General features: G+C 39.2%; 2 protein-coding genes across 7 annotated transcripts; both read left to right on the top strand.

Moving 5' to 3' along the window:
• Window positions 1–36,054: 36,054 nt before the first annotated feature.
• On the top strand, window positions 36,055–42,624 carry LOC103999890 (uncharacterized). 6 transcript variants are annotated; one of them, XM_009421785.3, is made up of 4 exons: window positions 36,055–36,197; window positions 37,306–37,651; window positions 38,213–39,227; window positions 39,858–42,624. In XM_009421785.3, the coding sequence occupies exons 2-4, from the start codon at window positions 37,506–37,508 to the stop codon at window positions 42,282–42,284; spliced, it is 3,588 nt and encodes a 1,195-aa protein (XP_009420060.2). In that variant the 5' UTR covers window positions 36,055–36,197; window positions 37,306–37,505; the 3' UTR covers window positions 42,285–42,624. The 6 variants fall into 6 exon arrangements, with proteins under 6 accessions (XP_009420060.2, XP_009420063.2, XP_009420059.2 ...); XM_009421788.3 differs by lacking the exon at window positions 36,055–36,197 and adding an exon at window positions 36,214–36,364 and having other exon boundaries at window positions 37,306–37,569; XM_009421784.3 differs by lacking the exon at window positions 36,055–36,197 and adding an exon at window positions 36,214–36,364.
• Window positions 42,625–44,903: 2,279 nt separating this feature from the next.
• On the top strand, window positions 44,904–49,655 carry LOC135624449 (WPP domain-interacting protein 2-like). Its single transcript, XM_065128071.1, has 2 exons — window positions 44,904–46,200; window positions 48,662–49,655. The coding sequence occupies exons 1-2, from the start codon at window positions 45,348–45,350 to the stop codon at window positions 49,324–49,326; spliced, it is 1,518 nt and encodes a 505-aa protein (XP_064984143.1). The 5' UTR covers window positions 44,904–45,347; the 3' UTR covers window positions 49,327–49,655.
• Window positions 49,656–56,962: the final 7,307 nt, after the last annotated feature.

Raw genomic sequence — 56,962 nt, 5'->3', positions numbered from 1 at the left:
TGTATCAAGTCACACGTGTCATCACTCACATGATTGGCTTATTGGGCACCTATGACTAGCAGTACCACCGCCCACTGCTTGAGCCTACTGAGCGTTACTACATGGGCCTCACTTAGCTCAAAATAGCCCCACCTTAGGCCCAATGGGCCCCTAATTGAGTTGACATTATTTTAACCCAATACTAACTCAATTAGACCTAAACTAACTCGATCTAGACATAATTGATTATAAACGCGAACCCTATATTATCTAGCATGTCATTAGTTCATCCGACGCTTCATCCGATCCTTCGATGCATCGTCTTCTCCTTCGGCATATTGCCCAATCGATATATTGACTCTCGCAATTTCTGATTTCCTTGGTGCAATATCCGATCCTTCAACCCAATAGTCGAACTCATGGAACGAAGTCCTTCTAACACGTCGACCAGTCCTCCAGCCCGACGTCAAATCTTCTGACATGTTCTACTCCGGCCTAACGTTTGATTCGTCCTGCACTAATCAATTTGCCTTTCCTTGATTGAGGTTAGTCCTACATTACTCAAAATACTGATTAGATCATAACTTTATCAATTGATTTCATCATCAAAATCTAAGATTCAACAATCTCCCTCTTTTTGATGATGACAACCAATTAATGATGGAGTTTAAACTAAACTCCCCCTATCAATATGCCATATTGAAATGAACCTTGAATTCAAATTGAATTCCAATCAAAACAATTTTAATCATGATTCACATTATATATAATATATTATATACATTATCATAGTAAAATCATGAGTATTGCATACATAATCATAATTTCAAAACATCAAAGTGCATCATGTATGATTCAAATCATCATCATACCTTCCCCCTCTTTTTTGAATCTTGGATTTTGATGATGATATTAGGAATGAGTCGGCACTAAGAGGGTGGGGGGGGGGGTGGGGTTGAATTAGTGCTGCAGTAAAATCATAAATTCAAATCATTTCATTTCGATTAAAACTGATTTCGACAAAAATCGTTTCGTAAAGATCTTAACTTGAAACACATTCATAAATGTATTGAAAGCAGTAAGTAAGTAAAGTGGTTTTCAGTTAAAGTAAATTGCTTAAGACAAAATGCAAACCAGATTTTATCGTGGTTCAGTCGTCGTGACCTACATCCACTCTGTCGATTCCTCTTCCATCGAGGCCACCAACATCCACTATCGGTCTTCCTTCAATAGGCGAAGACAACCACCTTTTATAACTTGATTCTCCTTTTACTAGGTTTAGGAGATAACCCTTACACCCCCCACTTACTCCTCTCTCAAACTATTCTAACACTTAGAAGAAGGAGAGGAGTTCACACAAGATTGCAGTAGCGTTTCTTTTCTTTTTTACTCTCAATACTTATGTATCTTAACCAGGGATGAGATGGGTATTTATAGGCCTCAAGTTGATTCAAACTTGGAGCCTAAAAATATCTCATCCCGGGTTTCTTGGGTACAGGCGGTACCATCGCTAGTGTTAGTCTGACACTGGGTCGTACCATCACCTACAACCTCTCGGAGACTGTGTCTGGGCGGTACCACTACCTGACATAGTCTCAGAGACTATGCCACGACGGTGTCATCTCTTGGGTCACTGTTTGGGCTTTTTCATTAGGCCCAACATAGTTTATACATGGGCCAAACTGGCCCCTAATTGGGTTGGCCTAATTCCAATCTCAATTATGTGCTAACTACGAATTCTAAGAGATTTACTAAGCTAAACAAGTCCATAAGTCTAATTTCTTCTGGCGAGCTTCCGGTGATTCTTCCAACGAACTTCCGACGATCACTCGGCAATATTCCAGCGGATTCCCGGTAAGCTCCTAGACTTCACGATGATCTTCTTGGCATGTTCCGATGAGCTTCTTTGGCAAGCTCCTAGACTTCTCAATCAATTCTGATAGAACTTCCGACGAACGTCCGGACTTTCGACGAACTCTCGAACTCCCAACAAAATCGCGTTCTCGATTCTGGGACTTCATTTTGCTTTATGCCTTGCTATCATAGTTAATCCTGCATATGTAAAACACACTTTGATCTAGACAATTATTACTAAGCATGAATCATGTTGTCCGGCATGTCATTGGTCCATCGACACTTCGTTCGATTCTTCGGCACATCGTCCTTTCTTGTGGCTTATTGCCCAATCGACTAGTTGACCTTCGTAACTCTGATATCCTTGGCACAATATCCGCTCTTCTTGGCCTGATGCCCGAAATCTTGGCCTGAAGCCTTCTGTCGATACGTCGACCGATCCTTCGACGGGATGTCCAATCTTCTGACATGTTTCTCTGGCCCAACATGATTTTTCCTGCTTTAAAAGTCTCTCCCTAATCGAAGCATCCTACGTCACTCAACGTGGCAACCATACTTGATGGTGCTCAAGGCAGGCGAGGCGCTTGGTAAAGGATAAGATCATGTAAGGCATAATGGGTTGTTCAACGACCGAAAGAGTTATGCAAAGCTCATAGAGGTGAGGGGAATTGCTAACTCAAAGAATTCGGTACTCATGCAAAGGCTTGTATGCGAACAATGGAGTATTCGTGGCCATCCCAAGGTGACCGAAACTTGACACCATGGAGCATTGAAACTTTCTCTTCAGCATGAAAAGGATACGTCTGTAGGAGGCTGAAATGTGTAGCAAGTTTAGCATGTTGCTAGGCCTTGAGGGGTGTAGCGGGGGCTGTATTGACGTAGAATTACAATCTAGCAAGTGTGTTTACGAGAGGCAGAACAATGCACAGTTTGTTCAGTAAGGCAAAGTAGTCCAAGAGGATGGTGGTTTCCGAAACTTTCAAAGAGAAAGAAGCGAAGAGAGAAGTTGCTCCAACGGAATAAATATCCAAGAGGGATAAGTCTCGGCTCTCCAAAGGGAGAACCATGTACAATAGACTGCACATGTTGAGGAGGAGTACCTCAAAGAAAAATAACTTCAAAAAGCTTAATGAACTAAGCGAGCAACGAGGAGTCGTCGCATGATCTCGCTTGAGATAATACATTTGGGGGATGCATTGCGATATCAAGTGGGGGAGCGATCCAAGGCAATGCAAATGAAGGCACACTTGGAGTCGATACAGAGATCGGACTCAATGGAGGGCTGACCCGTGGAATGATGGGCGTGAGGACCATCATCAACTCAATGCAAATCGATGAGCAAAGCAACTTTGGTGTAACTTGACGAAGTACCCAAGCTGTATAAAGGGAGCTAACATAGAAGATGGAATATAGAGCGGAGGCATAGAGCTTTCCTTAGATAGAGGTCAAGAACATGAACTCTTGTAGAGGCAAGAGCAGGATCATATCGTTCCATGAGTCCCTCATTATAATGGAGCGGGCTCATCCGACATAGAGCCAAATACAAAGGGAGCTTCGAGGCACATGCATCTTACCTCAGAGAAGCATATGACGGAGGAACTAAGGCGACTCAACTTGCGGAGATGAAGTTGTTTAGAAGGCCTTGGCATGGGGCAAGAGGACACGGAGATGAGTACTCTTGAAGAATATGTCATAGTGCTACCATTCAAGTTGCTATGAAGGGAGCGGTGCACAGTGGATATTGTGCTAGTAGAGGCAGAGGCCCAAGATCCAGATAATGGTGCACCAATTTTAACGAATTTGGTAGACTTTGAGAGCTACTAGGCGATAGACTGCCCTAGAGTGGTGTTTCATCTGCTAGTTATAGGTGCCCAGCAAGCCAATCACATGAGTAATGACACGTGTGACTTGATACATAATCTTTTTGCTTATTATATTTTGACATATATCACTTTATAACTATTGCATATATATATATATATATATATATATATATATATATATATATATATATATATATATATATATTGTGATGTCCTTGGATTTGTGCAATGGGAATCGGATCGTGATGAGATCACGAAAATGAGATCGATTCACCTTTAAACACATATCCTAAATAATCCCGATCATAGGTTACTCGAGAGGGACATCGTGATAACCGGACAAACTAGTGTGCTGTATACCCATCCATATGATGGATGCAGCGGGTCTCATAGTTGCTCGTGTAGGGACACTAGGGATACAGTACAGGTGCTCATTGGAGAATGAGTTCATTGATTGATCCGCTTACGAAATGCTGGATAGTTGATGATGCCTTATTGTCAGACAAAGATTCCATAGTCCTAGTGGTATATCTGGTCCTTAGACTTGAGACACCAAGGATGTCCTGTATGAGTACTCCACTCTTTGATACCAGACTTATAGGTTTGGCAGTCACAGATCTAGTACAGCTGGTCATTGAGAGTGGTAGTCGACCTTACGAGGGCTATTGAGTGTCGATAGAGAATCATCCACTCTCGACGTCATGAGAGGAATATCCCATGTGTTCTTGCTTAGACAAATCCTTGGCCAGGGTCATTTGGGTTGAGAGAGAAAGAGTTCTTCAGGAGAATTCGATTAGAGCAAGACTCGAGTAGAAACCGTATGGGTCTGACAATACCATGCTCAATATACGGTCTCTGCGATATTAGATGGATGAGGGACTATAGGTATACGGTAACTGAGGATAGACAGGTCCAATGAATTGGATTCCCTTGTATCGTCTGGGGACTATGGCGTAGTGGCCTAGTACGTCCGTAATCAATGAGTCAAGTGAATTATTACAGAGATAATAATTCACTAAGTTAGAAGGAGTTCTGACAGGTATGACTCACGGCTAACTCGATATTAGGCCTAGTGAGTCACACACATATGGTAGGCATTGCGATAAGTAGAGGTTCAGATATGAGATATTCGATGGAGCCCTTGTCTTATTGGATATCCAATAAGCCCCTGAATTATTGGATCCCATGGATGAGATCCAATAAGAGCCCATGAGAGATTGTTGGATAGAGATCCTGTTAAATCTCGTATTTTGATGATGAAACTACTTGATATATGTTTATGATTTAATCTGTGTTTTGAGTGACGCAGGATGCTTCGATCAGGATGAGACAATTAAAGCAGGAAAATCATGTTGTGCCGGAGGAACATGTCAGAAGATTGGACGTCGGGCCAGTGGATCGGTCGATGTATCGACAGAAGGCTTCGGGCCGTGGACTCAGGCATCAGGCCAAGAAGAGCGGGTATTGTGCCAAGGATATCGAAGTTGCGGAGTCAACTGGCCGATTGGGCAATATGCTACAGGAGAGGACGATGCGCCGAAGAATCGGACAAATCATCGAGGGACCAATGACATGCCGGACAACTTGGTTAATTGCTTAGGATTAATTATCTCGATCGAAGTTTTGTTTTAAGTGTGCAGGATTAACTACGATGGAAAATAAGATATGCAGCAGGAGTTGCGCCGGAGTCAAGACAATGATCACGTTGGGAGTTCGAGAGTTCGACGGAAGTTCGGACAGTCATCGGAGGTTCTGCGGGAACAAATCCGAGAAGTCCATGAGCTTGCCAAAGAAGCTCATCGGAACTCGCCAAGTGGATCGTCGCAAGTCCAGGAGTTTGCCGGAAGTCCGCAGGAGCATCACCGAGGGTTCATCGGATGATCGACGGAAGTTCGCCGAAAGCTCGCCGAAAGAAGCGATTGACGCACTGGAGCAAGTTGCAGTAAATGTCTTAGGAAATATCGTAGTTAGCACAATGATTAAGTTGGAAATGGGAGGTGATCCCATTAACTTAATCTTGGGGCAATTGGGCCCCTGAAAAACCCAAATTGGGCCGAATGGATCAACCCATTCGGACCCTGATTTCTGCCAAGCGGTTGAACCGCCCAAGCCAGGATGTGACACCGCTTGGGCTAAGTCTCCGAGCGAGAGTAGGCGGTGCAACCGCCCCAGCCAGGAGGTGGCACTGCTTGGGCTCAGTCTCTGAGCGAGACTAGGCGGTGCAACTTCCCCTGACAGGAGGTGGCATCGCCTGAGCTCGGTTTTCGAGCTCTGGCAGGAGGTGCAACCGCCCCTGACAGGAGGTGGCACCGCCCAGAGGCTTAGTCTTCGAGCTCTGCCAGGCGGTGCAACCGCCTCAGTCAGGAGGTGAAACCGTCAGATCCCGGAATTCCGGGAATTGACAGTTTTGAGCTCCAAATTCAATCTGGGTTGGGGCCTATAAATACCCCACCCATTCAGCACTGAAAGGGCACACAAACACACCAAAATCCTGATCTTATTATGTGATTCTTAGAGCTCAAAATTGTTGTAAAGGCCAAAAGTTCTTCTCCCTCTTTTCTTCCAAGTTCTGATCCTTAAAGAGAGGAGAGAAAATTCTGTAAGGGTTGTCTCCTAAACCCGTCAAAAGGAGTGAAACTGTAAAAGGGTGGTTGGCCTTCGCTTATTGAAGGAAGGCCTCTAGTTGACGTCGGTGACCTCGTCAGTGGAGGAAGCCAAAAGTGGAGTAGGCCAAGATTGACCGAACCACTCTAAATCTCAGTTTGCATTTACTTTGAGCATATTATCTTTACTCCAAACCTCCTGAAAAGCTTACTGCTTTCTGCGCATATACGATTGGGTTTCAAGCTTTGCACTTTCCGAATCGACGTTTAGACGTAAATCAGTTTTATCGTACGATTATCATATTTCAGTTTGCGCTTACGTTTTGATTTCTATCATAACTACAAACTGTCTTTATATCCTTGCTTTAACTGCATCTCGCTTAATCAAAAGTTAAAGTGATTTACGAATCGACTTTCTTACCGAAATCACTTTTATTGAACGAACGCGATTTTTATCGTAGAAGGTTTTCCGCTGCACTAATTCACCCCCCCCCCCCCCCCCTCTTAGTGCTCTTGATCCTAACAATTGGTATCAGAGCCCGGTATTTCTCATTTCGGATTTACACCCGAGAGATATGGCTCTTCATGGCTTTCAAGAGAGTTTATCGGTTGTTCGTCCACCGTTGTTTAACGGATTGGACTACACTTATTGGAAAACTCGAATGAGAGTTTTCTTGATTTCTATGAATTTGGATTTATGGAATATCGTTGAAAACGATTTTCAACTTCCCTCTAAACCGATGAACGAATGGTCGGATTTGGAGAAGATGTATTTTTCTTTAAATGCAAAGGCTATGAATGCCTTATTTTGCGCTTTGGACAAAAATGAGTTTAATCGGATTTCTACGTGCGAAACGACTTTTGACATTTGGCGAACACTTGAAATCACGCACGAGGGAACTAGTAGAGTCAAAAACTCGAAAGTTAACATTTTATTGCATGATTTTGAGCTTTTTCGAATGCAACCAAGTGAGACTATAGGCGACATGTACACCCGTTTCACGGATGTCGTCAATAGTTTAAGAGCTCTTGGAAAATGTTTTTCGGATTTTGAACTCGTAAACAAGATTTTGCGTTCTCTTTCTAAGAAGTGGGATTCAAAAGTAACTAAAATACAAGAAGCTAAAAACCTAAACAACTTACCACTTGAAGAACTAATTGGTTCGTTGAGAACATATGAAATGATACACAATGCACATGATGAACAAAATCACCTTCCAAAGAACAAGAAGGATTTGGAACTCCGGACAAATGAATACCACTTGAGCGATGACTCAAGTGATGAGGACAATGATGAACTTGAACTTCGAACACTAAATTTTAATAAGTTTATTAAACAAAAATCTAAAATAAACAATAAACTTGAACGAAGGAAGAGGCCAAAGAAGAAGAACACAAAGCGGGATGAATCGAGGTCCTCCGAAGACGAGGAGAAAATCAAGAAAAGCGAGGTGGCAAACTACGCCTTAATTGCTTTCAATGATGAGGTAATCGAAATCTCTCTAATTTATTTTGAAATTACTTGATGCTTTCATGATGTATTTTCTCTTTTAGTTAGAATTAATTTTCTTAAAAAATACATGTTTTAAAAAAAATATATGATCATGCTAAGTAATTTCGAAAATGATAATATTACATATTTTATGATAAACAAATAAAATGATCTTGATTGAAAATATGAAATCATGGTTAAGAAGTAATAATGTGTATTACGTTGATTTCCATTGTTATTTCTCGATTTTGATTAAAAAAATCATGTTTGATTTGAAGAAATGCATAATGATGAAATTAAATATTTTGATTAACAATTTTATGCATGAGATTTTAAGCTGATGATAAGCATGTGATATTTTCATAAGTGTATTTGAAAAACTATGGCAAAAATGTGCTCGAATGCATGAACTTGTTAAGATTATTTTTCGGACTTTCTTGATTCAATGTTCAAATCACTTAATTGCCATGATGATTTTACACTATTACATGCATTAATAACATGTTGGAAATTATGTGTTTTGGATACATAAATTTTTATGATCATGAGCATGTTTTATCTTCATGATTGAACTTGAAAATCTATAGCAAAATCTTGTCCGAATGCATGAAAGTGTTAATTTCATTTTCGGATTCGCTTAACAATTGGTATCCTAACAATCGGATTTTCTCATACACTTATTATATGAAAAATATTTTTTTGAAATGGATTTGATGAAATGATTCCTACTTATAAATTCCATCTTGAAATATGAATGATAGTGTTTTTTGCAAAGATTTGTTTCACATACATATCTCCTATGATTCATGTGTAGAGAAAGAATTTATAAATCATAATACAATGAGATTTCTTATGCAAAAATAAAGTACTTTTATGATTCTTTGCTAAAGAAAATAATTATTAAAATCATGATCTTGATAATTATAACATGAAGGTCTTTATAAATCAAGATCGTTCATTATGCTCCCTACATTTATCAAAAAGGAATTCTTCAAATGAAGTGTAACTTGTCTTTTGATTTCTCAGAATTCAATGAAGTGTCATATTGATATCTTGATACTTGGAATATTTTAAAATGTGATCTTGATAAGAATGTTTCAAGTTGCTCTGTGTGCTATATCTTTTCAAATGAATCATGAGCCTTGATATCATATATTTCATAATATAGAAATAACAAGATTTCTTTGCCTTGTATGTCTTGTGTGATGATTGTACATCAATTTACTTTATTATGAATTATATAAATCTTGATCATGAACTTGTTAAGAAGAATTTTAATGAACCATGAATCATATCTTTGGTATTCACGAATTGATCCTCATTGATATCTTTCATTGATATGATAAATTATCATCTCATGATATATCGCATAATTATATCATGCTTTGCGATTGTATCATGTGATCTTTGCTGAATTTTCACATTGATATTCTTCATGACATGATTTCTTTGCATTGTTGTCTTGTATGCTTCATGTGATAATATGAATACATGAAACACTTATGATATGATTTTTATGCAATTCCTTGTATTCATGAAATGTTTATCTCATCACCTAATAATTCTTCTTAATATTCCTTATGTGATGATAAGAATACATGAAATATTCATTAATTTGTTTTGATGTATACAAATAAGAAGTTTCGATTATGCATGATAGGATGTAATGAATTTTGACATTTTGATACCATCATTTGAATAGCTATGATCATGTTGCCAAAATGATATATCATGAATGCTTGAATATCATGTTTGATATGCTTGTAATGATGATTGATTTTTCGGTATCGTGCATAAAAAAATGAAATGTTAATGAATTTGTGCATTAAAACTATAATGATGCACAAATAAGAATGATTACTTACCTTTGTCATGATTTAGAAATTGATATAAAGGGTTTTTTCCTTCTTTTTGAATGACAAAGGGGGAGATAGATTGCTAGCACAATTCAAGAAAAAGGCAAAAAATACAAAAGAGAAGAAATTGCTATCTTGAACATCACCGATAATTGCTAGCTTGAAATGTCAAGAAAATACAAAAACTTGTTTATTTTCTTGCACATCTAAAGAGAAGATGCAAATGTAACACTTGCCAAATTGTTTGCTTGCCTCATGTAAAACATTATCTCTTGCTAGTTTGGCATTTTGCTAGCTTGCACTTTGCAAAGAAAGCAAAAATGACACTTCTCAAAAGAGAAGAAAGAGCTTGTTATCTTGAACATCACAAGCTTGCCAAACAAATATTACAAAAGTGCTATCTTGCCTATCTCAAGAAGCAAAACTTACAACTTGCACATTGCAATAGGAAGCAAGAATCATAAGCTTACACAAGAAAGCTATCTTGCATTTGCTTTCGAAATTTTTGCTAGCTTGTATGTAGTAAAACTTGCATATCGTAAAAATTGCTAGCTTGTAGTATAAAGAGAAGTAAATAGTTGCTATCTCAAGAAAATTAAACATGGTAAACTTACACCTTGCAATGGAAGCAAAATTGCGAGCTCAAACATTGCAAAGGAAGCAAAAATTTGCTAGCTTGCAACTTGCATATTTCAAGAAGTAAGAGTTGCCTTCTTGAACATCTCTAAATTGCTAGCCTGCAAGTTCTAAAATGTTGTAACATTGCTAGTTTGCATGTTCTAAAAGTACTATCTTGTATGCTGTAAAACTTGCATATCTAAAACTTGATAGCATAGATGTTCTAAGCATGATGTAACATTTGCTAAATTTTCTGGCTTTAAAACTGCATGATGATAAAACTTGATATTATGTTTTTCATACAATAAGTTAAACTAATATTCCAAACACAAGAATAGTTGGACTTCTCCTTTTTGTTGATGACAAAGGGGGAGAAGTATGATGTTATGCATAAGTTCATGATGACGTGTTGCAAGTATTCATGATGAATATTGCAATGACTTGAATTCAGTTTGAATTTAAGGTTCTATCAATATGGCATATTGATAGGGGGAGTTTGTTTAAACTCCGGGAGTTAAGTTTAACTCCGTCATCAAGTGATTGTCATCATCAAAAAGGGGGAGATTGTTGAATCTCGTATTTTGATGATGAAACTACTTAATATATGTTTATGATTTAATCTGTGTTTTGAGTGACGCAGGATGCTTCGATCAGGATGAGACAATTAAAGCAGAAAAATCATGTTGTGCCGGAGGAACATGTTAGAAGATTAGACGTCGGGCTAGTGGATCGATCGACATATCGACAGAAGGCTTTCGGGCCGTGGACTCAGGCATCAGGCCAAGAAGAGTGGGTATTGTGCCAAGGATATCGGAGTTGCAGAGTCAACTGGCCGATTGGGCAATAGGCTATAGGAGAGGACGATGGGCTGAAGAATCGAACGAAGCGTCGAGGGACCAATGACATGCCAGACAACTTGGTTAATTGCTTAGGATTAATTGTCTCAATCGAACTTTTGTTTTAAGTGTGTAGGATTAACTATGATGGAAAATAAGATATGCAGCAGGAGTTGCGCCGAAGTCAAGACAATGATCACGTTGGGAGTTCAAGAGTTCGACGGAAGTTCGGACAATCGTCAGAGGTTCTGCGGGAACAAATCCGAGAAGTCCATGAGCTTGCCAAAGAAGCTCATCGGAACTCACCAAGTGGATCGTCGCAAGTCCAGGAGTTTGCCGGAAGTCTGCAGGAGCATCACCGAGGGTTCATCGGATGATCGACGGAAGTTCATCGGAAGCTCGCTGGAAGAAGCGATTGACGCACCGGAGCAAGTTGCAGTAAATGTCTTAGGAAATATCGTAGTTAGCACAATGATTAAGTTGGAAATGGGAGGTGATCCCATTAACTTAATCTTGGGACAATTGGGCCTATGAAAAATCCAAATTGGGCCGAATGGATCAACCCATTCGGACCCTGATTTCTGCCAGGCGGTTGAATCGCCCAAGCCAGGAGGTGGCACCGCCTGGGCTAAGTCTCCGAGCGAGACTGGGCGGTGCAACTGCCCCAGCCAGGAGGTGGCACCGCTTGGGCTCAGTCTCCGAGCAAGACTGGGCGGTGCAACCTCCCTTGACAGGAGGTGGCACCACTTGAGCTCGGTCTTCGAGCTCTGGCAAGAGGTGCAACCACCCCTGACAGGAGGTGGCACCGCCCAGAGGCTCAGTCTTCGAGCTCTGCCAGGCGGTGCAACCGCCTCAGTCTGGAGGTGCAACCGCCAGATCCGGGAATTGACAGTTTTGAGCTCCAAATTCAAACTGGGTTGGGGCCTATAAACACCCCACCCATTCAGCACTGAAAGGGCACACAAACACACCGAAATCTTGATCTTATTCTGTGATTCTTAGAGCTCAAAATTGTTGTAAAGGCCAAAAATTCTTCTCCCTCTTTTCTTCCAAGTTCTGATCCTTAAAGAGAGGAGAGAAAATTCTGTAAGGGTTGTCTCCTAAGCCCGTCAAAAGGAGTGAAACTGTAAAAGGGTGGTTGGCCTTCGCCTATTGAAGGAAGGCCTCTAGTTGACATCGGTAACCTCATCGGTGGAGGAAGCCAAAAGTGGAGTAGGTCAAGATTGACCGAACCGCTCTAAATCTCGGTTTGTATTTACTTTGAGCATATTATCTTTACTGCAAACCTCCTCAAAAGCTTACTGCTTTCTGCACATATATGATTGGGTTTCAAGCTTTCACTTTCCGAATCGATGTTTAGACGTAAATCAGTTTTATCGTACGATCATCATATTTCAGTTTGCGCTTACATTTTGATTTCTATCATAACTGCAAACTGCCTTTATATCCTTGCTTTAACTGCATCTCGCTTAATCAAAAGTTAAAGTGATTTACAAATCAGCTTTCTTACCGAAATCACTTTTATTGAACGAACGCGATTTTTATCGTAGAAGGTTTTCCGTTGCACTAATTCACCCCCCCCCTCCCCCCTCTTAGTGCTCTTGATCCTAGCAGATCCACTAATCTAAAAGGCTTGGGTTATTGGATGCAGATCCAATACCCACTAGGGTTTGACAGGGGACCTCTATAAATATGAGGGATTCAGAGCCTCATAGGCTAGAGCCTTTGCTTGCCTCTCCTATTCTCCTTCCCTTATCCACCTCAAAGCAGGCCTGGAGTTTTGAGGAGCGTCGCTTGACCTCCTTGACCCTCTCCTGAGGATCTGTAAGGAAATAGGGATATACGATCTCCCTAGGTAACACAATCTATTCTATACGCAATTTTTCAGTTTCGCGGATTTTGTGCACCAATCTTCGCACAATGACGAACATCTCTTTGGGAATCGGGGATTTTGTTTTCTTGTTCTTCCGCTGCGCATGTGATGTCGCCCCCAAAGATTTTTCTAATGGTGGTATCAGAGCTAGGTTGTTCATGCGATAGATTGGTTTTAAACTGCGTGTGTTGTGTTTTGGAGAAGCTTTTGACGTCAAAATCATTGACGCAAAAGCAGAAAAGGGTAGCAACTGTTGCTGCCCTCGCTGCCGTCGCAGATGGCAACACTGCCATCTGCGTGCAGGCAGGCAGCCTACAGCAGCAGCCGCAAGGGCAGCGGCGCCTGCGACCGCTGCTCTCATGTGGTGACGCTCCGTAGGGCAACGACGCTTGTGGTCGCTGCTCCCGCGGGCAAAAACCCAACAGGGGCGACCACCTGGCGAGGCAGCACTGCCTGCGGGCATTGCCTCGCGGGCAGAACCGCCCGCGGAGGTGGCGGCACCCGCGACGATGCCCAACTATAAGGGTAGCGCCGCTAGCGGGCATGCCACCTGCAAGCGAGGGTAGCGACCCCGCCCTCTACCGCACAGCCCGTCGCCGGCAGGGTGGCGGAGGCGGCGGCGGAAGCAGCAGTAGGGGAGGGTGAGGGCATTAGGGTTTTCCGGGCAAAAGATAGTTTTTCCCCTCGGAATTTGAGAAATTCCAGTTTCTGTCTTTTGTTTAAATTATAAAAATACCCCTAGAAATTAAGAAATTTCTTATATGTCCCTGATTTCATAAAATACTAATTAATTAAAAAGTTTAGTTGATTATTATTTTTTATTATTATCTAGTAGTCCTATATGATGATGATTATTTATACATGTGATATATGATGTGTGGACGGATGATCATGGACCGTGTGATGTGTGTACTTGTGATTATTATTATTGGGGTCTGCGAGCCTCCATTATATTTCTCGTTTATTGTCGGGCCTACGTGCCTATGATTAAGTTGTAATCACATGATGAGGCACAGCGGGAGCGTGGATGCGATAGCGGGACTCACGAGACGGACGATCGCAATGCATGAAGATGCATCGAGATGTCGACGGAACCGACGAGGACGAGATGGACGATCACAGGGCATGGAGATGCACCGTTACATACATAGATCTTGATGTGAGTGATTAGGCCCACTGGCTCGGGCCTAATCACATTAGGTTGTGGTCCATGATCATCTGGTGTGATTGTTTATACACATACTAGATATGTATATATATTTGCATGCGATGTAGATATATATTAAATATGTATATGTGTGACATGTCATATTAGGAGACCAAATCATAGAAACATCTCTCTCAATAATATTAAGTCGATAAACGTGAGGTAATTAGATTGACCTACGTGGCCTTCCATCGTTATAAGTAGGAACTGATTCCCGGTGTAGGTTGAGTTGGTTGAGTCCCTCGAGTCTTACCTATATCGCGATTCACTATCTTGCTTACGATATAGAGATGTCACCGGTGACTGAGGACATGGTATACTTGGTCGAGTCCCTCGAGGGTATATTATCAAATCAGACTCATCTTGTAACGAAGGTGTTGACTTAACCAAGCATCATGGTTGGTTGAATCCCTCGAGACCATGGTGATTTGGAGGTCGAATAGGACGAGAATCACAAGGAGTTGTGATCAGCAAGAGTTGCCTACCTTTTAAGCTTAGTGTGATTGGTCGAGTCCCACGAGGTTATACTAAGACACTGATTGGATTTTGATCCCCACCAGAAGTCTATTGGAGACTTCCGTTTCACGTGTTGAGGGTGTCGCGTGACTCGTTAGTAAAATAGTGGGAGCATATTAAGATAGAAGTCCATATCTTGATAGTTTATTTCTTGCAAAATCTGCATGTTATTCGTTTCTACTGCATCTTTATTTTCAGAAAATGTCGCTTTCAAATCCCTTATGTGACATACTTGATGTCAACCGCCTCATTGGTCCAAATTATACGAATTGGCTCCATAACTTGAGAATTGTTCTCACGGTGGAGAAAATCATGTACGTCCTTGATACAGTGATGCCTACGAAGGGGTAAGCAAGGATGAGATTGCTCGCTACGTGAAGTATATTGATGACTCCACTCTTGCTCAGTACTATATATTGGGCTCTATGACTCCTAAGTTACAAAGACAACATGAAAAGATGGATGCTATTAAGAAAGAGAAGCCAGTTCTCTACACTGGTGAGACTAGAAAGAAAAGGAAAGCAGAAAGGTCCCTTAAGAAGGGAAAGGGCAAGGGCAGACCAGGTAAAGCAAAGGTTGCTAAGAAAGACCCAACAAAGGACAAAGGTCAGTGCTTCCACTGTGGTAAAGATGGGCATTGGAAGAGGAACTGCAAAAAGTACATTGCAAAAAGGGCGAAACAAAAGCTTGATGAAGCTTCAGGTACATTCATGATCAGTCTCTATTTGTCAGACTCTTATAATAACACATGAGTATTGGATACCGGTAGTGCTTACCATATATGCAATTCATTGTAGGTTATGGCAAGGCCTAAGAGACTAGAGAGAGGCGAGATGGACCTCAAGATGGGTAATGGAGCAAAAGTTGTTGTAGTAGTTGTTGGTGAGGTCGTCCTACATCTACCTGGTGGAGCTTTTATTGTATTAGATGCATGTTATTTTGTTTCTTCTATTATCAAAAACATTATCTCCATTTCATGTTTGACAATTAGTGGATATAAATTAGTTTTTGAGAACAATGGTTGTTCGATATTATTAGATGATAAGATCATCACGAAAGGAACATTGCATAATAGTTTATTTATGTTAGACACTACTCCACATATCATGAATGTAAATGTGTCCAAGAGGAAACGAGATGAGATGAACAATGCATACCTATAGCATTGTAGGCTAGGTCACGTCCATGAAAGAAGGATTCAAAAGTTGCTAAATGATGGATATCTAGATCCATTCGACTATGTGTCATATGCAACTTGCGAGCCTTGCTTCGTGGAAAACTGATTAACTCTTCATTTAGTAGAACTGGAGAGAGAGCCACTGAGCTGTTAGAACTCATACATAGTGATGTATGTGGACCCATGCCAACTCATGTCATTGGTGGATACTCCTACTTCATTACCTTTATTGATGATTTCTCAAGATATGGATATGTGTACTTAATGAAGTACAAGTCCGAGGCCTTTGAGAAATTCAGAGAGTATAAGAATGAGGTAGAGAATCAGACTGGAAAGAGTATCAAAACTCTTCGATCAGATCGAGGAGGTGAGTACTTAAGTACAGAGTTTATTCAGTTCCTCAAGGACCATGGGATATTATCCCAATGGACACCTCCTTATACACCTCAGCTCAGTGGTGTCTCTGAAAGGAGAAATCGTATGCTATTAGACATGGTACAGTCCATGATGAGTTTCACTGATCTACCCATCTTATTTTGGGGATATGCCCTAGAAATCGCAGCTTACCTTCTGAACAGAGTTCCAACTAAGTCAGTAGTATCTACACCATATAAGATATGGAAAGGGAAGAAGCCTGATCTTAAGGTTGTTAAGATTTGGGGCTGCCCTGCCCACGTTAAAAGATACAACCCCAATAAGTTAGAATCAAGGACAGAGCGATGCAAATTTGTGGGATACCCCAAGGAAACTTGTGGGTATTATTTTTATTATCTCGAGGACCAAAAGGTCTTTGTAGCTAAGAGAGTAGTGTTCCTTGAGAAGGAACACATTCTTAGCAGAGATAGTGGGAGAATGATAGAGTTGAGCGAGGTTAGAGAACCAAGCTCAAGCACCACTCTATAGCCCGAGTCTGTTCAGGTACCTAATACACAAGTTCCAACTTTACGTAGGTCTGATAGAGTATCCTATCCTCCTGATAGATATGTGGGACATATTAGAGGAGAGGATGTTGAGGATATTGATCCTCAGACCTACGAGGAAGCTATTATGAGTATAGACTCCGGGAAGTGGCAAGAAGCCATGAATTATGAGATGGATTCTATGTACTCCAATAAGGTTTGAAACCTAGTTGATGTGCCCAAAGGTATTGTACCTATCGGTTGCAAGTGGATCTTTAAGAAAAAGATCAGAGTAGATGGAAAGGTAGAGACCTATAAAGTAAGGCTAGTGGCTAAGGGGTATCGTCAAAGGCAAGGTGTTGACTACGACGAAACCTTCTCACCCATAGCAATGCTAAAATCCATCAGAATTCTATTAGCTATTGCAGCACACTATGATTATGAGATATGACAGATGGATGTGAAAACTATATTCCTCAATGGGAACCTCGAGGAGGAGGTGTATATGATGCAACCTAAGGAATTCGTGTCCAAGAACTGCCCAGATAAGGTGTGTCGGTTGCTTAGATTCATTTATGGACTAAAGCAAGCTTCCCAGAGTTGGAACATAAGATTTGATGAGCCAATTAGATCTTATGACTTCGTTAAGAACGAAGATGAGCCTTGTGTGTACAGGAAGGTAAGTGGGAGCGCTATCACCTTTTTGGTGTTATATGTGGATGACATCCTGATCATTGGGAATGACGTAGGAATGCTATCCACAGTAAAGGCTTGGTTATCTAGACACTTATCCATGAAGGACTTAGGGGAAGTATCCTATATCTTGGGGATTAGAATATATAGAGATAGATCCAAGAGGATGCTTGGCTTGTCCCAATCCAGGTACATAGAAACCATTGTCAAAAGGTTTGGCATGGAAAATTTCAAGAGAGGTCTCATACCAATGAGACATGAGATATCGCTTTTTACGAATATGTCCCCAAAGACTCCAGAAGAAAGGGCGAACATGGATATGATACCTTATGCCTCAGTAATAGGGTCTATCATGTATGACATGCTATGTACTAGGCCTAATATAGCACATGCTCTGAGTGTCACGAGCAGGTATCAGGCGGATCCAGGCTTGGAGCACTAGAAAGCAGTAAAGTGTATCCTTAAGTGCTTGAGAAGGACTAAGGATCTTTTACTAGTATATGGAGGTAATAGCCTTAAGGTTGAAGGCTACACAAACTTAAGTTTTCAGTCTAATGTCGATGATAACAAGTCAAATTCAGGGTACGTGTACACCTTGAATAGAGGAGCAGTGTGTTAAAAGAGTTCCAAGCAAGATACTACTGCTGACTCGACCACAAAGGCGGAGTATTGCTGCATCAGATGCAACAAAGGAGGGAGTATGGGTAAAGAAGTTCATCACAGATTTGGGAGTCATGCCGGGTAGCGAGGAGTCGATATCCTTATATTGCGACAACAACGGGGCGATTGCTCAAGCGAAGGAACCTAGGTCTCATCAGAAATTTAAGCATGTTCTGAGGAGGTTCCACCTTATCAGAGATATCGTAACCCAGGGAGATATAGTATTGGAAAGAGTTCCATCCGAAGATAATATTACAGATCTACTAACAAAGTCGTTGTCTCATATTGTCTTTGAGCGTCACACAGGTCTGATGGGGATCAAACACATAGGTGATTGGCTTTAGGTCAAGTGGGAGATTGCTAGTCATAGGTGCCCAACAAGCCAATCACGTGAGTGATGGCACGTGTGACTTGATACAGAATCTTTTTGCTTATTATATTTTGGCATATATCACTTTATAACTATTACATATAAAGTCACTTGATACAGAATCCAAGGACATCATTATATATATATATATATATATATATATATATATATATATATATATATATATATATATATATATATATATATATATATATATATATATATATATATTATGATGTCCTTGGATTTGTGCAATGGGAATCAGATCGTGATGAGATCACGAAAATGAGATCGATTCACCTTTAAACACATATCCTAAATAATTCTGGTCATAAGTGACTCGAGAGGGACATTGTGATAACCGGACAGACTGGTGTGCTGTATACCCGTCCATATGATGGATGCAGCGGGTCTCATAGCTGCTCGTGTATGGACACTAAGGATACACTATAGGTGCTCATTGGAGAATGAGTTCATTATTTGATCTGCTTACGGAATGCTGGATGGTTGATGATGCCTTATTGTCAGACAGCGATTCCGTAGTCCTAATGGTATATCTGGTCCTTAGACTTGAGACACCAAAGATGTCTTGTATGAGTGCTCCACTCTTTGATACTAGACTTATAGGTTTTGCTATCCCAGATCTAGTACAACTGGTCATTGGGAGTGGTAGTCGACCTTACGAGGGCTATTGAGTGTCGATAGAGGATCATCCACTCTCGGCATCATGAGAGGAATATCCCATGTGTTCTTGCTCAGACAAATCCATGGCCAGGGTCATTCGGGTTGAGAGAGAAAGAGTTCTCCAGGAGAATCCGATTAGAGTGAGACTCGAGTAGAAACCGTATGGGTCTAACAGCACCATGCTCGATATATGGTCTCTAGGATATTAGATAGATAAGGGACTATAGGTACATGGTAACTAAGGACAAACAGGTCCAATGGATTGGATTCCCCTGTATCGTCTGAGAACTACGACGTTGTGGCCTAGTACGTCCGTAGTCAATGAGTTAAGTGAATTATTATAGAGATAATAATTCACTAAGTTAGAAGGAGTTCTGACAGGTATGACTTACGGCCAGCTCGATATTGGGCCTAGAGGGTCACACACATATGGTAGGCATTACGATGAGTAGAGGTTCGAATATGAGATATCCGATGGAGCCCTTGTCTTATTAGATATCCAATAAGCCCCTGAATTATTGGATCCCATGGACGAGATCCAATAAAAGCCCATAGGAGATTATTAGATAGAGATCCACTAGTCTAAAAGGCTTGGGTTATTGGATATAGATCCAATACCCACTAAGCGAGGATCCATTAGGGTTTGACAGGGGACCTCTATAAATAGGAGGGATTCAAAGCCTCATAGGCTAGAGCCTTTGCTTGCCTCTCCTATTCTCCTGCCCTTCTCCACCTCATTGCAGGCCTAGAGTTTTGAGGAGCGTCGTCGTAACCCTGCTGTGTGGATCACCGCTAGAGAGGAGGACGCTTGACCTCCTTCACCCTCTCCTAAGGATCTGCAAGGAAACAGGGATATACGATCTCCCTAAGTAACACAATCTATTCTATACATAGTTTTCAGTTTTGCGGATTTTGCGCAACAATCTTCGCACAACGACGAACATCTCCTTGGGAATCGGGGATTTTGTTTTCTTGTTCTTCCGCTGTGCATGTGATGTTGCCCCCAAAGATTTTTCCAACATCATCTAGGTGTGATCCAAGTGCTGGTGGATGAAGGTCGATTGCCAAGTGAGCGAACACAATCAAAGGTGGAAAAGGTTCTATGATGTGTTGGTAGAGGCCACACATAGAGGGATCATAATCCGAGTTTATCCCATAAGGATCAGAATGCAATGGAAATATCACTAGGAGGCAACATGGTATAGTGGATCATGGTGGAATAGTTCATGGTAATACAATACACACTTATATAGTCCCGTGAGGGACTATATCATACGAAGGTATGATCAGGAGCTACTGGGAGCTCCACTTCGGTGAACAACACAACAACAAGAAGGGTTATAGATTTAAGGAGTGAAGGTCATGGTACTGTAGAGGTGGGTCTTCCATGCGTGCATTGAATTTTGCAACGGATGAAAGCCTCGGTCATCAGCATATGGGGGGTTGTGTACTACCGAGGGAAAAGTTCGAATACAAGTACTAGTGAGTCCCATGGGAGGAATTTGATCATGCAGAGGTATGATCGGAGCAGCTGGAGAGTTGGACTACTCTAGAGCTCATATTTGCTTAAGGGAGCCTAATAAGTCAGAGGAGAAGGCTGAGTAAGCGAACGTTGCTACCAAGGAAGCTAAAGAGAACAGAATCAGTGTGAACCCTACAACATAATGGTAGAGACCATGCATGGGAGTTGTAGTCTCTCTTTCCATCAACCAAAGGGAACTGCTTGGAAAACATATAGGTGTTGAAACAAAGGGTCGAAAGGGGTGAGGAAGCGACGACGAGTCTATAGGGACTTAGCTACCCAACAACCAAGCATTGGTTAGAATGGAGATGGACTCGGAGGAGTGTCACAATGCCACAGAATAGAATGATTTGGAAAAAAAAAAAATTTAATGCTAAAACAGTGAACGCTTTATTTTGATCCAATGAACTCATTCTCCAAGATAGTCCACTATAAACCAAAAAGGTTAACTTTTTCCTTTACATCATTTTTCAAATCATCACATGAAATATATCAAGAAAGATTATAGTGAACTCATTCTAAGGCATAAACCTTAGAATGATTACAGTGTAGGTACTCATTGGAGAATAAGATCACTGATTGATCCACTCACAAAATGCTGGATGATTAATGATATCTTATTGTTAGATAGTAATTTCATTATCTCAGTGGTGTACCTAGTCCTTAGACTTGAGATACCAAGGATGTCTTGTATAAGTACTCTATTCTTTGATACTAGACTTATAGGCTTGAAAGTTCTAAATTTAGCAAAGCCGGTCATCGGGAGTGGTAGTCAATCTTACGAGGACTATTGAGTATCGATAGAGGAATTAACTCTTAGTATTATGAGAGAAATATCCTATGTATTATTGTTCATCCCTAGCTAGGGTCATTCGGATTGAGAGAGAAAGAGTTCTCCGAGAGAATCTAATTAGAGACTCGAGTAGAAACTATATGAGCCTAATAATACCATGCCCAATATATGGTTTTTGGGATATTAGATGGATGATAAATTATAGATACATGGTAACTGAGGATAGACAGGTCCAATGGATTGGATTCCCCTGTATTGTCTAGAGACTACGACGTAGTGGCCTAGTATGTCCGCAATCGATGAGTCGAGTGAATTATTATGGAGATAATAATTCACTGAGTCAGAAGGAGTTCTGACAGGTATGACTCACGACCAACTCGATATTGAGCCTAGAGGGTCACACACATATGGTAGGCATTACGATGAGTAAAGGTTCAGATATGAGATATCCATTGGAGCTCCTATCTTATTGGATATCCAATAAGCCCCTAAATTATTAGATCATATAAATAAGAGCCAATAAGAGATTATTGGATAGAGATCTACTAATCTAAGAGACTTGGGTAGTTGGATAAAGATTCAATACCCAATAGGGTAGGATCCATTAGGGTTAAGTTGATAGAGAGACTCTATAAATAAGAGGGAACCAAAGGTTCATAGGCTAGAGATTCTCTTGGTTGTCATCTCCTATTCTCTTCTCCCCTTCTCCTCCTCTGATAGCAAGCCTGGAGATTTGAGGAGCGTCATTACAGCCCTGTTGTGTTGATTAATGCTAGAGAGGATGACACTTGACTTCCTTCATCCTCTCCTACATATTTACAAAGATTCAGGTATATACGATCTCCCTAGATAAAACAAAAACTATCTTTTATACATGTAGTTTTTTGGTTATACAGATTTTGCACACCAATCTTTATACAACGACAAATACATCATTGGAAAATTTAAGATTTTTTATTTTTTATTCTTCTGCTGCGCATGTGATATTGCCCCTAGATTTTCTTACATAAGGAATGTCTTTTCCTTTAACTTGTTGAATATCAGATTTTGATGATGAAACCAATTGAGAGTGTTTATGATTTGATCTGCATTTTGAGTGATGCAGGAAGCTTCGATCAGAGAGAGGCAATTAAGGCAGGAAGAATCATGTTGGGCCGGAATGGAACATGCTAGAAGATTGGACGTAGAGCCGAATGATCGATCGACGTATTGATAGAAGACTTCAGGCCATGAGTTCGAGCATCGAGCTAAGAAGAGCGAAAATTGCGTCAAGGAAATCGGAGTTGCGGAGGTCAACTGGCCGATTGGGCAATAAGCCACAAGAGAGGATGATGCGCCGAAGAATCGGATGAAGCGTCGATGAACCAATGACATGCCGAACAACATGATTTATGCTTTGTAATAATTGTCTAGATTGAAGTTGGTTTTAATTGTGCAAGATTAACTATGATAGTGATCAAGGCATAAAGCAAAATGAAGTCCCGGAGTTAAGAACAAGATTTCATTGGAAGTTCGAGAGTTCGTCAGAAGTCCGGACGTTCGTCGGAAGTTCTACCGGAATTGATCGAGAAATCCAAAAGCTTGTAGAAGAAGCTAATCAGAACTCGCCAAGAAAATCGTCGTGAAGTCCAGGAGCTTATCGGGAGTCCGCTAGAACATTGCCGAGAGATCGTTGGAAGTTCGTCGAAAGATCACCAGAAGCTCACCGGAAGAAAGCTAGACTTACCGGACTTGTTTAGCTTAGTGTATGCCTTAAATTTCATAGTTAGTATATAATTATGATTAGATTTGAGCCAACCCAATTAGGGGTCAGTTGGGCCCATGTATTGACTGTGTTGGGCCAAGTGAAAGGCCCAAACAGTGACCCGACAAGTGGCACCATCGTGGCACAGTCTCCGAGACCGTGTCAAGTGGTGGTACCATCAGATTGGGTGGTGGTACCATCGAGTGTTAGTGTCAGGCGGTGGTACCGCCTAGACTCAGTCTCCGAGGTAGTGGTACCGCCTAGTGTTAGTGCTGCAAGCGGTGCTACCGCCCATCACAGGCGGTGGTACCGCCAGGACCCGGAAAACTCGGGATGAGACCGTTTTAGGCTCCAAGTTTGAATGTATGATGTTATGCATGATTTTATCATGACATGTTGCTAGGATTTTTGAATCCAAGAGTTCTATCAATATGGCACATTGATAGGGGGAGTTAATGTTAACTCTGTCATCAATTGGTTGTCATCATAAAAGATAGGAAGATTATTGAATCTTGAATTTTGATGATGAAACCAATTGAGAGTGTTTATAATTTGATCTACATTTTGAGTGATGTAGGAAGCTTCGATCAGGGAGAGACAATTAAGGCATGAAGAATCATGTTGGGCCAGAATGGAACATGTTAGAAGATTGGACATCAAGCTGGAGGATCAGTCGATGTATCGGCAGAAGGCTTCGGGCCATGAGTTCGGGCATGGGGCCAAGAAAAGTGGAAATTATACCAAGGGAATCGGAGTTGCGGAGGTCAATTGGCCGATTGGGCAATCAACCGTAAGAAAGGATGATGCATCAAAAAATCAGACAAAGCGTCGATGAACCAATGACATGACGGACAACATGATTCAAGCTTTGTAATAATTGTCTAGATCGAAGTTAGTTTTAATTGTGTAGGATTAACTACAATAGTGCCCAGCAAGCCAATCACGTGAGTGATGGCACGTGTGACTTGATACAGAATCTTTTTGCTTATTATATTTTGGTGTATATCACTTTATAACTATTGCATAAATGCATATATATTGTGATGTCCTTGGATTTGTGCAATGGGAATCGGATCGTGATGAGATCACGATAATGAGATCGATTCACCTTTAAACACATATCCTAAATAATCCCGGTCATAGGTTACTCGAGAGGGACATCGTGATAACCGGATAGACTGGTGCTGTATACCCGTCCATATGATGGATGCAGCTGGTCTCATAGCTGCTCGTGTAGGGACACTAGGGATACAGTACAGGTGCTCATTGGAGAATGAGTTCACTGATTGATCCGCTTACGGAATGCTGGATGGTTGATGATGCCTTATTGTCAGACAACGATTCCGTAGTCCTAGTGGTGTATCTGGTTCTTAGACTTGAGACACCAAGGATGTCCTGTATGAGTGCTCCACTCTTTGATACCAGACTTATAGGTTTGGCTGTTCCCAGATCTAGTACAGCTGGTCATTGGGAGTGGTAGTCGACCTTACGAGGGCTATTGAGTGTCGATAGAGGATCATCCACTCTCGGTATCATGAGAGGAATATCCCATGTGTTCTTGCTCAGACAAATCCCTGGCCAGGGTCATTCGGGTTGAGAGAGAAAGAGTTCTCCGGGAGAATCCGATTAGAGCGAGACTCGAGTAGAAACCGTATGGGTCTGACAGCACCATGCTCGATATACGGTCTCTGGGATATTAGATGGATGAGGGACTATAGGTACATGGTAACTGAGGACAGACAGGTCCAATGGATTGGATTCCCCTGTATCGTCTGGGGACTACGGCGTAGTGGCCTAGTACTTCCGTAGTCGATGAGTCGAGTGAATTATTACAGAGATAATAATTCACTGAGTTAGAAGGAGTTCTGACAGGTATGACTCACGGCCAGCTCGATATTGGGCCTAGAGGGTTACACACATATGGTAGGCATTGCGATGAGTAGAGGTTCGGATATGAGATATCCGACGGAGCCCTTGTCTTATTGGATGCAGATCCAATACCCACTAGGGAAAGGACCCATTAGGGTTTTGACACGGGATCTCTATAAGTAGGAGGGATTCACAGCCTCATAGGCTAGAGTCTTTGCTTGCCCTTCCTATTCTCCTCTCCCTCTCCACCTCAGAGTAGGCCTGGAGTTTTGAGGAGCGTCGTCGCAACCCTGCTGTGTGGATCACCGCTAGAGAGGAGGACGCTTGACCTCCTTCACCCTCTCCTAAGGATCTGCAAGGAAACAGGGATATACGATCTCCCTAGGTAACACAATCTCTATACGCAGTTTTGTGTTTTTGCGGATTTTGCGCACCAATCTTCGCACGACGATGAACATCTTTTTGGGAATCGGGGATTTTTGTTTTCTTGTTCTTCCGCTGCGCATATGATGTCGCCCCCTATGATTTCCCAACAGTTCGGGCATGGGGCCAAGAAAAGTGGAAATTATACCAAGGGAATCGGAGTTGCGGAGGTCAATTGGCCGATTGGGCAATCAACCGTAAGAAAGGATGATGCATCAAAAAATCAGACAAAGCGTCGATGAACCAATGACATGACAGACAACATGATTCAAGCTTTGTAATAATTGTCTAGATCGAAGTTAGTTTTAATTGTGTAGGATTAACTACAATAGTGATCAAGGCATAAAGCAAAATAAAGTCCCGGAGTCGAGAATGAGATTTCGTTGAGAGTTCGAGATTTCGTCGAAAGTTCTATCGGAATTGACCGAGAAATCTAGAAGCTTGCTGAAGAAGCTTGTCAGAACTCGCCAAGAAGATCGTTGTGAAGTCTAGGAGCTTGCTGGGAGTCCGCTGGAACATTGCCAAGAGATCGTCGGAAGTTCGCCGGAAGCTCGTTGGAAGAAACATAAACTTACTAGACTTGTTTAGCTTAGTGGATACCTTAAATTTCATAATTAGCACATAATTGGGATTAGATTTGGGCCAACCTAATTAGGGGCCATTTGGGCCCATGTATTGACTGGGCCAAGTGAAAGACCCAAACAATGACCCAACAAGTGGCACCATCATGACACAGTCTCCGAGACTATGTCAGGCGATAGTACCATCAGATTGGGTGGTGGTACCATCGAATGTCAGTGTCAGACAGTGGTACCGCTAGATTAGGCGGTGGCACCGCCCATTATCTGCAGGCGGTGGTACCGCCCAACACAAGCGGTGGTACCGCCAGGACCCAAGAAACTCGGGATGAGACCTTTTTAGACTCTAAGCTTGAATCAACTTGAGGCCTATAAATACCCCTCTTATCCTTAGTTAACACACAAGCACAAAGAACTTAAAAGTGAGAAAATGCTATAGAAATTACTTGAGAGATCCCCTCCTCTAGCTTAAACTTAGAATTCTATTTAGAGATGAGTGTGTGCTTGTAAAAGGTTGTCTCCTAAACCTGTGAAAAGGAGAAGAGGGGTATAAAAGGGTAGTTGGTCTTCGCCCATTGAAGGAAGACCGATAGTGGATGCCGGTGGCCTCGACGGAAGAGGAATCGGTGGAGTGGATGTAGGTCACGATGATCGAACCACTATAAAAATCTAGTTTACATTTCTTTTGAGCAATTTACTTTAATTGCAAATTACCTTCTTATTGCTTTCACTACGCTCACTTACGCTTCCAAGTTAACATATTCCAAGATCGGTTTTCAATGTGCTAAAGATTTTTCGAACTAACATAATTTTCTCCGTTGCACTAATTCACCCCCCCCCCACCACTCCCCTCTTAATGCCGCTCTTGATCCTAACATATCTAAAGGATCTGTATGAACCAACAAGTATCAGCACTACTCAATCAACCCCACACTAGAGTCAGAGTCATTGACGAGTTGAAGCAGCAAGACGGATCAAATTTTGATTACTCAATAATAACGGTGGAGTGAAGTTGGAAGCTAAGAGGCATGTTGCAACTGTAGCAGAAGATTGAAAACTCAACAAAAGTAAGGAAATGCATCGTTTGTAAAGGCTTCGATGAGGAAGTCAAAAGAATAAGTAATGGAGAATGTAGTAGACAAAATTATAAATATGGTATTTGATGTAATGCTTGTATGTTTGTATCTTTAGGTTTTGTTCATGTTTTGCACAACATATAGATGGCTGATAGTAGGCTTAATAGCCTCATTTTGGTTAGCTTTAGTAGCAACTTTAGGCTTATAAATGAAGGTTATATCATGTGGGCACTTGTGGGTATTTTGGTTTATAGTGGACCATCTTGGACCTTTATTTGTGCAACCATTTAAAACTTGTGAAGTCTATGTTTGTAATTTACATTAGCTATAAAGTGTTTATTGAAATGGTTACTTATGGATCCCGGGTGAAATGCTTTCTCTAACCCATTTTCTCTTTTGTAGGTCCTAAAGAACCATAAGAGGTTTCGAGAAGACTGACCTTTACAAACGGATACGTAAGAGTGTTGCATGACTTAGGCAAAACCAACTAAGTTCGTGACAGCACATTATCATATATACATTTATACAATATATTTTTATTACAATTAATATAATTTTATTTTTCTTACAAAATATATACATTCAGATATAGCTCATGATAATCATAACATTTGAAATATGCTTTCCAAAATTTATTATGCATACAATTATTTATACAACTACTATTTTATAGAGAATTAAACTTATAATTACCTAATTGAACTTATAAATGAAGACATTAATAAAAAATCATATTCCTTAAAGTATCCTAGGGGCGATACACTTATCAAATTAGGAGTATAGAGTAATTAAGAATCCTACCTCTTAAATTATTGATTTATAATAATTCATAATAATAATTCATGAAAAAATTTGATAAAATCTTCTCATAAAATAAACTATACTTAACTTGAAAATCCATTTAGATTTCACCATAATTTTTTTAATAATTCATATTATAATTAAATTAACTAGTTAATATCAATCAAATAATCGTATAATCCTACAAAAAAATTTACTTCATTATTCTAGCTGACCAAACGATCTTGAATTATCATAAAATTTTATAAAAAATTAGAAAACAAATAAAAATAAATACACATCAAATTTTAGCTTAAAATAGAATCATTTGAAGGCTAAACTATCTTTTTAATTCATATACCAATACCTATTCTGTTGTATTGTAACTAGGTTGGGAGTATTTAAATTTATAAACCTTATATCTCGATGCATAGAGATGATATTTACTCAATTTTAAATCTCATAAAATCCTAAAAAAAATTTTAAAATATATCAAAAGGACATGGCCTAATTATATCCCTAAGGAGGCTAATTTAACTCAAATAAAACCTCTTCTTAGAAATAAGAGATTCTTAGTACCTCAGATTGGAATAATTATAACTTTATACATCGATCTCAGATTAAGGTTATACTAAAGGCCTTAGAACCATAAGAGAATCATATAAAAATATAGCCAAAAATCAAATATTAATTCGAAGTCTAGGTTACTCAAAAATAGCTAAAAATTTAGCCTATAATTTGTAAAACCGAAACCCTAAATATAGTAAGGGAAGAATTATGTTTTTCTTATCTCAATTTTCTTTAGAGCTAGGATTCCTAGCCTTGATGAGAAAAGCTAAGAGAATAACTGAAAAATAAGAGAAAGGGTTATGAGTTATTAGGTTGGTAAAAAGGATGAGGCCAAAATAAGATAGAGGTGCTTAAAAGGTTACATTGAGGTTTAGGGTTCAATCCTATTAGGCCTTATTTAAAAGTTTTTTTTACTAATTTAATTTTAATATTATAAAAACTTCCATTATGTTTAATTTGGTTTGATAAAAATAATATTTTTAATCTAAACTCATCTTTCAATCATACTTATGTATCTCAACATTTAGCATAACACTACTTTTTAATTTGTAACTTCGTTTAATGTTTTATTATTCCATCCATGTCTAAGTAGCTTATGATCCTCCCCATAGATAATGTTTAAAACTCAAACTTCTTTATAGTAATCATTGTCAAACTCATTCAAGTCTTGAGATTCACTTAAGGTCGATTAAAATTTAATCACAACTTATAGTCACTATATGCATACTTATTATCATAACTTTATCTTATATTCAAGTTCACTAGCACACTTTGGCTTATTACACTATGTTTAAAGTAAATATTAATATTTATACATGCTCGACAAATAGTTTATGGAATACTGATAATGATATTTTGAAAAGCATGTAGTTCAATCTTAAAAGCCAAAAGTATAAGTATGTCATTTATCATATTTATGAAACATAAATATCACAAATCATATCACTAAGTTAGGATCACATATATATATTATTTATGATTTTATTGGCATACTAATTATAATTCAAAGTTTATGAGACTTAGCACTATTAATGCTCTCATTATGAAAATATACTTAAATGTATCTTGCTTTGAAAATTATTGTTAGCGAGCCATGATTTAAAATACATATGAACCTAATGTTTCGTAAGCTGAATATACATGATGAAGAATTGGATATTCAAGTAAATTTTTGTAAACAAGTCATGATTTGAAATGATTGTAAAATTTAAGTTTTCATAAACTATATAAATATAAAGAAAGTATTTGATATCCATGCATATTTTGAAAGCATGTGTTGAATGTATAAAGAATAAATATAATTTTTTTAAAAATATGTATGATAAATTTTGACTATCATATGAGTCATGGTGCTTACTGAACTATGGATTCCTCATTTGATTATCTCTCAATTTTTCAAAATAGCATAGTAGAAGAATGGTGGAACGATTATTGATTGCATTATATAATCAATATATTCAACAGATTTATCTTGTGGATGAATTGATTATTGATTGACTTATATGATAAATATTGTACGAAAGTTATATTTGTTTTGGTTCTAGCCTTGTATTCTTATAAGAATACCTATAAGATTACGATGTTGTATCAGCTCGACTTTTCAATGGGCTGAAGGCATTATAATTAATGGTGTTAGAGCAATGATTCAAGATCTTATAAGAAATATGAGTTTCAAAAATATTTTGAGGACTTTTGATGATTTAAGTTATTATTGAGTGTAGAGCAGAAATATATGTGCTCGTGGATTAACTTTGAGAATATATGATGTTTTGAAATATTTATAAGTCTCAATATGTGAAATGAGATGTGGTGTTATAGTATAGCTCATGTCATTAAGATATATTAATTTTGATTATTTTTTAATTCAAATATGTGAAGTTTAGATGATTAAACTTTTTTATTCTGGGGGAAGAATATAATACCACAAATTTTATTTGAGAAACAAGTTATAAATATGAAAATTAAAAGGATTAAGTTGCAAAAAAGTATAATAAAAATACAGTTTACAACCTAATGCTTCCCACCGCCACTCTTCTCGGAATCGTCTCTCTCACAAGCAAAAGTGAGGTTGCGCGGGAGCACGAGGGAAGGAAAGAAACAAGAAGAAATAGAGAAGAAGAAGAGAACGAGTGGGAGGATACTATGTAAGGAGAGAAGGGAGAAGAGAGAGAGAGAGAGAGAGATAGGAGTGGAAGTGCATGCATTTGAGTCTATATAAGATTAGGCCATGCAAGTCTCATAAGGGAACTCGTCATATTTGCAACGTTGTACCATCCTTAATTGATTACTCTCTTTTTTTCTTTTTTCTTTTTTCTTGAACAATTGCTTGACTTTAGTTTTGCATGGTTTTTTATGTTTTTCACTAGTTTTAGAAAGGCCAAGGTAGGGGTGGTAAGGCTGCACAAGTATTGCTGACTGAATAGAGTCAAAATGGACCAAAATAACATCATGTTCATGTGCCTGCCATGAGTTGGATTTCTTTAGGACAGTGACACAAAAATCATCTATCTATCTATCTAAGAACCCCAGAAACCTTGGGTGCATGGCACAGGAATGGATGAAAACGAGTTTATAATGGAATCATGCAAACGAGTTCCAAGAGGTTGAACTGGAACCAAATTGGTTTCGATTTCAGTTCCCATCGATTTGATTTCTCATCCTTCCATACCTATCTATACTCATGAATGGACTTGTAACATCAAATTACACAAGAACAATTCTAAACCGATCCATCTCTCGGGTTTCGATTTCAGCTTCGATGGAGGTTCGAACCCAACCACGGTTATCTCTGTTGAGATCCATCCAGGTCACCCATCCGTACCCATGAATGGAGTCGTAACAGGAACCTACACCAAGGACCGTGTCGTCGGAGCTTTCTTTTTCGTGGGCAACAATAATGCTCTCCAGACCTACGTAGGTCATGCTATCTTCCGAGAGATCCCATCGCGTGCTGCATTTTGAGCCCCATTTTCAACGAAGCACACACGGTGAGTGGGTGGGCGCAGTTCCATGTCTCTGTCGCCCCACCTCATCCCCTTCTTCCTAACTTGCAAGCAAATGCCACTGCCATCATGGCTCTAATCAACATCAAGCAAGCCAAGATGGAAGAAGTTGAAGTGTGACGAGAGGGAGATTCAAAAAAGAACCAAGTTTCTGTGCTCTTGACGTCGATGAGTACAGCTGACGCATTGACCGATCAGAACACATCAAGGCATGGCGAGTGCCGTGTGCCATGGGGATCGCAGCTAGCACCAGCAAACATAAATGCTTCCCTAGTTATTGGAGCCTGCAAAACGAATGGTGACTAATAATGCTAGCTCATGGAACAAGCTTCTCCGATATTGTTCTGAGGTCAATGACAGTAGAACAAACGACAGCTCGAGCATACATACTCATATGGCCTGTTGAGCTGGTGAATTGGTCCATTGTGGTTCATCCGTTCATCCTTTTTTCCGTGAGATTCAAATAATTAATGTGAAGCTGTAATCACAGGAGTAAAAAGCATGAATCTGCCTAACAGCAGCTTGGTATCAGTAGCAATAATTCACTCCATAAATCCACATAAATCAAAGGAAAAGACACATGGATCCATCATATGAGACACGTCTGCAGCAGCTTTCCAGTACCGGTCCATCTCTTTATGCTGTGCTACGGCGCCACTGATGGAGGAGGAACCACCGCCAGGACTCGGCCACGCAGAGGGATCATCTCCTCGTCAAGAAAGTTGAGGGAGAAGAGAAGCTTCTTCTACTAGTGTTGTCATTGGCCCGGAAACAGCTGCAGGCGGGGCTCCATCGGTGCCACCAATCCTTCGACAGAGAAACAGGCGGGTGGCTGGCAGTCAGGTGGGAAAGTTTGACCGAATCACCCGAGATAGTTTGCAGGGTGATGTCATATGCCACGATGACAATTGATGCCACGTGCCATTACGAGCCATTATTTTCTTTAAATACAGCATCAAATAATTTATGATCTCACAAATTCTTTATATCTAACCAAAATGCCTTGGAATCATCGAATGTTGCCTCTAACCCTTAATTATATATATATATATATATATATATATATTAGATACAAAATGCTTTAGGTGTAAATTTATTAAATGAGGGGTTCAAAACTCTCAATTATTACTATAAGACCAATATGCTAATCGTAAAATAATATATAATGAAAAAATAAATTCTTGATCTTTTTTAATAAATGGATCAAATTACATCGAAATCGAAATCAAATCAAATCGATTTGACAGTTCGTCAATTTCAGATTAAACTAGAATCGATAGGTGGTTCGATTCTGATTTTTAGGTTTGAGAAACTAGAATCATTAATTCTGGATTCATAAATTTAAAATATTATTTTTTTATATTTAAAAATTTTATGAATTATTTTTATATTTTAATTTTTTTAATAAAAGAAATTAATGGTTCAAATCGGCACCGTCGATTCTGATTCCAAAACTAACCTTTGCTTGTTAGATTCCGAAACCAAAACGGTCTGTACCGGCATAAGTCAAATGATGAAATTTATAAGCATCAAACTAATTTTGATTAGAATGTGGCTGTTTAAAATCACTAAATTATTGAAACAATTCAACAAATACGATTATTCTATTAAATTTCACATTTCCAATTGCTCTAAATATTAGCATTAGTGTTTTTTAGATTATTATAAAGTTTATCCCCAACTCAATCCCTTCGATATACAAATCATTATATTTCTCAAGATAAACAATAATAATGAAGAGAAGAGAGAATTTCTAATCATTTACACTTAACATTTTTTAAAATCATTTTGGATCCAAAAAAATATTTCCGTATGATTAATGTTGACATGTCGGATTTGATATAATTGATTTTATCGTTATTTATAATTTTATCGTCATAATCAATTATGTTATTTTTCTTGATTATTTTGTAGAATAGAGGGTCACGAGCAAAGTTAATCGACATCGTTAAAATTATCAAATGAAATTATCAAACCCTAATAACTTATAAATCGAATATACTATAATATTATGAATATTTTAGATGACAAATTTATTTAGATGTATTATACAACAAAATGTCATATCTTTTATGGACCCTTAAAAGTGTATAAATAATCTTCTTCAACAAAATCCACTCCACACCAAGTCATTAATCAATAACCAATCTTAGTCAAACGAAGCCTTCATACTATTATTATAAGGAACAATAAGTTCCTCCAAATCTTATATCCAGCGGAGGCTCCACACCAAATCCTGAGGGTAATTTTCTCAAGTCCAGTTGTACCGAAAGGCATAGCAGCCAAAGAAGAGGGATGTTACTATGGACACAATCTGCAAAAACAAAAAGCATCGTGGGGGTACATTGGGAATCAAGATAAAATTGTTGCACTACTAGTGAAGCTGTGACATCTCCGTCTTGTCTCATCGAAGGACAAGAGAATGGGGGGGCATTTAATTCCTTCCTATCACAAAACAAATTGGTGTGAGCCACTGCTTCCGTGCAGGAAAAGTTTCATACCCACACTCCTCCTTCGCAAACCCCAAAACAATTCCATTACATAATAAAAGTAGGGCTCCATTACTCCATCTACCAATTTGTACGGCTCACATTCAAAGCTTTCAACATCTTCAGGCCGCCCTAGATTGCACCCTTCGACAACTTATTTTTCAAGAATTGGTTTGATCTCATAAGTAAAATTTAGCATCATTTATATCCCGGGAAGAAAACAAAGATTTGGATCTCGTGTGTCTTTGTATCACATGTGATAAGATCATTTAGTTCCATATTAATTAAGGAGTACGAGAACGAATGACTCGTAAGTCCGACAGATCTTCTTTACCTTTTAAAGATATCTTTTAAAGTTCACATACTCCATCCGAATGGATAAAATTCCACTACACCAATGGATCAAATTGTCCCTTGTCAATATAATATGTTTCTCCTTTAAAAAAAAATTATATTAACTTAATTATGTAGTATAACATTCAAACTGAGAATATTTAAAAAAAAACATAATTTGAAAACCATTAGATCCAATTAAAAATCCAACTTAAGACTTTTTACATTTTGTATAAAAGAAATATGATCTATCTCTCGAAGATCACTCACCCTTCAGACCCACCCTTACATATGAGTTATAGCTTTATAAATCCTAAAGATCAAATACAAATAATAAGGTCAGCCCAATCCCTAAGTCAGTCACACATCATTTTTCTTTCGTCAAACAACTCCCAAACCCACAAATCAAAAGGGTAAGCAAATATATGAGTGTATTTGATGAAGAAGTTTATAGCAGAAAACAAAAAGTATTATTGATAAAGTGGGAATCTCCGAAAGATAGTGACGATTATTATTGTAGCTATTTTAGCTATAATAATTATTATCTTCGTAAGACAAAGATAAGCCTATCTTAGCTATTAAACTACCAATGGAATGAACAAAATGTGAGACAACGTATGCTGCTCGTACCTAAAATTGAGCTTTAAGAAATAATATAGCTTGGGGATGGGGATTCTAAGAAGACACCAAATTATATTTGGACATGACAGCACTAGTCCGCGGACCATTCACTTAGCTTGAATGTAAGTATACATTCATTCATGATAGTTTTAATTATTTTTGTATTGTATGTTACTTTTCAAGGATTATAAGAGAATATGCATATATTCCGTAAAGAATATGGATTCATCCTCATTTTGTATATTTTCTTAATAATTAGGAAAGTTTGATTTTTTTTATTAAAAAAATAAATTATGAATATCTGATCCGTCCACATTTTGCACTCGTGTACAAGACCTTCAAACTTTACGTTGTACGCTAATGACATGAATATAATTAGCTAAATATATTTATTGAATGCCATATTTAATTGGACATAAAGCAAGTAAAGGTGCCTCTAATAATTATAATTTGTTTTTGTGATATTGTACTTAATTAATCAAACAATTAATTACTTACATAACGAGGCTGCCAAAAATTATTACAATTATTATGATTACTTTCTACACCAGGAAAAATACGAGCTTGTGATGGTTACTTTCTACACTTGGAATGCTTGACTGAACCACTGAGTCATTGTCCAGAAATGAAAATGCTGTCTTAATGTGTTTCATGCTGTTGTTGAACATTTGTGACGCACTACTACTGTGCAGGATAAAAATAAATGTCAACATGATGTCAATAAAAGAACATGTTCTCAATCTCGGGAGAGGAACTAAAGGCCAAAAAGAAAAAGAAGAAAAGAAAGGAGGTTTGGGGAACGAGTTGCAGGTTAGATTCCTGAACCTGTGAGTTGTTAAGATGTGCTCAGTAAGTTGATGTCTTCGTTTAGATACCGCTTTTGCATGTTAAGCAGCATAGCATATCATGAGAAATTACTGCATGGCAGAACTCAAGTCTTTTTCTTTTTCTAAGCTTTTACATTGGGGCAGTTTGGGCAACTGAGAGTCCAAGAAAGGAGGGTGGCAGTGTAGTTTGGTTGAGAGAGAAGGTCAAAAGGTAAAAGTGTTCCTTTCATGAATAATATCGGCAAAAGCAAACGAAGAGAGAGAGATGGAAAGAAGATAGAGAAGCTACTAGTGTTTCTACAGGATAGGACAGCTCCCTGAAAACTCTTCCGTGTCCCTTTCCCCTTGGCCTCTCTCTCTCTCTCTCTCTTTCCGTCTCTGTGGAGTTGCTGTTGATGTACAGGCCCGCTTTTGGTAGAGAACCTGATGCGTAAGTGGGTGGTGTTTTCTCATCTTCTACACCCTCCCATACGTTTACTGTGACTGGAGGAAGAAAGAAAAGTCTTCTCCTCACTTCTTCCTCTCTTTCAGTCGTGCAGCGCAGTGATTCCTCTTCTCAAGCTACTTTCCTTTTTTCACTTTCTTTTGGATCCAAGAGTGAGTAAGGCTTGGAGGTTCTTCTTCTTCTTCTTCTTCTTCTTTGTGATCTCGTATGTATATATGTGTACTGTTCATGGATGTTCTTGGGATCTTGTTTTGGTTCCTGCATCGGTCATGTGCCTTGTTAGATCTTCCACCTGGTCAATCCCTCTGCCTCACCTCACCTCCCTCTTCGCTGTCCTTGGATTTTTTTTGCTTGGATCTTGGAGAAAAATCTAGAAGAAGATTTTCTCTAGAAGAAGGTTTTCCTTCAGATTTGCTTGTATCTTTTAGCCAAAGAGTGGTGATGAGCTTCTTCATCATCCTTCCTACCATTTTTGTGTAATTTCTGCTACTTTATGCCCTTCTGTTCCATCCTAGGAATCCATTCAAAGCAAGGCCCTAAAGAGGAGTGTTAATCCTCTAATGGCCTGGCTCTCTGTCCTTTCTCTCATCGATTAATTTCCCATCAGCTCCCTTTATATGCTATGCTTTTGAGTTTCCTCATTGGGTTTTTGTATAACTTGCTACCAGAACTTGTTTTGGATTCTGTTTCCCTTGTTTCTTCCGCTATCATTTCATGTGCAAGGCTTCTGTCGAGGTCTTCTTCTTCTTCCTCCTTGTTCTCTTCCTACTGATCTTTCGACAAACTGGTTTTGGTTTCCCCTACTTTGTTTGGAGGTGTACTTTCCCTGTGAAACTCCTCATCCCTTTGATCACATAAAATGACATCTCCGGAAGTTTCGAACCACATAACTATTGATATTCTCTTTGTATGGGAGCTTCGAGTGCCTTGGGTTTCGAGGGGACTGATCTATCTTGATGAGTTTGACCCAATCTTAAGTCTACATGAAATTATGCCTTAGAAGATGCTTGGACATTGGTCCTAGTTTCTTCTCTAGCAAGTGCCTTCTCTTTTTTCCTTTCTAAGTTTAGTTCTCCTTTGCCCAATCTTGCAGGCACCAAGTCAGGTGAAGAGAGGGAAAAGGCTGGTGGTGTTTCTCCTTTGTGGGATCTTACTACTGGTTTCCTTGGCAGCTTAAGTCCTTTGTTATGCTGGAGTCTAAGGATGATGGAAGGCCCAGCTGCAGTGGTGCCCTTGGGCTGCTACTACTACCGCTAGAAGATTTAGGAGGAAACTGGAGAAGGCCTTCTTCAGATGTTATCGACTAAAAATTCACCAGACCCTTCATGTTCCTCCCATCTTCCAGCACCGAGAACAGGTGAGAGTGCTTCTCAAACGCTTGCCTTCCAAGAGAGGAATCCCATCCTAGAAGAGACACCAACTCCTAATTTCTCTATAAGGTAGTAGTTTCCTCTTACACTGCCTTGTGTTGTCTTTATTACTGATTCAGAGAAATGATGTTGCTTGCATCGGTCAGATTTGATGGGTTCATTTCTGGAGTATTTTCCTTCACTTACAAATCTATTGGGGTGTGGGCCAAGCTTTGATGGATCTGAGTGCACACTAGCCAGGATGTTCATGTTGATATTTTTCTGAGACCTCTAGGTCCCTAAAGCAAGGAATCAAAGGCTTGACTTTTCTTCCAGGGGATGACTATGGCTTGGTTTTCTTGATATGATATCAACTATGTGGGTTTAATTGATCATATCATCTGTTAAAAAAGTTGTCCTTTTGTCAAAGGTGACACAGTTTGAGGGACAGCTTTGTTCCTTGGTTGGTGGTATTTTTTTGTGTCTAGTTTTGGCAATTGGTATGTGGTATGATCTGAATATGTTCATGGTAGAACTTTGTGGTGAAAAGATGACCTTCTCCTTTGATTATCTTTGATGTATGGAGTTGTAAACGGGTATCTCTCAATCATAGAAGCAAGTTTTCTGATGGATCTTTTGCTTTGATTTCAGAGATTATGTTTTTGCATCGAGGACCAAAGGCCTAGAGACAAGTTGGCCATTTGCACAGCATTTCTTGCGGCTCTGCTTCAAGCATGGTGTCAAAGGTCTATTGCCACCTTTCGAGCCTCCAAATTTGTTGAGAGTTCAGTGTCGCAGAAAGGAAGTAGAACAGATCCTAGCGCATATTGTTGATCCTCAAGAGGAGAAACAATCTTGTGATAGAAAAACAAGAACCTGTCAGGAAATTAGCAAAGATGATCTGGCTCATTGTGATGCAGGAGTTAGATTGATAAGGACCCATGAGCAAGTTGAAACTTCTTCTTATGACATCGGTAATCAAGAATCTAAAACAACCGCAACGGATATAGAAAATAAGTGCAGGTTGATAGTAAAATTAGGTGTCATCTCTGGGAGCAGTCGAACAGAGGACACAATTTCTGACTCTAGCACAGTTTCAGATCCTATGGCTTCAAAGGTTTGTCCTGTTTGTAGAACATTTTCTTCCACTTCAAATACAACTTTGAACGCTCACATAGATCAGTGCCTCTCGATGGAGTCCAACACCAAGTGGATGTCAAGCAAACTCTCAAAACCAACAGAAAAACCAAGGAAGAAGAGACTGATGGTGGATATTTATGCTACTGCTCCTCGTTGCACTCTTGAAGATCTCGATAAGAGGAATGGTACAAACTGGGCCAACGAAATGGCATTTGCCACTGCACCAACTGTTGAAGTTGATATGGAGACGAAGAAACCAAAATTGTCACCAACAGAGTCTACAGCTTATGTTGAAGGATCAGTATCTGTTAATTCAGCTGGTGCAAAACTCAAAATTCTATCCAAATTCAATGACATGCCAAAGTTGAAGGAAGGACCGAAGTTTCAGAAGCATGAAGAAGTCATTGAGCCAACAAAAATGTTTTTGGTCAGCAAGAAGAAGCATTTGAATGCAAAGTTTTCAAGGAAGATGAAAGTGAAGGCACAGAGAAACAAATTGAGCTCACGCACTCTGTTGAAAGCACAGGTACTTGCAATATTTCTTTTTCATAAAGAAATCTATGGCTGCATTTGAGTTCTTGTGCAATCAGTCTGAGAAAAACAATGGAAATTTCAAAGACTGAGGAATTTTATTCTCATCTGGGAGTTATATCTTTTTGGGGTTTTCAATCACATGCTAGATGAGAAAATTAGTCGGTATCATCATCTCTTAATAGTTTTCTTTTCCAAAAATGCTTAAATTCTTGATGTATATGAAAAATCTGTATCAACCTCCCTCATAACAAATCCTTAAGGAAGTTTCTAGATGCTCCTTTGATGCCTAATCATCATATCTTTTAGTCCGTGTTTTCTAATTTCTTTGTAGTTGGGAGTTAGAATTGTGCCCGTTTCCACTTTCACTGTTCTCCTGCTCAAGCTTTCTCAATCAACATATCTGGCTTATATTGAATCATTAAGATGATTTGTAAGGTTTGATGTTTTCCAGCCTTTCAACTCTGTCTCCAAACATAATACAATTTGGATTGTCAGCATATTCTAATTTCTATATCTAATTTTTGCTGATCTTTCATACCATTTGATTTTACATTAGCCTAATTCTCACCAGTGTTGATCATTTTACCAATCTAATTGCATAACTATAAATTTGGTTGGCCAGATTCAAACTGCACATGAAGGATATTGTAATGCTAAAACTCATCATGAGAATGAAGAATCACTAAACCCAGGTAACCTCAACAAGAGCAGTTCATCTTTAAGACAATTGATGTGTTCCAGACGATCAGATCTCCCAAAGAACCTTTTCAGAAAGAATGTCAAGCGTGCATCAGATAATACTGTACCTCTCACAAGAAGCAGGCTCACGTCTGAAGACTTGGTCAGTTCTCCGAAGAGAGTGCACTCTGCTGGTGATGGCTTTGAAGACTCTGAAAAGCTATCAATCCCCACTTTCAAATGGTCATCTGAAAGTACTGTGAAAAATGGTATCCTATTGCGAAAACCAAAGTCATCTGGGAATTCTGTGGCTTCTTCAGGAATCAAAATAAAGGAGATTGACCTAAGCATTCAACACCAATCTGATAACTCTTCTCGGAGGACGAACATATCTTTGGAAATCTGTCATCGTCCCTTGATAAAAGACCCAATCAAGTTAATTTTGAAGAAGAAAGACTCTGCTGGAAGAACATCCAGCACCTCGGAGGTGAGGAAAGGTGATCTAAAAGAGAAATTATTTTCCTTTGACAAGTTCCGCAAGCATCGATCGGTTTCCAGGAGTGGCAAGAGTGGAGTAGAATTCCAGGCAACTACCTATGGTATTGATATTCCAAGAACAAGTAACGATGCACTAGAATCTTGTGAATTTGATTGCTCAAAGAGTGTAACAGTATCTCCAGCAGGAGAGATGATGAATCATGGATCTACAAGCAGGAAAGATGTCCCAGGAGATGAGGAAAGAGATGACAGGAGCACAATGGAGGAGCAGAAGCATGGTGACGAATGTCATGGTCCTGATGTTGAGAACTTAAACATGCAAGTAGAGGTCTTTCACTCTGGACATTGTGTCATCAAGTCATCTAAGGAAATATCTACGGCTAATCCTTCTCCTAATGATATCATGAGTTCAGGAAACCTGCAAGCATCATTTGGTGCCAGATTAGATCCTTCTCCATTGGTTGAACAAGTTCAGTATATATCTAAAAGGGAATTCCATGAAAAACAATTAGTGGAAAGATCTGAAAGGCAAGAGGAAAGCTGTGATGGTGTGTCCAGAGAAGAGATCGATGACCAAAATATCCAAATAGCAGATGAAATGGAAGAAAGAGGGGAGAAAGTTTCTTGTGCAATTGAACCCAAGGAATATACTGTTGATACCATGTCCATCCAGGAATCTAGTGGTTGCTTGACTAATGGGGATGTCGGTCCTAGAATCCCCGAAAGGAGCACATCGGTAACCTCGGTTAGAACAATTGTGGATGATGCCATGAATTTGGCTAGTGATGGTGAACCAAGTGGATCACCTGTGTCAACTGCATCAACTCTTTTTGTCCCCTCTTCAATAGATTCCAAATATACTGATCCAGAGAATGAGGCATTGGGAATTGTTGTTAATGTTGAAGATAAGCTGGCTTTGATGGAAAGAAATGTCGAGGGCAGGAATCAAGAACTCAAGGCAAATCTATCAGCAAAAGAACCTAGTCAGTCAGTAAATGATGAGCCATTCTATAGCTCATGCAGGGAGAGCCTTTCAAGAGAGTCTCAATCATTAAGATCAAACGCTACACAGCACAGGACAACCATTGGAAAACAGGTTCCTGACTTGTTTCCCGGGCCAAGAATCTCTTCCTCTTTTAGTTTGTATCAGAATCAGAGAACTAACACTATGGTCAGCTCCACCTCCACCGAAACTTTGTCAGATTCTGCAGTCAAGGTTCCATCTTGCACCGGTGCTAATCCAATCCTTAGGTTGATGGGCAAGAATTTGATGGTGATGAAAAATGAAGAGTTTGTGCCACCTAGTACAGTTATGGATCACCCACCAGATGTAAACTTGTCATCTCATCTTGGATTTAGTTCAGCCAACACTCACATGAAGCAGCAGAATTTTCCCGGAACAGTGGCTGAGCACCAATTTCCCGTATGCCTGCCCAGCACAGCAGTGGCTGGTTTCTCATTCACTTCTCTGCATGCTGCTTTGGTGCCAAGACCAAATCAACAAGCCCAGGAAAAGAATGCATACAAAAAGTTCGACTCCTCTGCAACTCCTTGCATGATGAATGAGGTGATAGTGATAGATGACTCTCCCAAGACTGACAAGCAACCAAGTCTGAGCAGTCCAACAAGCACTTTGCCTTTTGATGCCTCAAGTTTGAATCCATTGTCTCAGAGATCATTCTCCTGCCTTTCTTCGCAAGATCACATTGAGGATCCTCCGAGTGGCATGAGACCTTTGTTACCGAACCTGTACACCGGAGTGGATGCTAGTTTGATCAAGAGGTATAGCACTGCAGAAGGCCATTTCATGTTCCAATCTCCTGGAACCGCTTACATGCGCCCATCAATATGTTACTCACAGACCCTCCACTGATCCTACCTCTACAAAGTGCTTGTGGAACAAAACTCTTCCAAATTGTACTTGCAGCAGCCATCTTTGCCGCATCCAGTTGGATCACCATGGTTAGACTTTTGATATCCATATCCTTTGAAGTAGTCATGAAGCATCCACCAGGGCAAAAGAGTGAAACCAACAAGAACTTGTGTACTGTTGGAACTTTGAGATATGTTGTGTATCCTTGTTGGTGGCAACACAGGAAACCTTTTCTCTCTGCAAAAGTTGCAGTTTTAGACATCACCAAAAGGACATGTAGCCCTCAATAATCGATGCATCTAAACCTTGCCATTTAACTATGGCAATAAGTGTTCTTCAAGCTGGCTTTTGGTCATTGCTGCTGGCAACCTTCTGTGCTACTACTAGTTCTTGTAGATAGATAACTTGTGGTTTTTCTTACTCTTGATGCTAATATGAATATGCTAAATTGATCTGCAGGTTGATTTTGTTTTGTCTCAAAATGACATTACATGATAATAAAACCTTGTCAGAATTTAGTGAAGAACTGTAAATTGCCATTACATATTACATGCTTCTGGATTAAAATAAGCGTAGCAAGATTTGATTTGATGGACAACTTGATACCAAAGAAAAATTCAGAGATTACCTAGAAAGTGAAAACTAGAAAAGGCCAATTCCATATTTACGTGGCATGACAACTCATGTTTACGTATGTGGAAAAAAAACAATTTCTTTGCTATTGACAGTAATCGAATACAAGAAATAAGATTCTCTATTCAATTAACTCGAAACTGAAGTGATAAATTTCTGGTGCATCTTCTCACATAAATGTTGCAAGATTTTTCTATCAATCTCTTCTTGATCTAATTTAGAAGCACTCAAAATATATTTTGTTTATCTCTTCCCATGGTATGTATTTATAGAATGACAACAAACCCTAATTCAAAAGAGTCCATACTTAGAATATCTTATTCTCCAACTAACCTTGTTAGCCAAATACTTTGAAATACTTATCAAGCCTAATATAATTCATCCATTTTGCTCATATAATCCTCTTCAGGATTATTGCCTACACGCGAATTTCTTGATGCCATCCATATGCAATTAGTGTATGCGGGCACAAAAATGCAGGTTGCTCTTATTGAGGTAGAAGAAACTCTTAACCTTGCATGTACTCCAAAACCCTACCATTAAAGTTGCTGCACAATCTTCTGGTTTCATTGTCGAGTTAGATGTCACGTTACGAAGGGACCCTTACCACGCTAATAATTCCACATGTATTCATGTAGTTGAATACACCACGAGTGCTACTCAGAACTGCACCGTAGCCCCTTCATGCCAGTGATTCCAACGAGGTTTGGAGAAACCTTAAAATAAGAAAGACAACACAATAGCTTTTTGGCATGAGTAGTAGTAGATAAGGAATGGAGTGAACAAGGCTTTTTGGCATGAGTAGTAGTAGATAGCACGCGAAGAGAGAGAGAGAGAGAGAGAGAGAGAGAGAGAGAGAGAGAGAGAGAGGCTTCTCCATGGCATGAGTAGTAGTAGGAATGGAGTGTTCTCCCTCTGCTCTCCAAAACTCAGCATCCGTCAAACGTCAATATAAACCCAGGCAAACATGCATGAGCATGTCAAACGACAAACCTTTAATCGTCTTAAACACTTTTGAATGATACCTCAACATCTATCACAGACATGCTTTATTTCCGAATCTGTTAGATATATAAAATATATGATGTATTTCAAAGTCACCACCAAGTGAAGTATCTTATCCAAAATGTAACCTATCGTCTGTGTGACTTTTGCATTGCCATGCGAACTACTTTAGCAAACAGCTTACCACCTTTCTAAATCAACTAAAAAGTTGCACAATGAGTGGTTTTGAGTGTTTTTTTATCGTTTAATATTTTTTTACCAAAATAAAAATCAATTAAAAACTAAGCAAAACGAGTAACCTACAACAGAATGTAGGAGAAGAAAAAGTTAAAGAAGGCAATAATAATAATAATAATAATTTTTGTATGGTTGGCCAATCAATTAGCCACCTGATTACCTTTCCAATATGCATTCTCCAACTTATAATCAGATAGATAGTACATGTCTGAGATAGAGTTCAAAAGACTCCACGGAGGACTCTTCTTTCTTGAGCATCTGAATCTGAACCAGATCTGACAACAATCTTTCTCAAACCAGTGTCCATTCCAACTTGTAGGGCCATCTTTAATTGCAACGGAGAAGGCTCTTCTTATTGTCCATAGATTTACAACCATAAAAAAAATAAAAATAAGGGTATCATCACGTAAAACATAATAATCTAAACCTTCATCCATTTAATCAATACCCCAATTGAGATATCCACCTTTTGGAACTCCAGTGGTAGTTTCTGCCATATCTAAGCGGCATTCAACGGGAAAACATGGGATCCAATGATCCCGTCCGCGGCTCCTCCACGTCCAACGAGGAAAGGTTGTTTATCCATTGGCATATGGCTTTGAATTCTGACCAATGGGAAAGAAAATGTTTATGTTCGGTGTACGGGCAAAGACAGGTGATCAACACCCAGTGCCTTCCCCTTGGCATACCCACGTGTATGACACCGCCCTCTGTTATTCCATCTGTCCACGTAATAAATCCGCTTGAGGAAATGACACCGCCCTCTGTTATTGCCTCCTCGACATGAGAGTTCTTCGGATTCCGAGGGCTTCTCCTTCGCTCCCTTTCGGATCCCCCTTCCACATAAATTTCGGCAACGAATAGCCCTAGTTTCGATGATGGTTGTATTATAGCTGACGACAGATTGTTTTCTCGAAATCCGTGATTTCGACCTTTTCCGTGCCCAAGTTTTATTTGGATTTCGGTTGAATCAACTTTCTTCCGTTGGCCTGCAGAAGAATTCGGAAACTTTGTTGAGGTTTCCGGCCGTATGTTGTGATCTTTCTCCGGTAATTGGTGTGTTTATCGTTGTAGTTATAGGTTATCCAGGGTTTCGCAGTAGTTTTTGGTATGAAATTGGAGGGGCAGTGCTCTTGATCGAGGCCCGAAGAACCGGGATAGAAGAACGGAAGTGAGGCCCTGGAAAAGATGGCTCCTTTCGGTGAAACTGAGGTGGAGCTCCGTGGAGACTTGGCTGAAGAACCTTCTCGGATCGATTCTCCAATTGAGACAGGAGGTGCAGATCGAGTTCCGGAAGAGAGAGGGAGTGTCTCTCCTGCTGAAGCTGTTGACTTTTCTCCTGGGGGTGGGAAAGCTAATGGGGATTTAGTTGGAGGAGAGTTTTCGGTTGATTCGCCTTTGAATCCGAGTGGATCTCCTTCGAGCGTGGCAGCCTCTGCGAAGGGTTATGGATTGAAGAAGTGGAGGAGAATTAGGAGAGACACGAGTAAAGATGTAACTGGCAATGCTGATCGTAGTAGTAAGTCATCGACGGCTGCAAGTGCACCAAGGCTGCAGCATGAAGTGATTGGTTTTTTGAGGGACAGAAGCAGGGCAAGAAACATTGGTGGAAAAGGACCGGGGGGGCATGATGTACAAAAAAGAGGTCAATGGGCAAAACGAGGCAAAACCGATGCTGGTAAGAAGATTCGAGAAGACCAAGTTAAAAACGAGACCGAGAACTTCTATTCAAGCATCGAATCTGACTTGATGAGTTCAAACACTGCTTTTCTACATATGGACAGCATGGCTAGTAATGGGAAGCAAAGTGAGAAATCTGTAAATTATGATGGCGGCGATGCTCAGCCAAGTGAGGAAGTAAGATCATGTTTCTACAAGGACAATGGGGGAGTTGGAGCTTTGTTGAGGGAAGATCTAGAAACCAATCAGTCAGGAGAGAAGAATTATAATAAATTTGAGAATATTCATCCAGGGTCAGATCTTGATCCCTTTTTAGAGTCAATTGTTTCTCTGCAAGCAACAAAAGAAGCATTAGAAAATGGTAAATATTTTATCTCTCTTCCATGTCCTTGTAACAATGTTCTATGTGACTACTTTTTTCACTTTTGTTATCATGCTTTAGGCAAAATTTCTTATCCATATCCTTCGGTGAATAATCTTGATATTTAGTTGTGGAGAAAAATGAGTAATTTTTTTTGTTTGATCAACATGCTTGGGTTAGACTAGTTAAAAGATATATTGCTTATTTGTTATCTATCCTTCTTGTGTGGTGCCTCAGCATGTGTAGCCATAACAGCAGCAAAGGTCTATTTGACATTTTTTCAAATGTTGAGCTTATCTTGGATAACTACACAGAGTAAGTATTGTAGATATGAGGATGTTGTTATGGGGCTTATTTCTTGCCATGAAAAATTAGAGGCTGATGATGGATTAAGGGAAGTTGCTTTAGCTGATTTGATACCATTCCAGATTGTAGATGCATCAATGAAGAGAGAGAATACAGATTACTAGTACTAGAAGAGCAGAAGAAAAAGGAAGACTTTGCTTGAATGAAAAAAAGGAAAGAGTTTGACATCCCTGAAGAAACTAATAAGATCGCACTTAATAGAGCTCAGTATCAGAAAGGAATCCATGTAGTGAAGCTAAAATATCTGAGACCTATGACTTCTTGTTGCTGTTTTATGTTGGATGACTACAGTATTTTTTGGAGCAAAAAAATTGGTTTTAATCACATGAAATGATAAACATCTCAACAAGTTAAATTCTCCTATAAAGCTTTGTGAGGCACATTGTTCTGTTCCTTTGTTGCTCTATGTTGCTTATGTTTCTTGGCATTTTTATTTTTCAAATTCAATTAATCAATATTACCCGTGATCATTACCTTGTTATTTACCAAGAAAAGAAAATTGTTACCTTGATATATATACAAAGTTCCAGAAGTTCTATTTGTTTGTGCAGATTATCGAGGTTCAGCTTTAGAGTTTTTTCTCTCTGTTTTATTCTTATCGAATTTTGATAACAAAAATGATTTTCTATGATGTGGATCTTTTTGGAGTTCAATAATTATTTATTGCTTCTTCTAGGTCTTTCACCTAGCATCTATGTGAGTAAAGTTTTGTATTTTCCTGGCTTTGTGGTACTGTGATGGTAAAGCTTTTTAAGGCTTGGTGCTACTAGATCGTGTTCACTTGGAAACCACCATTGATGCTTCATTTTGGTCTAAGCATCACTCATGCGCATGGTCATTGGTCCATTGTATGTGCACACTGATGCAATATATACCTCCTGTATACTCAGTAGATGAATAGTTATCTTTACAGTTGGATTCATGTTTTGCAAAGGATATATTAGCTACTACTTTGTTGACTTATGCTATTATTCAATTGTTGCTATATGGAAATCATGTGTCTAATTTCATTTTTAAATATTTTGCTAAGGATCCCTCTTTAATATCTGAGTTTTTTGTTCATGTTACAGTCCTTTTTGGATTTCACATAAGCAATTATATTGATAAAGTATATCTCCTTATTCAATATGAGCTTTTCAAGTAATCGACTGTGTGCAATTTTATAAAGTATTTTCTTGTTTTGTTCTCATCATATCTTCAAATGAAAGAAACAACAAGGGATCTCCAGTGGGGACCTTAGTCATGTGTGCAGAATGTAATTCTAGTTATCCCCCTTGGCATGTATTTTTCCTGAATTTCACGCACTAATTAGTTCAGATTTTCCCGGTTTGCATAGTGAGTTGCCTGCCATGGCAGTATTAGTAACATTAAAGTTCTTTTATTGTTTTTTATATTAAGATTGTAATCTGTGTTCAAGCATATTAACAGTCCACATAGCTGCACCTAGGAGTTTGGAGAATATTGCTGATGTATCAAGTCATTTTTTGGGTATTTCATGTTGGTAAATTTATGTACAACCTATTTATAAAATTTAATCTTTTTAAGCTTGATATTGCCCCTAGGACCTCTGGATTCTCCCTGTTGTCCTCTCTATGTAAGATGTGCTTGATTGAGAAGAGGTATCCAAATAAACTGCAGAAACAAAATAGTATACTGGCTTAAGGATCACTCCAAATTTATCTGATAAAGCAGTATATTTACTGCAGTTATGATAATTTCATTCTTGGTTGTCATCTAAAGGTGATTTTTCGAGCACAGTTATGATAATTTCATTCTTGGTTGACCATTTTTTGCTGCATTATCACCGAGAAGGTGAAGGTTATAAGAACTAAAACTGAAGAACTGATAGCACTTAATTTGAATAATTCATTCAAGGCAATAGGAATTGATTAAATTCATAAAGTATTGTCCTTGAGTTTGATGACTTTGGTTGACTAAGAGTAACCACATAAGAAAACCTACCTTAATTTTCAAGTATATTTTATTATCTCTATTCATCGATGTGTAGCTAAATTGGTTCAGAATTTTCAATTTTTTCTCCCATCACACATTACTACATTGATCACCAACTGACTTGTTTATGGCATCCGTGCAGAAATCCGTAACTTTGGGGAAATTGGGAAAGTCATGATATTTGATGATGCAAATTGCCAGTATGAAGAAACAGAAGGAATTAGTTCCCCAGCTGTTGAAGCCAATTTTGTTGACCTAAATCGGAAGATAGAGCAGCTGGAATGCAAGTTAGGAGAAGCTTTAACCAGTGTCAAAACCAAGGAATCGAAGGTACTTGAGCTTAAAGCAATTCTTAGCAGGACAGGGTGGCCAAACAAGGACATAGATAGCACCAACATATCAAGCCTCCAAGAGAAGTGCAAGGAGATGGAGATGGAGTTGGAGAACTTGCTTGTAAAGAAGATAGAGGCGGAAATTGAATATTTGGTCCTTACAAAAACTACTCAAAGTTGGAAAGTCGTAGCAGAAGACCACATTGCTTCTTTAGAGCAGCAGAGAACTTTATCTGGGGATAAGCCAAAGGCTACGCATAAAGTGAAGTATGCTGAAAACGAGACTGTCATTTTCAGGGGAGTAACTGAGGAACTAGAGAAGGATCTGTCAGAGACCAAAGAGGTTTTGAGGTTGCAGGGTAGAGTATTTAAGTACTCTGTTTGCTGTTTTGTCCAGATGGTGATCTTGTGTATTGCCTTTGAGTTGTTTCTCTTGCACCTATTGCCCTCATCTAGTGGGGTCACACCCACGTAATTTAGGAGTATCGACCCAATTTACTTCTGATGTATTGTAAGATACCTCTGTGCACTAGGCTCTAAAGAGAAGAAGAAAGTAGTAATTTGTTTTACAGATATTTTTGAAATTTTGGGTTAGGATATTTGCTTAGAGAAATCGTCTTTTCTATTTAATAAGGTCTTAATTCTGTCGATACATATTTTCATTGTATTTGGCAGACTATCTGGTCTAGCGTATTTATAATTTCTCAAAGAGAAACATTTGCTGTATTCATGATAACTACTCTCAGTGGAGTGTAGGCTATTTTTTGCTAAACTGTATTCAATGAAATCTTCTAATGTCATCTCCTTGTGGTTTTCATCTATTTTAACATATGTTTCATGCCCATGTGTGGTGGTTCTCAAAGGGAAATTTTTTTTTTTTGAGCTTTATGTTATGCTCAGGTTCTAAAAGAGAGAAGATACAAGTCAGATGAAACAAATCACAATCTGAAGGGTATATAAGCTTTATAGTTTGAAAAACAAGAGATTGATAGTCAATAAAGATATTATATTTGATAAAAAGTGTTACCTTGAATTGGAAAAAAAGACAAGGGTGTATGAATATGTTGAAACAGTGTTACAGGGATAGGTTCAAGAAGACGTGAATCATGAAGGGTTAGTCTTCAAATACTTCAAGTTCTGCTTCATCATCTGTCATCTTCCGGTTCAAGTTTAGAATCTACCAATTCAGCTCCGAATGAGAAGTTTGAATGATATTTATTAGAGCTGCAATTATTATGTGTTAGGACCAAAAAGTTTTGAAAAAACCATCAAACAAGAAGCGTCGAAGAAAACTATCAAAGAAAAGATTGATATAACTAAAAGAAACAAAACTTGGGAATTGATCGATGGACCTTAAAACAAAGATGGTGTCAAAAGGATCTGATCTGTATGGCGAAATACAATGCGCATGGTTCAGTGTGAAGAAACAAGGTAAGATCGACGCCAAAAGGCTACTTACAAAGTATGGAGTTAATTATAATGGAACTTGTGCACCAATTGCTTGCCTTGATATCATTACAACTTTTAATTACATTAGCAGCTCACAAAAGGATGATTAGGGCATCAACTTGTTGTGAAATCAGTATTTTTGAATGAAAAATTAAAAGAAGAGGTCTATATTGAGCGATCACCGAGTTTTATTATTGAAGATCATGAAAAAACAAAGTATATAGGTTGGAAAATGCATTGCATGAAGAGGCTTCATGAAAAGCAAGAGTGAACCTACTTTATATACCAAAATAGGAGGAGGAGGAGGTTCAAGTATAATCACTGTTTCTCTGTGTTGATGATTTAGTATTTGTAGGAAAAAAATGCAAATATGATACAAGAGTTCAAAAATGATCTGGTGATCAAATATGAGATAGAGTGACATGGGAATGCTAAGACACTGTTGTGTTAGGACTTTAGCTTGGAGAGTCCTAATTGAGAAGGACATTCATGTAAAACTGTTAGGACTCTAGCTAGGAGAGTCCTAATTGAGAGGGGCATTCATGTAGAAGGTTTTTTCTCATAGAAGAATTAGGAGTTGCAAGGGAATAGGAGTCTTGACTAGGAGTCCTATTAGGAGTTGGTTATAAGTAAGAGTCTTAAGTAGGAGTCCTATTAAGAGTTAGGGTTTAGAAGCCCTATAAATAGCCATGTATTCCTTCTCTTTTCTTAAGCAATAGATGAATCTTTTCTGTAGCCTTTGAGCAGCAACTTGGAGGGAGGAACCCCTATAGAGTTCCAAGGAGGCCGATCCCCTAAAGAGATCAACCCCAAGTTTAGAATCTGCAAGGGTTCTAATACCTGGTATCAGAGCAGCGTTTTTGGCGTCTCGCTGCCCTTCCACAGCCATCCATCAACCCTCCACAACCGCCCAAAGCAATTCCCACAATTGCTTAAAAGATCATCACCAAATTCTATCGTCATCTCCACCACCACGGATCATCCTTTGATCTCCCCGTGAATTGCAATAGGTTCTGGTTTTCTACCTTACTGCTGCTGCAATTTAGTTATCCTTATTTGAAAATCAAAAAAAAATTATTCCTATATTGCTGCATAAACTTTTCGTCATAAAGTTTTCATCTCTACGACGAAAGATACATTGCATAATTCCAACCGCATAGCACCATCTGTTCGATCTTACTACTGTACTTTTTCTATCCAAATTTCTATGAATTTTTTATGACATCTTTGACATTTCCTAACAGCAGATTTCCTTTGATTTTGTCAAAAAATTCTCAATATAAACCATTGATATTTTACGTCTAATCTGCTATACTTGAAAATCTGCACTGTAAAATTCCAGCCGCATAGCACCATCTGTTTGATCTTGCAACTATACTTTTTCTATCCAAATTTCTATGAAATTTTTATGACATCTTTGACACTTCCTAACAGTAGATTTCCCTTTGGTTTAATCGAAAAATTCTCAATATAAACTACTGATCTTTTATGTCCAATCTGCTACACTTGAAAATCTATATTGCAGAAAATTTCAACCGCATATTGTTGCCTTAACTCATCTATTTACAATCTTTTTTGAATGAAATTTCTTATACACTTCATAGATCATCTTGGCTTCCATCTAAGATTGATCTATTGAGAAATTCATCTCTAAAAACGATTTTGTGTTGCTGCAAATTTTCGTCGTAAACCGTTGAAATTTTTTGATGAGAATTCTGCAATCGCAACTTGCACCAATTTCCTTGCTGTTATACTGCCAAAATTCTCTTGATTAAATTAGACATCTTTGCTGTCATATAAACTGTGATTTTGCTATCAATTCCCTCCTCAATTCTCTCAAGTTTTTGGTAGAAATTACATCAAGAAACCATTGTTTCTTCGACGACAATTCTACTCTTACAAGACAGCACATACTTGCTGCAACTTCCACTGATTTCTATCAAACCTTTGCTGCCATCTACCATAAATCCAAAACTTTCATCCATAGCCCTAAAACTCCACTAAACCATACCCTCAAACTGCACCCAAAACAAGCCTAAATCGTAGCCTATATCCACCGATCCACCAATCCTTTTGACCATCACTTCTCTCAACTATACATGCCTTTAACCTGACAACAAAAGAGAGATCTTAACATAATAGATTTGAAGGCATATACTATGGCATCTAAGGAGGCAATCAATGCAAAATTCGAAGCCTTGGAGGCGCTAATGGAGGATAAGATTCGGACGCTCTTTACCGAACTCAGATTGGGCCGACCATTAAGCCCGAAAAAATCATATCACGGAGAGAGCTTTGCCCAATCGCACCAGGCCCGAAGAGATAAGTTCCAAGGGAGGGGAGGCTCTATGACTGAACCCAACTATCCATGCATGAGAGTGGACTTCCCTAGATGGGAAGAAGGAGACCCGATTGGTTGGATCTCGTGCGCGGAGCGATATTTTCAGTACCACAAAACCGCGGATACATCTATGGTGAAAATTGCAGCTATACATCTTGAAGGGGATGCTATACAGTGGTTTGACTGGTTTGAACATACTTATGGAGTCCTTTCATGATAACAATTCAAAGAAGGACTGCTGATCCGCTTCAGACCAACCGATTACGTGAATATTGACGGACAACTAGCAAAGATCCGACAAACTTCCACCATTCAGGAGTACCAAACCAGGTTTGAAAGGTTATTTAATCAAACTCATGATTGGTCTCAAAAATAGCTATTGAGGACCTTCATTGAGGGCTTGAAGCCGAAGATCCGAGGAGAAGTTAAAGCGCAACAACCGTACACGCTTATGGCAGCCATCTCTTTCGCACGACATCAAGAGGAGTGATTGAATCATGAAGCTTGGATGACTAGAGTTGCTCCTCAACCAGAAATACTAAAGCCCTCAGCCCCCCCTACTGTCGATCGAGTCCCTACACTAAAGAAGTTGACAAGAGAAGAGCTTCGGGAGCAATCTGCGAAGCGGTTATGTTGGCATTGTGACGAGCCGTGGAGCCGTGAGCATCGTTGTAGTAAAGGGGGACTTATTATGATTGAACCGATAGAAGAAGAGGTCATTGAACATTTAGAAGAGAGCCATGAACATGAAGAAAAAGATGCAGAAGAAGAGCCACAATCGACCGAAGTTATGGTACATACACTAACTGGCTACTCAAACCCGCAAACGATGAAAGGGAGACTTCTTATGATTGAACCAATAGAAGAAGAGGTCATTGAACATTCAGAAGAGAACCTTGAACATAAAGAAGATGCGGAAGAAGAGCCACAACCGACTGACGTTACAGTACACGCACTAGCCGGCTACTCAAACCCGCAAACGATGAAAGTTGGAGGCCTTCTCAAACAACAACCGATCATTGTTCTCATCGACACGGGCAGTACTACTAACTTCCTAAATAGTAAGCTTACTGTTCGGATGCCATTACCTATCAAGAATCGCTGCAGGTTTGATGTTAAGGTCACTGACGGATGGATTTTGAAGTATGATCGTAGGCGCCCGCAAGTGAAACTGTTGCTGCAGGACCAAGAGATAATTGCAGATTTCTTCCTCCTCCCTCTTGATGATCATGAGGCCATACTTAGAATTAAATGGTTGATGACATTAGGTGATATTTCTTGGAATTTTATGCAACTATTTATAAAATTTTACAGTAAGGAGAAACAGGTGATACTGCATGGGAAACGTGAGGGCGACGTAACGATGATTTGCACACAACAAATGGAGAAGGTTTTGCATAAAGCATGCATGGACTTTTTGGTACAACTTGAGCAGCAAATTAAAGGAGAGCCAATAGAATTTGAAGATCCAAACCTATTTCCTTTGCTTGCTGAATTTTCAGATATATTTGACGAGCCGCACAACCTACCTCTTACTCGTCGGCATGATCATTCTATAATAATTTTTCCAGTCAAATCTCCAGCAAATACTTAGCCATATTGGTATCCACATCTCCAAAAGGATGAAATAGAAAGGATTTTAAAAGAGATGCTTGAAACAGGAGTTATTCGGCCAAGTTGCAACATTTACTTTTCACCGGTGCTACTTGTACGCAAGAAGGACGGAACATGGCGAATATGCGTTGATTATCGAGCTCTCAATGGCATAACCATCAAGAACAAATACCTTATTCCAATAGCAGATGAATTGCTAGATGAAAGGGAGCATAAATCTTCACAAAGCTGGACCTTCGATCCGGGTATTATCAAATACGAGTGTATGAAGAAGTCATACCGAAAATCGCCTTTAGAATACACAACGGCCACTACGAATTTTTACTTTCTTCAACAAAAGGTGAAATATCTTAGGCATATCATATCAGAGGAAGGTGTGATGGTGGACCCCTTCAAAATTGAAGCAATGCAAAACTGGCCTACCCCGAGGAACATAAAATTGCTACATGGCTTTCTGGGTTTAACAGGCTACTACCGTAAGTTCGTGAAAAACTAAGGAAAGATCAATGCACCACTTACTTCCTTACTGGAAAAAGATGTCTTCCAATGGTCGGACAGAGCCTCCACTGCCTTCGACAAACTTAAGGCAGCCATAACGACGACGCCGGTGCTAGCGCTACCAGATTTCAACCGACCCTTCATCATTAAGGCCGATGCATCTGGAGACAGAATGGGAGACGTTCTCATGCAAGATGGTCGACCACTCACATACATTAGCAAGACATTGTCTCCCCCTTATCAAAACATGTTAACCTATGATAAGGAGGTGCTCGCCATTGTGCACGCAGCAATGAGGTGGAGATCGTACTTGATCAGGCGATACTTTCAAATCAAGACCGACCATAAAAGCCTAAAATATCTCTTGGAGCAGAAGATATCTTCCCCCGAGCAGCAAAAATGAGTAACAAAACTTCTTGGATTTGATTATGAAATAACTTACAAAAGGTGGAAAGAGAATGTTATTGCAGATGCGCTTTCGTAGCTACTTGAGCAAGCTGAATTTTCGATCGTTTTACTTCCAACCAGCGACTTCCTTAAGGATATTAAGATAGAATGGCAGGAAGATTCAGTGACTAGTAAGATTATAAAATAATTGGAGGAAGCACCAAGCTCCGTGGCTCATTACAATCGGGACTCAAAAGAATTATGCTATAAGGGACGCATTGTGCTTGTGACAAATTCTACTTGCATCTTCAAGAGCAGATTTTGGACAAGGTTATTCTATATATAGGGTACTAAATTGAAATGGAGTACGATATATCACCTATAAACCAACAGCCAAACGAAAGTTTTAAATAGGTGCTTGGAGATAGCCCAAAGCCACCCACCAAATATGACTACTCAAAGAGAACTCCAGACCCAGCCAAGTGCCATTATTGATCGACGGATCGTGACTCGACGACGACGACCCACTAATGAAGTGCTAATACAGTGGGCGAACCTACTAATAGAAGATGCCACTTGGGAGAACTATGACGACTCGAAGATCAAATTCCCAGAATTGACGAATCATCAGCCTCGAGGACAAAGCTGATTTGAAGAGGGCAAGTCTGTTAGGACTCTAGCTTGGAGAGTCCTAATTGAGAGGGACATTCATGTAAAACCGTTAGGACTCTAGCTAGGAGAGTCCTAATTGAGAGGGACATTCTGTTAGGACTCTAGCTAGGAGAGTCCAAATTGAGAGGGGCATTCATGTAGGAGGTTTTTTCTTAGAGAAGAATTATGAGTTGTAAGGGAATAGGAGTCTTGACTAGGAGTCATATTAGGAGTTGGTTAGAAGTAAGAGTCTTAAGTAGGAGTTCTATTAGGAGTTATGGTTTAGAAGCCCTATAAATAGTCATGTATTCCTTCTCTTTTCTTAAGCAATAGATAAATCTTTTCTACAGCATTTGAGCAGCAACTTGGAGGGAGGAACCCTTATAGAGTTCCAAGGAGGCCGATCCCCTAAAGAGATCAACCCCAAGTTTAGAATCTACAAGGGTTCTAACATGTTGACATCGAGATATATCAAGATGAAAATAGTGTATTTATTTCTCAAAAGAATTATGTTGACATTTGCTAATTTGGTGACAAATTAAAGAAAGAAGATGGAGGAAAGAAGATTGATGTTCCTCTTTATGGAAGTTTGATTGGTAATCTGCTATACCTTACAACTACAAGGTCAAATATTATGTTTACTGTATATTGATTCGTGAACAGTCCTAGTCATATTCATTTTGAGGCTGCAAAAAGAATTCTCAGATATCTGCAATGTACTGAAGGATTTGGAATCAAGTTCGACAAGCAAGAAAACATGAAGCTGATTAGATTCTATGATGGTGACCGGTGTGAACGCATAATAGATGATATGAAGAATACCTATGGTTGTATTTTTTCTTTCTTGAAGCTCAAAGAAGCAACAATTAGTGGCACAATCCTACGTAGAATTTGAGTATGTTTCAGCATCTATGGCTACATCGTAACCAATTTGGCTAAGAAAAATTCTAGAAGATCTTAGAGAAAAAGTAAATTGAAGGAAAGAAGAACTTTTGTGATAACAAATAAGTTGTAGTAATGGCTAAGATCCCTCCCTGTCTACCACATCTGCACCAGACACATTGCATTCAAAACATCACTTTCTCATAGAAGCAATTGAACAAGGTAAAATTCAAGTGAAAGTATTTATTACAACTCCAATGATCGAGTAGCAGACATATCCACAGGGCAA

This window comes from Musa acuminata, chromosome BXJ2-10, assembly GCF_036884655.1.
Source record: "Musa acuminata AAA Group cultivar baxijiao chromosome BXJ2-10, Cavendish_Baxijiao_AAA, whole genome shotgun sequence".
NCBI classification, from domain to species: Eukaryota; Viridiplantae; Streptophyta; class Magnoliopsida; order Zingiberales; family Musaceae; genus Musa; species Musa acuminata.
The sequence above is the reverse complement of the archived record's forward strand: the minus strand, read 5'-3'. Positions and strand labels throughout refer to the sequence as shown.

Excerpts from the sequence above, each read along its gene's own strand:
- LOC135624449 (XM_065128071.1), top strand. The coding sequence starts at position 45,348 with ATGGCTCCTTTCGGTGAAACTGAGGTGGAGCTCCGTGGAGACTTGGCT. Across the intron at positions 46,201-48,661 it reads AAAAGAAGCATTAGAAAATG|AAATCCGTAACTTTGGGGAA; the intron begins GTAAATATTTTA and ends GCATCCGTGCAG.
- LOC103999890 (XM_009421785.3), top strand. The coding sequence starts at position 37,506 with ATGTTATCGACTAAAAATTCACCAGACCCTTCATGTTCCTCCCATCTT. Across the intron at positions 37,652-38,212 it reads ACTCCTAATTTCTCTATAAG|AGATTATGTTTTTGCATCGA; the intron begins GTAGTAGTTTCC and ends CTTTGATTTCAG. Across the intron at positions 39,228-39,857 it reads GCACTCTGTTGAAAGCACAG|ATTCAAACTGCACATGAAGG; the intron begins GTACTTGCAATA and ends TTGGTTGGCCAG.